This window comes from Rhinoraja longicauda, chromosome 28 (genome assembly GCF_053455715.1).
Source record: "Rhinoraja longicauda isolate Sanriku21f chromosome 28, sRhiLon1.1, whole genome shotgun sequence".
Classification (NCBI taxonomy): domain Eukaryota; kingdom Metazoa; phylum Chordata; class Chondrichthyes; order Rajiformes; family Arhynchobatidae; genus Rhinoraja; species Rhinoraja longicauda.
In genome coordinates this window covers 465,918-538,006 of record NC_135980.1, presented here as the reverse complement: position 1 = coordinate 538,006, position 72,089 = coordinate 465,918, and the positions used below count along the sequence as shown (strand labels likewise).

At 46.7% G+C, this 72,089-nt stretch overlaps 2 protein-coding genes and 1 pseudogene across 2 annotated transcripts; 2 read left to right on the top strand and 1 right to left on the bottom strand.

Annotated features, from left to right (window-relative positions):
• The first annotated feature begins 1,172 nt into the window (after window positions 1–1,172).
• Window positions 1,173–6,233, top strand: LOC144607332 (histone H3-like). Its single transcript, XM_078424086.1, has 2 exons — window positions 1,173–1,841; window positions 6,202–6,233. The coding sequence occupies exon 1, from the start codon at window positions 1,173–1,175 to the stop codon at window positions 1,581–1,583; it is 411 nt and encodes a 136-aa protein (XP_078280212.1). The 3' UTR covers window positions 1,584–1,841; window positions 6,202–6,233.
• Window positions 6,234–41,922: 35,689 nt separating this feature from the next.
• Window positions 41,923–42,303, top strand: LOC144607335 (histone H2B 3-like). Its single transcript, XM_078424087.1, has one exon. It carries the CDS (start codon window positions 41,923–41,925, stop codon window positions 42,301–42,303), a length of 381 nt encoding a protein of 126 aa, XP_078280213.1.
• A 17,210-nt stretch (window positions 42,304–59,513) lies between these two features.
• Window positions 59,514–59,901, bottom strand: LOC144607334 (histone H2A-like; annotated as a pseudogene).
• Between the last annotated feature and the right edge of the window lie 12,188 nt (window positions 59,902–72,089).

The following is a 72,089-nucleotide window of genomic DNA, read 5'->3' as shown; positions in this document are numbered from 1 at the left end:
TGGCTTGACGAAGCGGCTAAGCCACGACCATGAGATTTTGACAGATTTGTGCAAGCTGAAATACCAGACACGCAAGTAGATCGTGAGCTGCATGGATTGGTACTGAAGCACATGATTCATGGACTATACTGCGATCATATCTCTCCCTGTTCAGTCTGAAGAAAGGTCTTGACCCGAAAGGTCACCCATTCCCTCTCTCCTAGATGCTGCCTGACCTGCTGAGTTACTCCAGCATTTTGTGATACCTTTGATTTGTACCAGCATCTGCAGTTATTTTCCTACACACCTCTCCCTGTTGGAAGAATGGAAGATGCAGTAAGAGATTCCCGAAGCCGTTTATCGAAAGCACAAGGCATGGAGATGATTCATATCCTCTATACAGGAGAAGATCTCTGGATATGGGAGGATTTCAGGGACATCAAGAAGGACGCTGGGATCGACCTATTACTTCTGAATCGGTGGTGCCCTGCAATGCTCAACTATTGAAGCTGTTCAAATGTCACATCAACGTTGAGATATGCTTCTCTGTAAAGTCAGTCAAATAAGTGTTCAAGTACACCTTGAAGGGGAGTGATCAAGCAGTTTTTGGAGTTAACAGGGATGACGAAATTGCACAGTACTTGACTGGCAGATACATTGGTCCATCAGAAGCAGTGGGACCAATCCATGGATTTCATTGGAGACCCTTGATCTTTAATTGGACTTTACTGGACTTGATATTACACAAAGTGTTATTCTCTTTATCCTGCACGTGTACACTGTGGATGGCTTAATAGTAATAATGTATAGTCTTTCTGTTGATTGGATAGCACGCAACAGAAAATCTTTTCGCTATACCTCGGTACTAGTGACCATAAACTAAACTAAAACTTAAGCTAAACTAAACTAAATGAAACTAAACTAAACAATGTTCCCTCCCCGCCTGTCACTAAATCTTGTATTTGGTCGCTGATAATATTCTCTCCGCCGGCCTCAGACCTTCTGAAACTGCTGGCCGGTGCTGACAGACCTGCAGCCAATCTCAGCGCTGGGACACTGTGATAGACCGCTTACACTCCAGCCAATCACAAGCTGTGGGCCGGCCCTTCAGCAACGCTTTAAAAGCCGCTCCCAGAGCCGGCTCCGTCATTCCAGTCCCTGTGTTTCAGACTGAGTTCCGCTGTTAAAGGGCAATGGCCCGGACCAAGCAGACAGCGCGCAAATCGACCGGAGGGAAAGCTCCTCGCAAACAGCTGGCGACCAAAGCAGCGCGGAAGAGCGCTCCGGCCACGGGTGGAGTGAAGAAGCCTCATCGCTACCGGCCCGGCACCGTGGCTCTGAGAGAGATCCGGCGCTACCAGAAATCCACCGAGCTACTCATCCGCAAACTGCCCTTCCAGCGCCTGGTGCGGGAGATCGCTCAGGACTTCAAGACAGACCTGCGCTTCCAGACCTCGTCCGTCATGGCCCTGCAGGAGGCCAGCGAGGCTTACCTGGTGGGGCTCTTTGAGGACACCAATCTCTGCGCCATCCACGCCAAGCGAGTCACCATCATGGCCAAAGACATACATCTGGCCCGCCGCATCCGCGGGGAGCGCTCCTGAACACGGCCAGTGCACCACCGACAACAAACGGCTCTTTTAAGAGCCACCGAACCGGCAGCAGAAAGAACTGCGCCCTTGTCCTGTTATATTAATCTCTCCGCACAGGTTTCGGTGAAATTGTGGCGCTGTTGCTGTGCGGAGTCCAACCCTGTTGTCTCCAGTGTCTCGGCTGAGACTTGTGATGTTGTTTCCAAGCCGCTGTGTCTTGGGATCCCAGAACCGGGGAATTTGTTCGGACTGAGGAAAAAGGTTCTAAAAGTAAACCTAGCAATTATAGACCTATTAGTTTGACGTCTGTGGTGGGAAAATTAATGGAAAAGATACTTAGGGACAATATATATAATTATTTGGATAATCAAGGCCTGATTAGAAACAGTCAACATGGATTTGTGCCTGGAAGGTCATGTTTGACTAATCTGCCTGAATTTTTTGAAGAGGTTACCAGGGAAATTGATAAGGGCAAGGCTGTGGATGTTGTCTATATGGACTTCAGTAAGGCATTTGACAAGGTTCCACATGGAAGGTTGATTAAGAAGGTTAAATCGTTGGGTATTAATAGTGAGGTTGCAAGATGGATTCAACAATGGCTGAATGGGAGATACCAGAGGGTAACGGTTGACAATTGTATGTCAGGTTGGAGGCCAGTGTCTAGTGGAGTGCCCCAAGGATCTGTGTTGGGTCCACTGTTGTTTGTCATTTACATTAATGATCTGGATGATGGTGTGGCAAATTGGATTAGTAAATATGCAGATGATACTAAGATAGGTGGAGTAGTTGATAGTGAGGTAGATTTTCAAAGTCTACAGAGAGACTTGGGCCTTTTGGAAGGGTGGGCTGAAAGATGGCAGATGGAGTTTAATGCTGATAAGTGTGAGGTGCTGCATTTTGGTAGGACAAATCAAAATAGGACGTACAGGGTAAATGGTAGGGAATTGAGGAATGCAGTGGAACAGAGGGATCTGGGAATAACTGCATTGTTCCCTGAAGGTGGAATCTCATGTGGATAGGGTGGTGAAGAAGGCGTTTGGTATGCTTGCCTTTATAAATCAGAGCATCGAGTATAGAAGTTGGGATGTAATGTTGAAATTGTACAGGGCATTGGTGAGGCCGAATCTGGAGTATGGTGTGCAGTTCTGGTCGCCAAATTATAGGAAGGATGTCGACAAAATGGAGAGGGTACAGAGGAGATTTACTAGAATGTTGCCTGGGTTTCAGCACTTAGGCTACAGAGAGAGGTTGAACAGGTTGGGTCTTTATTCTTTGGAGCATAGAAGGTTGAGGGGGGACTTGATAGAGGTTTTTAAAATTTTGAGAGGGACGGACAGAGTTGACGTGGGTAGGCTTTTCCCTTTGAGAGTGGGGAAGATTCCAACAAGGGGACATAGCTTCAGAATTGAGGGACAAAGGTTTAGGGGTAACATGAGGGGGAACTTCTTTACTCAGAGGGTTGTGGCTGTATGGAATGGGCTTCCGGTGGAAGTGGTGGAGGCTGGCTCGATTTTATTATTTAAGAGTAAATTGGATAGGTATATGGATAGGAGGGGATTGGAGGGTTATGGTCTGAGTGCAGGTAGATGAGACTAGGTCAGGGAGAATGGTCGGCGTGGACTGGTAGGGCCGGACAGGCCTGTTTCCATGCTGTAGTTGTTATATGTTATATGTTATATGAGGCTGGGTCGGGAAGAATCGTTGGGGTTCCCCGTTTGCACACGGGCGAGCCTGAAATCGTTGATGGAATTTAAATTATTGATGGAGGGCAGGTAGGAGAAGAAAAGTGGAGCTGAAAGCCGTGACAGGTCTGAATCAGTGAGGCAGATGGGTTCACAGAGACGAGAGATAAAATAGTCGAGTTGTAAACAAAAATAGAGAAGTGTGCGATATCGGGGAAGATATGGGGCAGCCTTAAATTGGTGAATTGAATGTTCATCCTGTTTATAATTGGCGGAATATTGAGTGGTATCGAGGAACCGCGACATGTACATCCACAGATTATAAATGATGTCAATACTAAATAGGTCTCATTTATTCTTGACCACCCTACATCTTGATCTGTCCAACAGTCCATTGGCGTTTGCCCTTCTGAGCTGTCATGGTGGGTGTCTACATATCCCCCGTATCAAGCTTGTCAGATCAAGTGCAGGAATTTAAAGGTTTTTTTTTTCTCGGGAAATACAAGACATTATTAAACATTAATGTATAATGAAGAAGGGTCTGGACCTCAAATGTCACCCATTTTCTCCAGAGATGCTTTCAGACTACTTCGGTTTAAACCGACATCTGTAGTTCCCAACTACGGATTTTTAATGTTGCCCTATCCTTTCACATATTGGCTCGGTGTAATGATTGTGTGTCTTGGTTCTGTTGAATGACATTGAACTATTTTATCACGAGACCACACAACGTTTAATTGTGAATTTAACTACCAATTAACAAGTCACATAATAACATATTGTTGGGACAATAGACAATAGGTGCAGGAGGCCATACGGTCCTTCGAGCCAGCGCTGCCATTCAATGTGACCATGGCTGATCATTTTCAATCAGTACCCCGTTCCTGCCTTCTCCCCATACCCCCTGACTCCGCTATCCTTAAGAGGTCTATTTGCTCTCTTGAATACATTCAGAGAATTGGCCTCCACTGCCTTCTGAGGTAGAGAATTCCACAGATTCACAACTCTGACTGAAAAAGTTTTCCTCATCTCAGTTCTAAATGGACTACCCCTTATTCTTAAACTGTGGCCCCTTGTTCTGGACTCCCCAACATTGAGAACATGTTTCCTGCCTCTAACGTGTCCAACCCCTTAATAATCTTATACGTTTCGATAAGATCTCCTCTCATCCTTCTAAATTCCAGTGTATACAAGCCTAGTCGCTCCAATCTTTCAACATATGACAGTCCCGCCATTCCGGGAATTAACCTAGTAAACCTACGCAGCACGCCCTCAATAGCAAGAATATCCTTCCTCAAATTTGGAGACCAAAACTACAGACAGTACTCCAGGTGAGGTCTCACTAGGGCCCTGTACAACTGCAAAAGGACCTCTTTGCTCCTAAACTCAACTCCTCTTGTTATGAAGGCCAACATTCCATTGGCTTTCTTCACTGCCTGCTGTACCTGCATGCTTCCTTTCAGTGACTGATGCACTAGGACACCCAGATGTCGTTGTACGTCCCCTTTTCCTAACTTGACACCATTCAGATAATACTCTGCCTTCCTATTCTTACCACCAAAGTGGATCACCTCACACTTATCCACATTAAACTGCATCTGCCATGCATCTGTCCACTCACACAACCTGTCCAAGTCACCCTGCAACCTTAGCATCTTCCACACAGTTGACACTACCACCCAGCTTTGTATCATCTGCAAATTTGCTAATGGTACTTTTAATCCCTTCATCCAAGTCATTAATATATATTGTAAATAGCTGTGGTCCTTGCAGTACCCCACTAGTTACTGCCTGCCATTCTGAAAGGGACCCATTTATCCTCACTCTTTGCTTACTTTCTGTCTGCCAACCAATTTTCTATCCATGTCAGTACCCTACCTCCAATACCATGTGCTCTAATTTTCCCTACTAATCTCCTATGTAGAACCTTGTCAAAGGTTTTCTGAAAGTCAAGGTACATCACATCCACCGGCTCTCCCCTGTCAATTTTCCTAGTTACATCCTCAAAGAATTCCAGAAGATTAGTCAAGCATGATTTCCCCTTCGTAAATCCATGCTGACTCAGAACAATCCTCTTACTACTATCCAAATGCTCCACAATTTTGTCTTTTATAATTGACTCCAGCATCTTCCCCACCATTGATGTCAGACTAACTGTCTATAATTTCCCGTTTTCTCTCCCCCTCCTTTCTTAAAAAGTGGGACAACATTAGCTACCCTCCAATCCACAGGAACTGATCCTGAATCTATAGAACATTGGAAAATGATCACCAATGCGTCCACAATTTCTAGTGCCACCTTCTTAAGTACTCTGGGATGCAGACCATCAGGCCCTGGGGATTTATCAGCCTTCAGTCCCATCAGTCTACCCAACACCATTTCCTGCCTAATATGGATTTCCTTCAGTTCCTCCGTCACCCTAGGATATCTGGCCACTAGAACATCTGGGAGATTGCTTGTATCTTCCTTAGTGAAGACAGATCCAAAGTACCGGTTCAACTCGTCTGCCATTTCCTTGTTCCCCATAATAAATTCCCCTGCTTCTGTCTTCAAGGGACCCACATTTGCCTTGACTATCTTTTTCCTCTTTGCATACCTAAAAAAGCTTTTACTATCCTCCTTTATATTATTGACTAGTTTACCCTCGTACCTCATCTTTTCTCCCCGTATTGCCTTCTTAGTCACCTTCTGTTGCTCTTTAAAAGAGTCCCAATCCTCTGGCTTCCCACTCTTCTTTGCTTTGTTGTACTTCTTCTCTTTTATTTTTATGCTGTCGTTGACTTCCCTTGTCAGCCACGGGTGCCTCTTACTCCCCTTGGAATCTTTCCTCCTCTTTGGGATAAGTTGATCCTGCAACTTCTGCATTATTCCCAGGACATTTAGCGAAGTAACTTGTTGCTTTTACTCACTAACTTATTGTCCTTAAGCATTTTTCTCCTTTTGTTTAGTTTAGATACAGCACGAAACAGGCCCTTCGGCCCACCGAGTCCGCGCCGACCATTGATCCCAGCACACTGGCACTATCATACACAGAGTTGGAACTATTATACTAAGCCAGTTAGCCTACAAACCTGTATGTCTTTAGGGTGTGTAAGGAAATCGGAGAACCCGAAGAAAATCCACGTGGTCACAGGGCGAACGTAGACTCCGAAAAAGGGGCCGAAAAAAAGTGGCCACTAAAAAGACACGTATCGGTGAAAAGAAATGTAGAAAGGTTTAATAGCGACGGCTGTTGAAAACATTTCATTCCTGGGGATTCTCAAATCAACCAGACGGTCAGGAACCTGGCTCGTTGGTTTATGTCACGGGTACGGGCGCTTCCGGCTCCTTTAAACTGAGCAAGGAGCAGAAGGACGAGGTGCAGCGGGTGGCGAGAAAAAGAGCTTGTATGTGGCGCTGCGGCCACCAAACAATAGAGGGGCAAACGTACGACCAAGAGACCCGCTCCCGCGAAGCAACCTCAAAAGAAAGAGACATCCCGGCGGAGAATGAAGGACGGCGGCCGCAGGAAGTTGGTGAAAGGCGGCAGAAAGCTTAAAAATGCTTCGAGGAGAAAAACAGCCAGAAAAGGCGGGAAGGGACAGCGTCAACGGGCAAAGCAGAGGGAACTAACCAAACCGCAGAAGAAAGCAGAGGAACCTCTCCCTGAGACATCGGACTCCCAAAAAGCTCGTACGGAGCAGCAAGAGAGCACCTGAATGAAGGCATTTATTTATAAAATGCTGGAGTAACTCAGCAGGTCAGGCAGCATCTCAGGAGAGAAGGAATGGGTTATGGCGAGTACGGAAACTTGTTGGTTGTAGAAGAAGTTTATTGCAGCCGCAATATTCGAATACAGAGTTAAACAACAAGGTAAAGGACAACCATCAAAAACTTACTGTCTTCTTCGAAGACTTCGCCGAACTACTTATTTCGGGCGCCAAACGCGCACATGACATCGCTGTCCAATCAGCGATGTCGCTCCCTGGACCAATCCCCATGGTCGCGTTCACACGTGACCTCGCTGGCCAATCCGAGGGTTCGACGACCTGGACCATTCTCTATGGTCGCTACAGGGTGACGTTTCGGGTCGAGACCCTTCTTCCGAATGAAGGCAGATCATTTACTACAGAGACAACGGCTCTTTTCAGAGGCACAAATATTTCATCTGATGGCCAAAACATTTGTATGGAGTCTCATTTGGAATATTGGAAATTTAAAATTAACAATTTAATAAGCGCATTTTCAGCAGAATGACGAATAATGAAAACACAAACCTGTTAATGTATGACAAAATGGATATCTGTAGGGTTTTGTTGTTTTCAAAGTAATTTGTTTCAGATTAAATCCCCTCAATGTCGGGCTGTAAGAAGATATGCCCACAGTGCTCACAGGGGTGAAAATTCGCCCGAAGAATCTGCGTCGTGGAGTCCTGGTCAATAGCCTGGTGAGCAGCGCCTCAATGGCACCAACCAAAAGTAACAACTGGCACTGAGTCCTTCACACTCAGCAAGAGGCAGAGGCCACAGCAAAAAGTGCTTGAATAACTCAGTGGCTCAGACAGCAACTCTGGAGAACATCCATGCAATCAGTTTCAAGAAGGTCCGAACCTGAAACATCACCAATCCATGTTCTCCAGAGAAGCTGCCTGACCTAATGTTTTAAGTTTTCTTTTCTATTTAGTTTCAAACATCCGCGTTCGACCTGAAATGTTTTTCTTTCCCCTCGAAGTCTTCCTGACGTGTTCAGTTTTCGCAGCATTTCTGGATTTTACTTCGGATGCCCGGATGTCTTGCCTTTTGATTTGCCTTTCGGTTGTATTGGTTTTGTTTCACCATTACATTTCACCATTAATCTGCCATGATTGAATGGCGGGAGTAGCCTTGATGGGCTGAATGACATAAATCTGCCCCTATCGCATGAATTTACGGATTTAAAGACAATCATTTAAACCATTCCACCTGTGAAAAATAGATCCAGCATTTTATCAAAAATAAGGTTTTATTTAACTCCTTCCAAATACATTCTTCTTATTGCAAACACACATCTCTTTCTATTTTGTATTTTACAAAGGCAGAATAAATGTTTCTGCTCAAAATAAGCACGAACATAAAACATAGTGATGTTGCGGGTACATTTACTGCACAAGAATTTTATTGCGGGGGCTCTTCTTCTTGTGATTGTAATGTTTATTTATATTTATTCTCTTGAATTCGAAACGATTATATTGTTTTGTTTCCTAATAATATATGGGTAAATACTTTCCTTTCCATTCTTAATAAAGTAATTTATGAATATCTGGCATTATATTTCTAGCGTAGATCTGTGAATATCTTGCATTATCTCAAAGCTGACTGCATTTACGAAATTCAGTAAATTCATTCAGTTTTCACACGAAGGCAGTTGGGCGAAAGTCTACGTTCTCATCGGTGCTTATTGCATCGCCACCTTAACAGCTGTGGAATCCACGTTTCCTTCTAATCTATGTGGAAATGCAATTGGATGCAAATGCAAACGTTGACCGGTGGTTTTCTGAATTAACTTATTGATCAAAATGTAAATCTTTGATTGGTTATCTTCGAATCCGTGGGGAGGAACCTCATGCAAATTAAATCGGTTAATTTACGATCAATCGCCACATGTAACCACGGTAATATTTGCATTTTCAAACGTCCCGCAAAATCTGTACTTTAACGTACTTTAAACCTTTAATCTGTACTTTAAACCGTTACTGCCCCAGTGCCATCAAAACAAATCGCATGCTTCCAGATAACAGCATTTGCTATTACTAAACCCTCACGATGGAGACATAGTGGTATATCAAATTATGAATCGGATAAGATAGACAGAGGCATTTTCCCAGGATGGAACTGTCAAAGACTACAGGCTAAAAGCTTTAAGGTGAGCGAAGATTTAAAGGAGGTGCACGGGGTAATATTTTTTTACAGCGTGGTGAGTGTCTGAAACGCTTTTCCAGGGGTGGTGGAGCAATTCATTTTCAATCGGACTGAGGTCAGTGGAATCGGGTTAATGGTTGCCTCTCCATTAAAATAAACCTAACCCACTGTAAGTATCCGAAACGTGGAAATGAATTAGTAGCGTCGTAATTTACACAAATTTAAACGATAAAGGCACAAATAAAGCGCCGAGTAATTAATTGAAATGTGGCACTGAGAATGAATGCTTGGTTCCGATATTTCTGCGTTCTAAACTGAGACCATCTTCCCATGATGTCTCAACACGCACAGTCCAAATGTCTCTCTGACCATCTGTGAGACGCTGTGCTATTGGAGCATCGAAAAAAATCGGCATCCTTTGATTGGTTGAAATGTGGCAAGGATACAGCTTTCTGATTTGGTTGTAGCTCTGCAGTTTTCAGGTACATTTCGATCCGTTTATGCAAATGAATGTCCGGTTACTCAACAATGTTCACGGTTGGCCGTTGACGGATTTCAAAATTCAACACTGCAAATGAAACCGTCAATTTCAGAAATTGTCATGATATTAAATGACCTTAAAATATTCTAAAGATTGTTGATTTGGACAATTTCAATCTGAATATTTGATTGATTTTAGGATTTTTTTTTTGCAATCCTTTGAGCTAAATTTTGCATTGTATTGTATAATTCTGAATACATTGCACACTCCAGAACCTTCTTAATTAATTTCTGCATTACTTTCTGTCACAAAATCTTGAAGTGTAACATCATTGTTCAATTTTTACTTGTTTCTTATTTAAATCAATTAACTCTTCTCTTCAACTGTTCATTAGCTGTGTCCATGTAATAAAGTCACAAATAATGTAAAAACTTCTCCATATACATTGGAAATCCACGTGATGATAATGTTATTTAATTTAAATCAAATTAAGTTTTTTGTTGACATACAGGTACAAATGAAATCTTGTTTGCAGCAGGATGACAGGCACATAAACCAGGATCAACACACACAAACGTAAATCATACACAAATAGCATATGAAAAGTCTGCAAGACAGTAACAAGAAAAATGTAAAGAATAAACAAGGAATTGCAATATCATAAGTAAGTGTTATTGAATATCTTTGGTCAAAGTCTGGTTCGGTCATTGATATGGAAAGTGATTTTGAAGTTAAATTGACAAGTAGATAATTTGTTGTATGTAGCACAGTACTACCCTGATGTTTGTGCTGTCTTTGCCACAAAGCCCTGTGCCGCAGGCCACCAAACTGAACCAACCACACCAAGTGGGTTACCGCCATGCCCAAGGACATCCATTTGGCCCGGCGCATTAGCGGTGAGCATGCCCTAATTTCTTTGGGTCTGGCCATTTGCCTGAAAATAACCTAAAGTCTCTTTTAACAGTTGTAAAATGCATGGGGAAATCCAGCTGTAAGGCGTTGAAACTTAAACTGCATTATCTCAAGTTTAGTACCACAAAATATGATAGAAATGCAAGTCAGCTTTCCAACATGTGCAATTATTCTGCAACACCCATTCAATTCTATAGAGACACTTGCATCTGTTACCACTATCATCTAATATTCGTTGAAGTACAGTATATTCATAAAATGCACTGCATAATGACTTTGGTGAGTCTAGGTTGACTCCTTTCCCACAAGTGTTTTACATCCTTGCCTCCACAAACATCCGTTCCTCCACAGTGCACTTTAGATTTAGAGATACAGATTTAGAGACACAGCGCAGAAACAGGCCCTTCGGCTCACCGGGTCCGCGCCGCCCAGCGATCCCTGCACATTAACACTATCCTACACCCACTAGGGACAATTTTTACATTTGCCCAGCCAATTAACCTACAAGCCTGTACATCTTTAGGGTGTGGGAGGAAACCGAAGATCTTGGAGAAAGCCCACGCAGGTCATGGGGAGAACGTACAAACTCCGGGTACAGTACAGCAGCCGTAGTCAGGATCGAACCTGAGTCTCCGGCGCTGCATTCGCTGTAAGGCAGCAACTCTACCGCTGTGCCACCGTGCTGTCCTTAATAATGTTGGCAGGATTAAAGAAGGTTCCAGAACATCAGTTGCCAGTGGACCTGTATAGAGGCTGAGACAACTCACAGGCTCCTCATATTGTACTCCACCATCCCAGGAAACAGCTTTGTGATTCTTTGCTGCACTCCCTTTATAGCATCGCTTTTTAGAAAAGTAGTCCAGCTTTACATATAATAATCAGATATGGTCTCACCAATGTCCTGTATCACTGCAGAAAGACATCTTTATTTCTGCACTCAAAACCGATTACAACACTATTGACCATCTTAGCTGTGTGCTGCATCTTTGTTTGATTTCCAGATCCATTTAAGCATCAACATTTCTTGATTGTTATTGAAAAATACTTGGTACTGTGTTTTCGTCTCATTTTTCCATGTTTGGCTAATGGAGTTCCACAGGTGCTGGGGCCTCTACTCTTCACACTATATATCAATGATTTGGATGCGGTGATTGATGGCTTTGTGGCCAAGTTTGTAGATGATAAGCGGTGGTGCTCGAGTAACTGACAGCTGAGATCTTGGAACTGGCGGGGAATGCGGCCCACGACAACAAAAAGACCAGGATCATCCCCTGCCACCTGCAGCTCGCCGTCCGCAATGACGAGGAGCTCAACAAGCTGTTGGGTGGGGTCACCATTGCCCAGGGTGGGGTTTTGCCCAGCATCTAGGCTGTACTGCTGCCCAAGAAAACTGGCCACCTCAGCAAAATTTGCATCTAAATGATATTAACAAACCCAAGTTGACACAAAAGGCTCTTTTAAAAGCCATTAAATATATCCTGTGTTGGCGTTTGCATCTCAAGGGCAGGATAGTCGGTATTATGTCTTTTATTCTTCAGAGGAATAAACACACATGCTCTCATACGTCGGTGTTGCTCTAACCGGAAGTGAAGACTTTTATTTTGTTTTCATATGCATTTTATATCTGGTACACAGGAAGTGACGTCAGTATAAGAGCACAGTTAAACAGTTTCGGTTTAACATCCAACACCCCCACTTGCTCTTATGCTGTGCATTACATTTAACAACATATACAACATAACTTAATCTGATTACATTCTCTGTATCACCACATTTTACACATTTACAGTGTTCAACCTTTCAAAAAAAAAAAAATTTTGTTGTTATGATTTTACATTCCAAACATATAATCCCTGAATTTCTCAGTTTTAAACTTTGTTGCAGGCTTAGTTAAGATATCTGCAACCATGTCTGCTGTTGGACAATACTCAATGATTACTTTCTTATCACTGAGTGCAGACCGAATGAAATGATACCTAATGTCGATATGTTTGCATCTTTGTCGGTTCACTGGGTTCTTTGATAATGCAATCGCACCTTGATTGTCCTCAAAGATTTTCACTGGCTCGTACTGGCAATCTTTGTCCATTCCTTTCAATAGCTGCACAAGATACAAGCTCTCTTGTGTAGTAGCCGCCATTGCCATATATTCGGCTTCACATGTGGATAAGGCTACTGTCTGCTGTTTCTTGGATTTCCATGAAATAACAGGCCCATTTTCAGACAAACTAAAACAATATCCTGTTGTGCTTCGCCTGTCATTTTTATCTGCCGCCCAGTCAGCGTCACTGTATGCAACAAGTTTGAGTTTTTCCTCTCTTTTCTTGTAACACAGCTCCTGGTTTATAGTACCCTTTAAGTACCTCAACACATGTTTGGTAGTTATCCTATGTTGTTCTTTAGGCTCTGCTAGATTTTGTGACAGTTTACTGACAATCCAGCTTAAATCAGGCCTTGTACATGTCATCACATATATCAAACTGCCTACCACTTCCCTGTATTGTGTTGGATTAACAGGCTCATCATCATCATAAAAGTTTTGTTTCTGTTCACATGGAGTTGACCTTGTTTTACAGTCAGACATTCCAAACTTCTCCAGTATTTTTGCTATGTACCTCTTTTGGTTCATTTTTATTTCTCCCTCTGTCTGTGAAAAATCAATGCCTAGAAAATGTCTAAGTTTCCCAAGATCTTTCATCTTAAACTTTGCACTTAGCATTTCTTTCACACCATTGAGAGATTCTTTATCACTGGCAGCAATAATTAGGTCGTCAACCCACATGATCAGAATTATTCTCTCATTTTCAGTCTCTTTACTGTACACGCAGTGATCTGCTGGATTTTGTGCGAAACCATTTTTACTGAGATGATCATGCAGCATCTTGTTCCAGTTCCGTCCTGACTGTTTCAGTCCATACAGTGATTTGTTAAGTTTGCAGACCAGCTTTTTACCTGTGTCTGTTTTCACTTCAAATCCTTCAGGTTGTTCAATATACAGCTCACAATCAATTGGAGCATGTAGATAAGCTGTTTTCACATCCATCTGGTGTAATTCCAAATCGTACTGAGCTGCTAGCTGCATCAGACTGCGCACTGATGTCATGTTAGCTGTTGGGGAAAACATCTCCTTGTAATCTATTCCTACTACTTGACTATACCCCTTTGCAACATACCTGGCTTTGTATGTCTCAGTCTTATCTGAAGATTCTTTTACTGCAAACACCCACTTCCCCCCCCACTGCATTTTTGCCCTGTGGTATTGTGGTTAGAGAGTATGTGTCATTTTCTTTGAGAGATTCGATTTCCTCCTTCATAGCTTTAGCCCAAATGTCAGATTTTGATGAGCTCATAGCTTCTTTGAAGGTTTGTGGAACATTATACATCACTCTGTAGCAGTAGTCTACATTTACATTTATCTGGTCATCCTCTTCTCCTTCACACTCATAGTCTCGTAAGTACTGTGGGCTTTTCCTTTCTCTCTTAGGATAGCGTGTGCTCTGACTATTTTCACCCTGTCCAGTTTGAGTGTTGCTATCACTCTCAGTAGTATCCGTGTGTGACTTCAGTGTCACTTCTGGACTCTGATCAGTCACCTCTGCGTTTGGTTTGGGGGATGTTAATCTCTTCCCAGGATGGTCATCATCACTCATCTCCATATCTGTCTGAGTTTGGCTTTCAGTTACACTTTTTGTTATGAACTTCACTAGTCTGTTTTTGAGAACTCGCCCTGTCTCTGGGTAGTAGACTAAGTATGCAGGGCTGTTTTTGTCGTAACCTACAAAAATCCCTTTTTCACATCTTGAGTCCAACTTCTTTTTGACTTGTTTGTATGAGAAACAGACTGATCCAAACTTCTTCATTTTTGAAAGATTAGGCTTTCTGCCTGTCACCATGTAGTGTGGAGTCTGACCAACACGTTTGTTGTAGCATCTGTTGCGGATTACTGCAGCAGTCATTACAGCATATGTCCACAATTCTTTCGGTAGGTTACTCTCGAGTAGCATGCACCTTGCCATTTCAAATAGCGTTCTCCAGTTTCTCTCAGCTGTCCCATTTTGATGGGGGGAGTAAGGTGCGGAGGTTTCATGCCTTATGGCATTTCTACTGAGCAATGATTGGAAATCTGCTGCTGTGAACTCTGTGCCATTATCAGATCTTATGCACTTAATTTTTCCATAGGGGGCCACGTCCGCTATGAACTTTTCTGTAGCTTTTATAGTGTCACGTTTTGTTTTCAAGAAGTAAACAAACACTGCTCCTGAGTAGTCATCTGTGAAAGTTTGTATGTATTTGTATCCGTCTTTTGCTTCTGGCTCTATAGGGCCAGTCAAATCAGTATGCACTAACTCAAGTGCTTCTTTAGCCCTTACATCTGGCTCTCTGTTCCTGCTCTGTGCAAATTTGCCTTTTATACAGACCTCACAGTTGAGTTTGGACTTATCAACTTTACCTTTGATTTTCATGCCCTCTGTTACCCTCTCTAACTGTGATACATCATCATAGTTACAGTGACCAAGTATCTCGTGCCATGTTTGAATATCATAACACCCGTGACATCCGTCATTAGTTTTATGACTTACAGTGTTTAGATAGTATAGTCTGTCGTACTCCTTAATGTCGAACTTGGTACCGTTCTTGTGGATGAGCTTGTTGCTTCCTTGGCGAAAGATCACTGAAGCTCCGGTGGTCGTTGCTGCCTTGACAGAGAAGATGTCCTGTGGGAATGATGGGATGTACAACGCCTTTCTCAGCGTCGTCCTCACACGACGGCCCTCGCTGTCTCTCAGGTACACCTCTGCTTCGCCTTTCCTCCGTGCGACACCGCTCGTCCTTGTCCCGTCAGCCAACTCGATGAGGTGTTTTGCGGGCTGGAAAGTCTCATCAAAGTTCTTAAACTTTTCAATGTCTGTGATTATGTGTGACGTTGCGCCCGTGTCGACCATAAGCCCTTTCCGAGTCTCTTCACTTGCCTGGCAGTCATTTATTTTGAATGCAAATGTGTGGTCGTTGGAGTCGGATGATTGTTTCACGTTGTCTCGCTTTTTCTTTCTGCTGTTTGCCTCCTTATGAGTGGGGCTCTTGCAAAAACTGCACCACTGTCTCTGTTCTTTACCGCTGCGCTCTCCGCTGCATTCCCACGCTCTGTGTCCCGTCTGATCGCAGTTGTAGCAGGTGAATGTCTTCTCTGAGCCTTTATCATATCATATCATATATATACAGCCGGAAACAGGCCTTTTCGGCCCTCCAAGTCCGTGCCGCCCAGCGATCCCCGCACATTAACACTATCCTACACCCACTAGGGACAATTTTTACATTTACCCAGCCAATTAACCTACATACCTGTACGTCTTTAGTCCTTTCTTTCACCCAGCCTCTTGCTTTCATTACGTTGTCGTCACTCATATGGCCGCTAAATCTTTCAGTGCTCTCGTAGCTTCTCAACTTGGTCTTAAACTCACCAAAAGTTGTCTTCTCATCACCCTGTTATGTGGATGGCAAATGGCTTAAATGTCTCTGGCAAGCCTTTCAGAATCATGGCAATCAGCAGCCCGTCACTAAGAGTCTCTCCTGCTTTTCTTAGTGCTGTAATCGCCGTTTCTGCACGAATAATGTATTCTGTTACACTTTCGTTGTTGGCCTTTTTCAGCGACGTCAGCTCGGTGTAGAGGCCGATCACTCGCGGCTTCCCTGTGTCCGCGTAATGGCTCCTCAGTAGCTGCAACGCTTTTCTCCCGTCGTCTGCCGCTTCTCTCATAATGAGCGACAAACTTTTGTCGTCTAGCACTTGTATCAGCTCGGCGTAGGCTTTTTCGTTTTTCTCGGCTTCCTCGTCGTCTTCTTCGTTCAGCCGGCTCGTTCAGAATTGTTGACTTTAAGCCTTGTAGCCGCAGGTGGCCTAAAAACGTTGTTTCCCATAATTCGTAATTCTTTTCATCTCCGTCGAAGCATAATCTGTTCCATCGGCTTCCACCATCCCTCATGGGCCCATAACCTGTTGACGTTTGCATCTCAAGGGCAGGATAGTCGGTATTATGTCTTTTATTCTTCGGAGGAATAAACACACATGCTCTCATACGTCGGTGTTGCTCTAACCGGAAGTGAAGACTTTTATTTTGTTTTCATATGCATTTTATATCTGGTACACAGGAAGTGACGTCAGTATAAGAGCACAGTTAAACAGTTTCGGTTTAACATCCAACATCCTGAAAAAGTTTTATCGTGGTGCAATATTTGTTTTAATAGTTAAATTCCCGTTATAGTTTATAAATACAACATGATAAAATTAACGAAAACGGCCCACCAAATCCATGCCGACCATCGATCGCCCGTTCACCGCAGTGTTCCAAGTATTACCAATTTGTCATCCACTTCATACACAATAAGGGTAACTTGAAGAAACTACGAGATTCTACAAACCCACACGTCTTTCTGATGTGAGAAGAGACGGGAACACCAATAGTTTTACTTGGTCACAAGACTAATCCACATGGACAACACCCGCACTCAGGATCAAATCTGGATCTCCGTCTACTGTGCGGTCCACAGGAATCCATCGTGTATTCTGTTAACACTTTATTTGAGATGTATTAATAAGACAAGTATTTGAAAAACAATGAACACAATCATTAAGTTTAACATAGAAACATAGAAAATAGGTGCAGGAGGAGGCCATTCGGTCATTCGAGCCAGCACCACCATTCATTGTGATCTTGGCTGATCATCTACAATCTAACTCGTGCCTGCCTTCTCCCCATATCCCTTGATTCCACTAGCCCACAGAGCTCTCCCTAACTTTCTCTTAAATTCATCCAGTGATTTAGACAATAGACAATAGATGCAGGAGTAGGCCATTCAGCCCTTCGAGCCAGCAACGTCATTCAATGCGATCATGACTGATCACTCTCAATCAGTACCCCGTTCCTGCCTTCTCCCCATACCCCCTCACTCCGCTATCCTTAAGAGCTCTATCCAGCTCTCTCTTGAAAGCATCCAACGAACTGGCCTCCACTGCCTTCTGAGGCAGAGAATTCCACACCTTCACCACTCTCTGACTGAAAAAGTTCTTCCTCATCTCCGTTCTAAATGGCCTACCCCTTATTCTTAAACTGTGGCCCCTTGTTCTGGACTCCCCCAACATTGGGAACATGTTTCCTGCCTCTAATGTGTCCAATCCCCTAATTATCTTATATGCTTCAATAAGATCCCCCCTCATCCTTCTAAATTCCAGTGTATACAAGCCCAATCGCTCCAGCCTTTCAACATACGACAGTCCCGCCATTCCGGGAATTAACCTAGTGAACCTACGCTGCACGCCCTCCATAGCAAGAATATCCTTCCTCAAATTTGGAGACCAAAACTGCACACAGTACTCCAGGTGCGGTCTCACCAGGGCCCGGTACAACTGTAGAAGGACCTCTTTGTTCCTATACTCAACTCCTCTTGTTATGAAGGCCAACATTCCATTGGCTTTCTTCACTGCCTGCTGTACATGCATGCTTCCTTTCATTGACTGATGCACTAGGACACCCAGATCTCGTTGAACTCCCCCTCCTCCTAACTTGACACCATTCAGATAATAATCTGCCTTTCTATTCTTACTTCCAAAGTGAATAACCTCACACTTATCTACATTAAACTGCATCTGCCATGTATCCGCCCACTCACACAACCTGTCCAAGTCACCCTGCAGCCTTATTGCATCTTCCTCACAATTCACACTACCCCCCAGCTTAGTATCATCTGCAAATTTGCTAATGGTACTTTTAATCCCTTCGTCTAAGTCATTAATGTATATCGTAAATAACTGGGGTCCCAGCACCGAACCTTGCGGTACCCCACTGGTCACTGCCTCCCATTCCGAAAGGGACCCATTTATCCCCACTCTTTGCTTTCTGTCTGTCAACCAATTTTCTATCCATGTCAGTACCCTACCCCCAATACCATGTGCCCTAATTTGCCCACTAATCTCCTATGTGGGACCTTGTCGAAGGCTTTCTGAAAGTCGAGATACACCACATCCACTGACTCTCCCCTGTCAATTTTCCTAGTTACATCCTCAAAGAATTCCAGTAGATTTGTCAAGCATGATTTCCCCTTCGTAAATCCATGCTGACTCGGAATGATCCTGTTACTGCTATCCAAATGCTCAGCAATTTCGTCTTTTATAATTGACTCCAGCATCTTCCCCACCACTGATGTCAGACTAACTGGTCTATAATTACCCGTTTTCTCTCTCCCTCCTTTCTTAAAAAGTGGGATAACATTTGCTATCCTCCAATCCACAGGAACTGATCCTGAATCTATAGAACATTGAAAAATGATCTCCAATGCTTCCACTATTTCTAGAGCCATCTCCTTAAGTACCCTGGGATGCAGACCATCAGGCCCTGGGGATTTATCAGCCTTCAGTCCCATCAGTCTACCCAAAACCATTTCCTGCCTAATGTGGATTTCCTTCAGTTCCTCCATCACCCTAGGTTCTCCAGCCCCTAGAACATTTGGGAGATTTGGCCTCCACTGCCCTCTGTGGCAGAGAATTCCACAAATTCACAACTCTCTGGGTGAAAAAGTTCCTTCTCACCTCAGTTTTAAATGACCTCCCTTTTATTCTAAGACTGTGGCCCTGGTTCTGGACTCCCCCAACATTGGGAACATTTTTCCTGCATCTAGCTTGTCCAGTCCTTTTATAATTTTATATGTCTCTATAAGATCCCCTCTCATCCTTGTAAATTCCAGCGAATACAAGCCTAGTCTTTTCAATCATACCTCATATGACAGTCCCGCCATCCCAGGGATCAATCTCGTGAACCTACGCAGCACTGCCTCAATTACAAGGATGTCCTTCCTCAAATTAGGAGACAAAAACTGTACACAATACTCCCAGATGTGGTTTTACCAGGGCCCTATACAACTGCAGAAGAACCTCTTTACTCCTATACTGAAATCCTCTCGTTATGAAGAACAACATGCCATTAGCTTTCTTCACTGCCTGCTGTACCTGCGCACCAACGTTCAGTGACTGGTGTATAAGGACACCCAGGTCTTGCTGCACTTCCCCCTTACCTAACTTGACACCATTGAGATAATAATCTGCCTCCTTGTTTTTGCCGCCAAAGTGGATAACCTCACATTTTAGATTTAGAGATACAATGCAGAAACAGGCCCTTCGGCCCACCGGGTCCATGCCGCCCAACGGTCCCTGCACATTAACACAATCCTAAACCCACTAGGGATAATTTTTTAATTTGCCCAGCCAATTAACCTACATACCTGCACGTCTTTGGATTGTGGAATCAAACCGAAGATCTCGGAGAAAACCCACGCAGGTCACGGGGAGAACGTACAAACTCCGTACAGACGGCGCCCGTAGTGAGGATCGAACCTTTGTCTCCGGCGCTGCATTCGCTGTAAGACAGCAACTCTACCGTGCCGCCCATTTATTTTATCTTCATTATACTGCATCTGCCCACTCACTCAACCTGTCCAGGTCACCCTGCAACCTCCTAACATCCTCTTTGCAGTTCACACTGCCACCCAGCTTTGTGCCATCTGCAAACTTGCTAGTGTTACTTCTAATTCCTTCATCCAAATCATTAATATATATGGTAAATAGTTGTGGCCCAACACCAAGCCTTGCGGCACTCCACTCGCCACTCCCTGCCATTCTGAAAAGGACACGTTCACCCCTACTCTTTGCTTCCTGTCTGCCAACCAATTCTCTATCCATGTCAACACTCTACCCCCAATACCATGTGCTCTAATTTTGCTCACCAATCTCCCGTGTGGGACCTTATCAAAAGCTTTGTCTAGATACACTACATCCACTGGCTCCCCTTCATCCATTTTACTTGTCACATCCTCAAAAAATTCCAAAAGATTAGTTAAGCATAATTTCCCTTTCATAAATCCATGCTGACTTGGACTTATCCTTTTACTGCTATCCAAATGCACCGTTATTACTTCTTTGGGGGTTGCAGATTCATTGTATCTGTTGGATAAAGCTGTTTAGGTTCCACCACGTTGCAGCTGGCTCACCCCATGCATTTTGCAGCGGTTAAAAAAAGACTTTGGGTTATTTTCAGTTGAATCACCAGACCCAAAGAAATTTAGATGCACTTGCCACGAATGTGCCAATCTTGGGCACTTCGGCACCTTGGGCACTTCGGTGATGAGCTAGGTGTAGATAGTTCACAGGTTGGTGTTCTATGGCACAGGGTATTGTAGTAAAGGCAGCACAAACATCAGGGTTGCAATGTGCTATATGCAGCAACTTGTCTACTTGTCAATTTTACTTCAAAACCACTTTCCATTTCATTGACAACTAGACTTCGACCATTATGATTAATTAGCACTGAAACAAGCCCTTCGGACAACCAAGTCCACGCCAACCAGTCATCATTGCACTAGCACTATCCTACACATTAGGGACAATTTTACACTAGGGACTAGGGACTGTCCATACTCAACCGATTGCCTTCCAAATGGGAGTAAATCCTATCCTGAAGAATCATATCTAATACCTTTTCTATCACATAAGAGGCTTACAGCTCTACTCTCTCTACTTCCCCTCTTGTACAAAGCACCAACCTTGGCCACTCTACAGACCTCCAGACCTCATCTGGAGCTATGGAAGATGCAGAGATTATCATGAAAGCTTCCACAATCTCCGTTCATTCCTCTCACTAACTGATCTCACTGTTGTAAAGTACTCATTTCAAAATGTGGCTACATCCCCTGACTTCAAGTAGAAATTTATAATTTATCCTTGAGCGATCCTACCTTCTTCCAGGATATCCACTTGTTTTTAATGCAGGTAGAAAAAGCATTGAGATTTCCAATAATCCAAATCACCAAATATATTTTATGGCCCTTTTTTGCCATTCTAATTTCCTGCTCAAGTTCAGATGCAACCCTTCCCTCTTGCACAAGTCATCTCTGGAACAAATTTGCCAGGTCCATGGATTAGAAAGATAAAGAGAGATTTGGGCAAAACATGGTAAAATGTGATCAGCTGAGATGGGGTATCATGGTCAGTATGGATGAGTTAGGCTGGAGGTCCTTTTTCCACTTTGTATATGTCTATGATGCTAGTACATTAAATCATAGCAAGGAAGTCATTTTGATGTGGTATGATTTACTTGAGAAACCTCCCAAGTAAGACATACCACATCAAAATGACTTCCTTGCTATGATTTAATGTAATAGCATCATAGACATAAACAAATGCAAAAGGTAGATGAATATTCATTTACACCCTTCAAAATGGATTTGCGATAAAGCTGTAAACTGGAGAATTTGCAGTTGGGTGGAAAGGGGAAAGGGCGGAATTAATGGGATAGGTGGTTCAAAGTGGCGGGCGGGGGGGGGGCAGAGTGGGGTGGCACAGTGGTGAAGCAGTAGAGATGCTGCCTCAGAGCGCCAGATTCCCAGTTTCAATCCTGATTATGAGTGCTGTCTGTACAGAGTTTGTTCATTCTCTATGTGACCGCATGAGTTTTCTCTGGGTGTCCCGGATTCCTCCCACATTTCATAGGCATGCAGGTTTGTAGGTTAATTGACATCCATGAAAAAAATGTCCCTAGTGTGGATGATTTAATGATTAAAGGTGATTACTGGTTCGATGGGCCCAAAGGTCTGTTTGCACAATGTTTCTCTGAACTCAACTAAACTAAGAGGTAGCACAAGCATGATAGGCAGAACAGACTCATCGTCTATAATGAGGATCAAACCTGGGTCTCTAGCGCTGTAAGGCAGCAACTATTGCAACAACATTGTGCTTCCCTAATTGATAGCTTTGTGGCCAAGTTTGCCAATATCTCGAAGATAGATGGAGATGTTGAGGAAGCAGGGAGGCTGCAGAATGATTTGGACAGGTTGGGAGAATGGGAAAAGAAGTGGGGAAAATGGAATAACATGTAGCAACATGTATGGTCATGCACTTTGGTAGGAAGAATAAAAGTGAAGTATACTTTGTAAATTGGTTGAGGATTGAGAAATCAGTGGTATAAAGGAAATTGTGTAGTGATGGGGCAGAATTCCCCAAAATTTAATATACAGGTTGAGTCAGTGATAAGAAAGGCAGACGCAATGTTAGTATTCAATTTGATGAGAATAGAATATAAAAGCAAGGATGTAATGCTGAGGCTTTATCATGCGTTGGTGAGGCCACATTTGTAATTTTATGAGAAGTGAGCAGTTTTGGGCCCTGTTAACTGCTGGTTTTGGAGAGGGTCCAGAGGTGGTTTACCAGAATGAACCGAGAGATGATTGGTTAACTTATGAGGAGCATTTGAAGGCTCTGGGCCTGTAGTTGCTGGTGTTTAGAATGATGTTGAGGTTCGCACTGAAACCTCTTGATAATGAAAAGCTTAGAAAAAGTAGTGGAGAAGATGTTTCTAGCAATAGGAAATTTTAGAACCAGAAGGCACAGCCTCAAAACAAAATTACAAAACTTTAAAAAGGAAATAAGGATATATTTATTTAGCTACAAGCGCCAAATCTGCATAATTCATTGCTGTGGAGGATAAGACTGGATATTTTTAAGGCAGAGATTGATAGGTTCTTGATTAGGAAGAACGTCAAAGATTAGGGTGAAAAGACAGTCGAATGGGGAGAGAAGGGAGACCAACCATAATTGAATGGCGGAGTAGACTCGATAGGTTGAATGGATTAATTCTGCTCCTCCATCTTATGTGTTATGGATCTTTCCGTAAATTGCTTCAGCTTTCACATAAAAACATCAGCAGTATTACACGAAAGACCACGTTCTCATCGGTGCTTATCGCATCTCCATCTTTAGATCAGCTTGTGATTGTGTGGAAATGTCTTTGAATGCAATTGCAACTTTTGATTGGTGGTTGTTAGCTCATTGGTCGAAAAGCAACCCCTTGATTGGTTGTTGTTGAATCCATAAAGAAAGAACTTTATGCAAATTCATTGAGTCAATGCACAATCGCTACCTGTAATCAGGATAATATTCGTATTTTCAAAAGTCGCGCAAAAACGTTTTTAAATGTCACAATTTTAAAACCGTGAGATCCCAGTTCCATCAACACAATAGTCTTCCAAATAAAGCATTTTCATTCAAAAGGCTGCACTTTTTAAAAATACCATAAATTTAATTTCAACCAAGTTGTCCTATCGGGGTATAAGAAAATAACTGCAGAAGCTGGTACAAATCGATTTATTCACAAAATGCTGGAGTAACTCAGCAGGTCAGGCAGCATCTCGGGAGAGAAGGAATGGGTGACGTTTCGGGTCGAGAGGTCTCGAGATGCTGCCTGACCTGCTGAGTTACTCCAGCATTTTGTGAATAAATTGTTCTATCGGGGATTTATCTTGCCTGATGTCATTTAACTCAGAAGTTACACCCTAATGATTATTCAATAGTTTACAATACCTTTTAGAAAATTGCCATTTGACATTGAGAAAGGGGAATTTAATTCGTTTTGCGACATGAAATGGGAGCTTTGGGCAAGAATTCACAGTGTCGGCAGGAGATACGGTGATTTCTGCCTGTGTAAAATTATTTATGGAGTCAATGTTAACCACCCGCTTATTACGATATACGCTTATGCTTGTTTGTCCTGTCGCCGTACCCCCCCCCCCCCCCCCCCTTCACCGTTCTGGTAATCAAAAATGATTGAAAGCAATATTAAACAGCGCGAAAATAACTCAGACAGAAAGAATTTCAAAGTTTTTCTTGGGCAACAGCATAACTTGATGTTGGGCATGTTTGCCTGATATATTGTAACAGTCCGTTCACCAATCTCTTTATTCTCGGTGCGTTTTAATATAATAATAATAATAATAATGCATTACATTTATATAGCGCTTTTCATATACTCAAAGACGCTTTACAGGGATTTAGAGAACATAGGGAAGTGAATAAATAGATAAATATGTAAACGAACAGAGAAAGGAGACAGAAGATGAGGTGACCTTCAGTGGTTGAAGGCAGTACTGAACAGGTGAGAACAGGTGAGTTCCTTTTCTTTTTAATTCGTAGTGATCAAGGGAACTCAGCATTCTTGTCACTTTGAGAGCGCTAATCCGATAGCAACGTGATAAGCTTGTTTCTTATTATGGAGAAACTCTTTTAAAAAAAAGTAGTTTTAAAATCTAGATTGGTTCGAATTGAATAGCATTGGACACTATCCGAACCTTCCCCTCTTTATTGCATTAGCATCTTTTTTTGAAATTGTGATTGACAATGCAAATAATTTAATGGGAGATTTTGAACACATGAGCCAAAATGGTTTGGTTTTATTATTATGTTCAATGAAATACTTTGTTGTGCATGCCATCAGTCAAGTCATATAAAACTATAGATAAATAAAATCAAGCCAAACTCGAGTACAATAATTAGGACAAAGGGAAAGGGACAATGGATCAGGCGCTGCTCCAAGAGGCCGAACGCAGAGATTGGACGTAGTCTGTAGCTTGCTCAGAGTAGTGGTGGAGGACATCAACATCACCTGAGGGGGTAATTCAAATTCATACAGACTGAGGGCACTGGAAAAGGGTTACTGGTAGCCTCCCTATTAAAATAAACTTAACCCAATGTAAGTATCCGAAACGTGGGTTGAATTAGTAGCGCCGTAATTTAAATAAAATTAAACGAGAAAATGCACGAGCATGGCGTTCAGTAACAAACTGAAATATGACGCTGAGAATTAATCCGTGGTGTCGTTATTTCTGCATTGTTTCAAACTCAGGACATTTTCCCACGATGTCTGAACACACACCGTCCAAATGTATCTCTGACCATCTGTGGGACGCTGTGCTATTGGAGCATCTAAACAATCGTCATCGGCATCCTTTAATTTCATTGGTTGAAATGTGGCAAGGATATAGCTTTTTCATTGGCTGTGACTCTGCAGTTTTCAGGCAGATTTCGATCCGTCTCTGCAAATGAGATGTCGGGTTACTCAACAAGGTTTACTGTTGGCCGTTGGCGGGTTTGAATTTTCAAACCTGCAAATGAAACCATCAAATTCAGAAATATTGAATGACCTTAAATATCCTGAAGACTGTTTATTGGGACAATTTGAATCTGAATATTTGATTGACTTTAGGATATTTTTTTCCTGCTACGCTGGAAGCTATATTTAAAATTGTATTTTGTACAATTCTGAATACATTGCAAGCTTGAGAAAGTTCTTAATTCATATCTATATTTTTTTTCTGTCACAAGATCTTGAAGGGTAACATCACAGTTCGGCACGGTGGCGGCACGGTGGCGCAGCGGTAGAGTTGCTGCTTTACAGCGAATGCAGCGCCGGAGACACAGGTTCGATCCTGACTACGGGTGCTGCACTGTAAGGAGTTTGTACGTTCTCCCCGTGACCTGCGTGGGTTTTCTCCGAGATCTTCGGTTTCCTCCCACACTCCAAAGACGTACAGGTATGTAGGTTAATTGGCTGGGTAAATGTAAAAAAAAATTGTCCCTAGTGGGTGTAGGATAGTGTTAATGTACGGGGATCACTGGGCGGCACGGACTTGGAGGGCCGAAAAGGCCTGTTTCCGGCTGTAGATATATGATATGATATGATAGTTCAATTGTTTAGTTATTTTTTATTTAAATAATTTCATTTAATAGAAAGCAGTGAGGTAACCCTGGACAAGGTCACCAACATTCAAAGCTTAGCTGGCAGGGTTAAATTGGCTGCAGCAAATTATTGCTTTGCAATCACTTTCTTCTCTTCAACAGTTGATTAGCTGTCTCTGCACTATAAAATTACAAATAATGTAAAACCCTTTCTGTGAACATTGGAAGTCCATGCGATGATAATGTTATTTAAGTGAAGTCAAATCAACTTTTTTGTTGAGGTACAGGGACAAATAAAATCTTATTTGCAGCAGGATCACGGGCACATGAACCCAGATAAACACACACAAACATTAATTATATATAAATAGCACATGAAAAATCTGCAAGACAGTGACACGAAAAATGTCTGTAAAGAAAAAGCAAGGAATTGGATTATCATAAACGAGTGCTAATGAATAACTATGGTCAAAGTCTGGTTGTCATTTGAATGGAAAGTGGTTTTCAAGTAAAATTGGCAAGTAGATAATTTGGGGTGTGTAATATACTGCTACCCTAATGTTTGTATTGCCTTTACCACAATGCCCTGTGCCACAGGACACCAACCTGCGAACCATCCACCATGCCCAAGGGTTCGTGGAAAGCGCAATTGAATTTTGTTGGGTCACGATATTTAACTCAAAATAACCCAAAGTCTCTTAACAGCTGCAAAATGCATGGGGTGATCCAACTGCAATGCAGTGAAACCTAAACGGCCTTATCCCATGTTTGGTACCACAAAATCTGATAAAATACAAGTCAGTTATCTAACATGTGCAATGAATCTGCAACTCCCATTCAATTATACACAAACAGACACTTGCATCAGCTACCACCATCATCTAATGTTCTTTGTGTTAAAGCCCGTCCGCGGTCTGAAATAACAAACACCGTCAGACACTGACAGTAAAGACACAAACTTATTACGCTAGCGGGAGTGGGAGAGTCACTGCAAGTGTGGCCACATTCTTGCAGCTTTTCGCTGTCCCACTCAATTATTATGTGCACCGGCAGTATATTTATAGATGAGTACTAACGGGTCCAGCTAATCACACAATCAGCACATTTCTGCACCAGTTCTTATTTTCCAGAATAGACTTGTTGTTCTTTGCAGTACTACTTGGTATCGAGGTCTTTCTCATTTAGTCACAACACCCTCTGCAGTTATGCAAAACAACCTGTTATGCTTCAGCTAGCAACTCTAAGTAAATAAAACAGGCTCACCACACGCAGCATGCAATCTGTACACATTAACTATTAAACTCCCATCCTCCTCTACATTCCCTCCTTTTATCATAACATGATAACCTCATTCAGAGTCCCCTTGAGGACAAAGTGGTCAGAAACATTGTATTACAGCGATGATCAGCATGAAGATAGACCCATAATGTAATTTTCTTCTTCTTAAGCCCTTTGCTCCTTTGGGGAGCATAGGCCATTGACAAATGTCCTCCAACTCACTCGGTTGTTGGCGGTTCTTTCAAGATCTCCCCAGTTGAGCCCACTCCCAAACATTTCTGCTTGGACACCTCTTCTCCAGCTGTTCCTGGGGCGACCTCTTTTCCTTTTTCCTTGGGGGGTCCATTTCAGGACTTTCCGGGTGATGTTTAACATATAACATATAACATATAACAACTACAGCATGGAAACAGGCCTGTCCGGCCCTACCAGTCCACGCCGACCATTCTCCCTGACCTAGTCTCATCTACCTGCACTCAGACCATAACCCTCCAATCCCCTCCTATCCATATACCTATCCAATTTACTCTTAAATAATAAAATCGAGCCAGCCTCCACCACTTCCACCGGAAGCCCATTCCATACAGCCACAACCCTCTGAGTAAAGAAGTTCCCCCTCATGTTACCCCTAAACCTTTGTCCCTCAATTCTGAAGCTATGTCCCCTTGTTGGAATCTTCCCCACTCTCAAAGGGAAAAGCCTACCCACGTCAACTCTGTCCGTCCCTCTCAAAATTTTAAAAACCTCTATCAAGTCCCCCCTCAACCTTCTACGCTCCAAAGAATAAAGACCCAACCTGTTCAACCTCTCTCTGTAGCCTAAGTGCTGAAACCCAGGCAACATTCTAGTAAATCTCCTCTGTACCCTCTCCATTTTGTCGACATCCTTCCTATAATTTGGCGACCAGAACTGCACACCATACTCCAGATTCGGCCTCACCAATGCCCTGTACAATTTCAACATTACATCCCAACTTCTATACTCGATGCTCTGATTTATAAAGGCAAGCATACCAAACGCCTTCTTCACCACCCTATCCACATGAGATTCCACCTTCAGGGAACAATGCACAGTTATTCCCAGATCCCTCTGTTCCACTGCATTCCTCAATTCCCTACCATTTACCCTGTACGTCCTATTTTGATTTGTCCTACCAAAATGCAGCACCTCACACTTATCAGCATTAAACTCCATCTGCCATCTTTCAGCCCACCCTTCCAAAAGGCCCAAGTCTCTCTGTAGACAGTTTGTGGCAGGTTTTCTGAGGGTGTGTCCAATCCAACATTTTCTCTTTCGAATTTGTAAGTCAATAGGATCCTGGCTTGTTCTTTTCCACAGGTCCACATTGCTTACTTTGTCTCTCCTCCAGATGTTTAGTATTCTCCTGAGGCGGTGTTAATGAATGTTTGCAGCCTGTTTGTGTGTGTTTTGTTGTTTTCCATATCTCTGATCCATACAGCATTACCTACTTAACATTTAAATTAAAGATGCGTATTTTGGTGTTGATTGAGATGTATTTTGAGCTCCAGATCTTTCTGAGCATGTTAAACCCTAGCCTTATTGATTCTGCTTTTTATGACTGCATCTGCCCCTCCGGTGGTGTCTACAACACTGCCTAGGTATGTGAATGTTTCTACCTTCTCCAGGGCAGTGCATGAGGATAGAGCTGCTGGTTTTGGAGTGGATCTTCATCACCTGTGTCCACACGCTCTGACGCGTGTGAACACGAGGAAAGCTGGAGGCCCTGATGGTATATCTGGGCGAGTACTAAAGTCTTGTGCTACTCAGCTTGCTCCAGTGCTCACCACAATATTTAACCTCTCCTTGGCAAAGTTCGTGGTCCCTGCATGCTTCAAAGATTCTTTACCGGTGCCAAAGAATGCCTCTCCAGCGTGTTTAAATGACTACCGACCGGTGGCCCTCACCTCGGTTGTCATGAAATGCTTCGAGAGACTAATCAAGAAGCACATCTGTGCCCTCCTTCCTCGCAACATGGACCCACTACAGTTCGCATACCGTCCGAACAGGTCCACGGATGATGTGGTCTCCTAGGTTCTACACACCGCTCTCTCTCATCTAGACAGCAAGGGGGGCCATGTGAGGATGTTGTTCATTGACTTTAGTTCAGCTTTCAATACAATAGTCCCCAGCAGACTGGCTGAGAAGCTGCTGGAACTGGGGCTTAGCACACCTCTGTGTGCCTGGGTCCTGGACTTTCTCACTGCCAGGCCCCAAGTGGTCAGGATGGGAGAACACGCATATAGCCCCCTCACCCTGAACATAGGATCCCCCCAGGGTTGCGTCCTTAGCCTCCTACTGTACTCCCTATACACACATGACTGTGTGGCCAGGTTCAGCTCAAACTCCATCATCAAGTTTGCTGATGACACTGTGGTGGTGGGCTGGATCTCCGACAACGATGAGAAGGCCTACCGGGAGGAGGTGGCTGATCTGGCACTCTGGTGTCAGGACAGCAACCTCCTCTTGAATGTCAAAAAAACTAAGGAGCTGATTGTGGACTTTAGAAGGGCTCAACATCCAAAGACGTACACGCCACTGGAGATAAATGGGTCTATTGTGGATAGAGTGAGCAGTTTCAAATACTTGGGAGTCCACATCAAAGAGGATCTGACATGGGCAATGCACATTGCCGCACTGGTGGGGAAGGCAAAGTAGCGCCTTTACCACCTTAGACAGCTGAGGAAATTCAGAGTGTCTCTGAGGATCCTTCATTGCTTCTACTCTGGGGCTGTAGAGAGCATCCTGTCCGGCAACATTACAGTCTGGTTTGGGAACAGCTCTGCCCAGGACAGGAAGGCCCTGCAGAGAGTAGTGCGTTCGGCAGAACGCACCATGGGAACTACACTCGTCGCCCTGCAGGACCTATACATCAGGAGGTGTAGATCGAGAGCAAGCAAGATTATGAGGGACCCCTACCTCCCCAGCAACAGACTGTTCCAGATGCTACAGTCAGGCAAGCGCCTCCGCTGTCACGCTGTGAAAATGGAGAGGATGAGACGTAGTTTCTTCCCACAGGCCATCAGGACTGTTAACCTTTATAACTCCAGGGATTAAATTTTGTCTTCTCTGTATTAACTTTTATTTATATGCTGTAACTGTAATTCTTTTTTGTGCACAATCCGCAGGCATTGCCACTTTCATTTCACTGCACATCATGTATGTGCATGTGACAAATAACCTTGACTTGACTTGACTTGACTTGCTGTATTGGGTGTAAGACCAAGTTTTGTTGCAGCTTGTCTGTCCGTCTTCTCTTGCATTTGTATCTGTGTATGTAAAAGGAGAGCTATGTTGTCTGCTAAGTCAAGGTCATCTAGCTGTTCCCACATTGTACACTGAATTCCATTTCTTTTCCCTTCAGTTGTTTCCATCATGATCCAGTCAATTGCCAGGAGGAACAGGAATGGTGACAGTAGACATCCCTGCTTGATGTTCGTCTTGACACTAAAGCTCTGGGAGAGCTGGCCTGCATGCATAACTTTGCATGAGGTTCCATCATATGAGTTCTTGATTAAGTTTATGATCTTGGTGGGAATTCCATAATGGTCCATTAGGCTCCATAGTGTTGTCCTGTCAAAGCTGTCAAACGCTTTCTCAAAGTCGATGAAGTTGATGTACAGGGGAGAGGGACAGAGGAAGCAGAAATAACGAACAAACAACAACAGCTTGCAGCCCAAATGCTTCCTCAGTCACTGCAGCTTGGCACCAACCCGGGCACCTACGGATGTCGAACCGGATGGCATCACCCTGCTGCAGCTGAATGCGGAAGGCCTCACCAAGGGGAAGACCACCATCATTGAACATCTGCTTGTATATGTAGGCTTGTATACACTGGAATTTAGAAGGATGAGAGGAGATCTTATCGAAACGTATAAGATTATTAAGGGGTTGGACACGTTAGAGGCCAGGAAACATGTTCCCAATGTTGGGGGAGTCCAGAACAAGGGGCCACAGTTTAAGAATAAGGGGTAGGCCATTTAGAACTGAGATGAGGAAAAACTTTTTCAGTCAGAGAGTTGTGAATCTGTGGAATTCTCTGCCTCAGAAGGCAGTGGAGGCCAATTCTCTGAATGCATTCAAGAGAGAGCTAGATAGAGCTCTTAAGGATAGGGGGTATGGGGAGAAGGCAGGAACGGGGTACTGATTGAGAATGATCAGCCATGATCACATTGAATGGCGGTGCTGGCTTGAAGGGCCGAATGGCCTCCTCCTGCACCTATTGTCTATTTACAATTCCCTGACTGAAAAAGTTTTTCATCATCTCCGTTCTAAATGGCCTACCCCTTATTCTTAAACTGTGGCCCCTTGTTCTGGACTCCCCAACATTGAGAACATGTTTCCTGCCTCTAACATGTCCAACCCCTTAATAATCTTATATGTTTCAATAGGATCCCCTCTCATCCGTCTAAATTCCAGTGTATACAAGCCTAGTCACTCCAGTCTTTCAACATATGACATTCCCGTCATTCCGGGAATTAACCTAGTAAACCTACGCTGAACACCCACATTAGCAAGAATATCCTTCTTCAAATTTGGAGACCAAAACTGCACAGGTACTCCAGGTGCGGTCTCACTAGGGCCCTGGTACAACTGCAGAAGGACCTCTTTGCTCCTATACTCAACTCCTCTTGTTATGAAGGCCAACATTCCATTGGCTTTCTTCACTGCCTGCTGTACCTGCATGCTTCCTTTTAGTGACTGATGCACTAGGACACCCAGATCTCGTTGTAACAAGAAAATGTTAAGAAAAACCAAGGAATTGCAATATCATAAGTGGTCAACGTCTGGTTAAGTTATTGGAATGGAAAGTGATTTTGAAGTAAAACTAGCAAGTAAACAATTTGCTGTATGTAGCACACTGCTACCCTCATGTTTGTGCTGCGTTTACCACAACACCCTGTGCCACAGGACACCAACCTGTGAACCATCCACACCAAGTGAGTCACCGCCATGCCCAAGAACATCCATTCGGCCCGGCGCATTCACAGTGAGCACACCCAAATTTCTTTGGGCTGACAATCGGACTAAAAATAACCGAAAGTCTCTTTTAACAGCTGCAAAATGGATGGGGTAACCGGTGCAAGTCGGTGAAACCTAAACTGCATTATCCCAAGTTTTGTACCACAAAACATGATAGAAATGCAAGTCAGTTATCCAACATGTGCAATTATTCTGTGACACCCATTTGATTCTACACAAACAGACACATGCGTCTGCTACCACTATCATCTAATATTCGTTGAAGTACTTTATATTCATAAAATGAACTGAATAGTGATTTTGGTGAGCCCAGGTTGGCTCTTATCCCATAAGTGATTCACAGCATTGCCTCCACAAACATCCGTTCCTCCACAGTGCATTTTCATAATGTTGTCAGGATTAATGAAGGTTCCAGACCATCAGTTGCCAGAAAATCAGCGGTGGACCTGGATAGCGGCTCACTACTCACACTCTTCTCATATTGCAGTCGCACCCATCCCAGGAATCAGTCTTAAGAATCTTTGCTGCACTCCCTTTATAGCAACACCACGCCACCAGCTGTGGATGCCTCGCCAACTGTCTGTCTGTCCTTTCTTCTTTTGTTATTTTTAGTGTGTGTTAAAAAGTATGTTTTAGTGTTCCTTGGTATGTTTTATGTGGGAGGTTGAGGGAAACTATTTTTCAATATCTTACCTCAACGGAGATGCAATTTTTTTTCCGTATCGTATCTCCGTTCCCACTGTGGCCTAACATCGTGGAATGGCATGGCCTTTCCTGGAGACCAACGTGCGCTCCAAGCCGCAAGAGTCTGCAGGACTTTAACTTCACAGAGCTTGCGATCCCTTTGCCAGGGATTGAAGCCTGTGAACTTTAACATCGTGAAGACTGTGGTCTCTGGTAAGAAGAGGCCAACTCGGGAGCTCCATGCTGCGGAGAGAGTTTCAACCGCCCCGACGCGGGAGTTTCGATCAACAGGGACTTCGATCAACGGCTGCGGGGGCTTTGATCGCCCCGACTGCGGATGGTTTGACTGCTCCAACCGCGGGAGAACAAGAGGAAGAAGTTTGAACTTTGTTGCCTTCCATCACAGTGAGGAATGTGGAATCCGCTGGGATGAATGTTTATGTTAACTTTTATGTGGTTGTGTGTCTTGTTGCTTTTCACTTAGTATGGCAGTAATGAATGTTTATGTTAACTTTTATGTGGTTGTGTGTTGTTGCTTTTCACTTAGTATGGCAGTATGGTACCTCAAATTTCACTGTACTTTAATTAGTACATGTGACAATAAATTGACCTTGAAACCTTTTAGAATAGTAGTCCAGCTTTACATACAGTAATCAGATATGGTCCCACCAATGTCCCATATCACAGCAGGAAGACATCTTTATTTCTGCACTCAAAACCGCTTACAATACTATTAACCATCTTAACTGTGGGCTGCATCTTCTTTGTTTCATTTCCATATCCATTTGAGCATCAACATTTCTTGTTTGTTATTGAAAAATACTTTTCCTCTCATTTTTCCACGTTGTACTCCACCTGTGATCTTACTGTCCATTTGTTCATCTTGTCCACCTGAAGGCTGTTTTTATATCTTCCTTGTTAATCATGGTAAAATTCGACCCTTGCAGCAGGATCTCTTCCAGCATGTGCACACCATCTTCTGACATTGTATGTTTAATGGAACATCCTGGCAAACTAATGTTAATCGTTTATTTAAAGAATATTCCTTTAAAATTTCAATTATCAATTTAAAATATGATCTCTGCAATTGTTTCTACAGATAAATTGCAAAGATTTAGGAGAGCCAAGGACATGTGTACACAAGGAAATAATGGAAATTAGTAATAGCAAAGAAACAGAGACTAATTGACCTCAAAACACTCAGCCCATCAAACATGATAACACCATTTGTTTGGTGATCCTGATAGTCCAACATCCGGCTCAGTCATTATGTGAGCCGGGTGATCCAGAGTGCAAGCATTGTGTGTGGTTGCAGTCAGGGTTGAGGTCCAGAACACCATGAATGTGGGTGGATTTGCAGATGGAGCCGGGGTACAACAGGCTTGTCAATTTTCCGATCCCCTGATTCTCATTGGGCTTACTGGAAAATGTATTATACTGCTGATAACGTTTTAACAAATGAACTAGAAGTAAATTTGGTTATCAATAGGAGTAACGTTAATTTGTCCCAAATATCTACCAGTCAAGCACCATTATAAACTCAAGAGCGTTATATTCCGCAGTTTGGAAACAGTTGGCTCTGGAGACAGTGGTTATCATCTTCCAAAACTTTGTAAGATTCTGAAATCACTTCACAATAGAGTGAACTACATTTATGAGCCTTTAGTCTATGTCATTCTCTTCCTTGGTGATTTAACAGGTTGTCGAGATAATTAAACTTTGTGAGAGTCTCTGCCTCCACCACTGCCTCAGGCAGTGAGCTCCAGATTGCAATCGCAATCATGTTGTTCAAGTATCTCCTTCAGCTTCCTCCTCTGGCAGCTTGTTCCGTATATCCACTATGCTCTGTGTCAAAAGGTTGCCCCCCAGGTACATATTGAGTCAATCCCCTCTCACCTTAAACATTTGTCCCATGGTTGTTGATTGTCCTATTCTATGTAAAATACAGTGGCTCTACCATAATATTCCCCACATGATCTTGTGCACCTCCATAAAATTACCTCTCAACTTCCTGCGCTCCAAGAAATAAAGTCCTCACCTGCCCAACCTATCCTCATTGCTCAGACCCTGCACTCCTTTCAATTATGATTTTTTGCATTATTTAAAAATAATATTCGTCTTTTCTTCACAGAAACATTTAAAATAACGTGTTAACAGGCTGCACAGTGGATTTCAGTACACCGTGCAGCAGCCAAAGACACTGGTCCGATCCTGATCTCGAGTGCTGCCCATTTTCCCTGTGACAACGTAAAATCACCGGGCCTCCCGTCTCCCTCCCACATCAGAAAGACGTGTGGATTTAGAATAGAATAGAATAGCCTTTATTACGCTACCCACAGTCAACAATGAGAGGCAATAGAAAGAAAGCAATAAAACCAACATGAAACAAAAAATATCCATCACAGTGATTCTCCTCCAGTCCCTCCTCACTGTGATAGAAGGCCAGAATGTCTTTCTCTTCCCTGCTGTCTTCTCCCGCGGTCAGGCGGTCGCACTTACCACGTCGGGGTGGTCGGGGCTCTCGACATTGAAGCCCCCGCCGGGCGGTGAAAAATCCCACGGCCTAGTCCACAGCAGGCTGACCCAAGCCCTGCAATTCGGGGCGGACGAAGACACTGCCGGAGCTCCCGAAGTCGGCCCCCACCTAGGAACCTGCGAGCTTCCAATGTCCACAGGGCCTGCGGCCGAAGCCTCTGAAACCTCCGAAGGCAAGTCGCAGCTGCACTCGCAGTGCCACCACAGCCTCCAAAGACAGCCAGCTCCGCAGGTGGCGAGTACAGTCCGGTCCGCGGGTTCTGGGAAACAAAGCCCCAGGTGGTCCTAGCTGGAGGCCGCCAGCTCCAGGTGTTTGGCCGATGGTAGGCCACAGCGTGAAGGGAGATACGATCCAGAAAAAAGGTCGCGTCTCCGTTTGGAAGAGACATCTTTTTATCGTTTCCCCCTCCCCCCCCACACACACACAGTACACAACCACAAAAAAACACTACATCACATCCAAACACTACAATTAAGACAAAAACCACAAAAAGACAAACGGACTGCAGGTGAGCCGCAGCTGCTGCGCAGCGCCACCACTTCCTGTATTTGTAAAATAATCACACTTTAAATTACCCCAATGTGTATGGAATTGATGACAAAGTGGGACAACGGTTGACCGATAGTCGATGGGGCGCAGGGCCTGTTTCCATGCTACATTTATAAACTAAAATATAGGGGGATTGCACATAAGGTCAAAGTGCGTGACGCATGGAGTTGATCAACCCGTCTGGAGGACATGGCAGCTTACCGCATATACTACCAACCAGCTTACACTGTTTACTACATGCAACAGGTACATTCTTACCTTGAAAAATCCACCAAAAGCCAATTTTTGTGTTGTAGAAAATGAGGAAGAAGCTGGAGGATCCGGCGAAGGAAGAGGAACCGGGAGGAGGCCTGCCAAGCCCCTAAAAGCAAGAAGCAGCTGGGAAGACATCTTGCCAGCCGGCGGGAGAAGGAGAAACGTGGCCAGGAAGGGAGGCAGGAGAGCAAGGCCGAGACGCAGAAGGATCGCCGACCGGCCGGCCGGCGGGACAAGAAGAGGGCGATGAGGAAAGAGAAAGGACGGTGTTGAGCGAGCTGGAAGAGGAGCAGCGGGAAGACGTACAGGTATGTAGGTTAATTGGCTGGGTAAATGTAAAAAGTGTCCCTAGTGGGTGTAGGATAGTGTTAATGTGCGGGGATCGCTGGGCGGCACGGACTTGGAGGGCCGAAAAGGCCTGTTTCCGGCTGTATATATATGATATGATATGATATGAAGATCTTATCTATCCTTAATTAGCATATGGTATCAATCCGAGAAGTTGACACTTTCTCTTTCTCTGTTCCGCTGAGTTACTCCAGTTTTTTATGATACTTTCTCTTTCTTCGACGGCTTCTGACCCGCCGAGTATTTCTAACGGTATCTGATTTTACTTCAGGTTCCATTTTGCACATCCAATTAAATTAAGTTGTTTATTGGACCATTAAAGGAACTGTAGGTGCACAATGGATTTAAATGTTTCCTCGGGAAACATGTCGTAGCGTGTCAACCTACATGTGTGTGGAGAATGGCCGGATGACATTTTTTCATGCAGTGTTGAATCTCTGGAGGCGAGAGTATTTAAACAAGATGGAGATTTTGTTTTAACTTAAAGAAGTCAATCAAGGAATTAAAGGCAATGGAGAACTAGCATGAGTTCCAGGGTAGTTCCAGAGATGAGTTCCAGGGTAGATCATCCATGACAATATTAAATGATGCGGTAGACTTGAGGGGTCGAGTGGTGAGCAAATTTGGGTCCCACATCTGAGGAAGGATGTGCTGGCTCTGGAGAGGGTTACAAGAATGGTTCCAGGAATTCTGAAGGTTTACAAGAATTATTCCAGGAATGAGTGGGTGAGCGTTTGACAGCATTGGGCCTTTACTCGCTGGAGTTTAGAAGGTTGAGGGGGGACCTCATTGAAACATACAGAACAAATGAAAGGCATTGAGTGGGTGTGGAAAGGATGTTTCCACTGGTGGGAGAGTTTAGCACCAGAGATCACAGCCTCAGAATTAAAGGGCGCTCTTTCAGAAAGGAGGTGAGGAGGAATTTCTTTAGTCAGAGGGTAGTTAACCTGTGTAACTCATTGCCACTGCGAGCTGTGGAGATCACGTCAGTGGATATTTTTAAGCTAGAGATAGACAAATTCTTGATTAGAACGGGTGTCAAGGGTTATGGGGAGAAGGCAGGAAAATAGGATTCGGATACAGCGATCAGCCATGATTGAATGGCAGAGTGGACTCGATGGGTCAAATAGCCTAATTCTACTCAAAACTTGTGAACATCTCCTCTTGCCCCGATTTTGTTCTGTCCTCTCATACTGTTTGAACAGGTCATAGAACCACACAGTAATATAGCATGGAAACCAGTCATTCAGCGCAACTTGCTTTTGCCGAGCAAGATGCCTCATCTACACTCATCCCATCTACCCACTTTGGTTGATATACTGTTAAATCATTCATCTCCATGTACCTGTCCAAATGTCTTTAAAATGCTGTTGAAGTCTCTGCCACAACTACCCACCTGGCAGTGATGGAAGGCTATGTAGTAGGGAACTCTTCCAATTACGATAGGCCCATTTGGCCATGTTTGGCCCATATCCCTCCAAAGTTTTCCTATTCTTGTGAAATTGGGCAAGTGACAGGTGTCAGTGGGGAGACACTTTGGGGCCAGTGACCATAGTTCTTTTTGTGTTAAAATAGTTATGGAAAAGGGAAAGACTGCTCCATGAGCTGAAGTTACAAATTGCAGCAAAGTGACTGTTGATGGTATTAAACAGAAGCATAGAAATATTGGTTGGGGTTTTTTGTTTGAGGGAAAAGAGTCATCTGGTTGGTGAGGTAGTGATCATTCAAGATGTGCATCTTCCTGTTGGAGTAAAAGGCAAGGCCAGTAGGAGGATGCAATGCTGGGTGACCAAAAGTATGGAGCCTCTGGTTAGAAAAGAAGGAAGGAGGAATGGTCAGGTACAGACAGCTGGGACCAAGTCAGCCCCCAGTAGGTGACTAGGTGATGTACAGGACAGCTAGGTGATGTACAGGAGGGTGTGAGCAATAGGGGTGTGAGCAATCTTTTGCAGAGAAGATAAAGAAGAAAATAGATTTTCAGGGTATTTTAACCAAACAAAAGACTAACTAGGGAGAGAATAATTCCCCTCAAAGTATAAGGGGCACATCTACTAGTGGAGACACAATTTTTACCAGGGAGGAAACGTGAAGACGAGGGAACAGGGAAAAATAATAAGGAATTTTGCAGATAGTCTGCATTACTGCTTTGGAGCTAATGAACATCTTAAAAGTATGACAAAGCAATGAATTGAGGTGGAGACGGGGGTATTGGGAGTAGAGGATAGACCTCATCTTACTCAGATGCCAAACATTTTACCTCCACTTCCCATTCCCATACTGACCTTTCTGTCTTGGGCCTCCTCCACTGTCAGAGTGTGGCCAAATGCAAATTGGACGCACAGCACCTCATATTTTGCTGAGGCAGTTTACAACCCAGCGGTAGGAATATGGATTTCTCTCATTTAAAATAACCCTTGCATTCCCTCTCTCTCCATCCCTCAACTGCCCTGATCATCCGACTAGTTTCATTGTCATCCTGATTATTTTCATTGTTTGTATCCCCTTGTTATCACCTTTTCTACAGTCAACAATGGAGCATTGTATGCTCCACCTTTCCATAATGCATGTGGGAACTGGAGCAGCAGCTGGATGACCTCAGGACCATCTGGGAAAACGAGAGCTTCCAGGACCTACAGTGCTTTGGTCACACCGAGATTATAGAGAAAAGGTGGGGAATTAAATGTGGAGTGCAGGAGACCACAGTTTACCACCAGGATAATTATCTTTGGTTTGCTTCAGATACCTGAGGGTCAGAATAGGGGAGATGAATGTGTGGCTGAGGGAGCAGGGATTTAGGTTTCTGCATCATTGAGATCTCCTCTGGGGCAGGGTTGACCTTTATAAAAGGGACGGGTTGCACCTTAACTGGATGGGTACCAACATCCTGACAGGCAGGTTCGCTAATGCTATACGGGTGGGTTTAATCTAAATTGGCAGGGGGGGTGGGATCTCATACAGGACAGAGGCAGGTGAGAGGTTAGAAGTGGTGAGAGAAATGTTGGAGGACAGAATAGGCAGGAGAAAGGCGGAGAGTGAGGAAGGATGGTTCATTTAAACTGCATGTATTTTAATGCAAGGCGCCTGACAGGTAAGGCAGATCAGCTTAGGGCATAGATAGGTACGTGCGGCTGGGACATTGTAGCCATTACTAAAACTTGGTTAAGAGAGGGGCAGGACTGGCAGCTCAATGTTCTGAGATACAGCCTGGTTAGCACACAACAAAAGCTTTTCACTGTACCTGTACACTGTGCACGTGACACTAAACTAAACTGAGAAGCATCTTAAAGACTACTATTGTATCTGCCTCCATCAACACCCCTGGCCTCATGTTCCAGGCAGCCACTGCTCTCTGTCAAATTCTTGCTCTGAACATTTATTTCAAACATTGCCCCTTTCAACATAAGCCTCTGTCCTCTAATCTTGTACATTTCCATCCTCAAAAAAGGCTACTACTGTCTACCCTGGTGGGGAGGGTGTTCTAGTATTTGGACACACTGGTGAATGAGAATCAGCAATGCTTCTGAGTCAGGATGGTGCATGACTGAGAAGGAAGCCTGCATGTGGTGTTATTCTTCTGTTCCAGCTACCCTGGTCCTTCTTGGTGGTAGCAGTCTTAGCTTTGGGAGGTGCTGCTGGAATAAACCAAACAAGTAACTGCATTATGTCCTGTAGATGTTCCACACTGACAGTGTTGATGTTGCTCTCATTATCAGGCTGTGCTTGAAGTCCAGGTTTAGCTGCCTACAGCATCAGAATACTTCTATGTATTTGCCAAGATCTGTGGTGTGATGGAGCAGCTATTGAGGTACCTCACAGTTCCCAATGACCCAGATACAATTCTGACCCTGCAGTTTGCACATTCGCTTTAAGAAAAGCTGGAGGCTGTTTCGATAGCAGTATTTAAAAGGCTTTTAGATAGGCATGTAAAAATGCAGTGAATAGAGATTTTGATCATGTACATGCAAATGCAATTAGTTTAACTTGATATCATGTATGGCATAAACAATGCACTCCTGTGATGTGCTGCTCTCTGTTCTAACACAAAATGTATACATTCTCTGAGGAAGTAAACCACAGTCAAACCAAAAGCAAAAATAAACCCATGTCTGCAGGTGCTGGACATCTGAAGTAAAATTCAGACATGTTGCGAATACTCAACAGTCCTTGTGGAGAAAGAAAGTCAGTGAATATTTCAATCTTCCATTAGAACGATGAAAAGTTTAAAATTAATTATGTTTTAATCGGAGAAGGATGGAGAGAATGGACATGTCTGCAGTTGAGTGGTTTAAAATTTGGAACAGAATGAAAAAAGTAGAGGGGAGAAAACAACATTCCTGAACGGTATGATACTGAACAACGTGCACGCAGGAAAGGCTGTTTTTTTAAAAAAACTGATGGTTGAGTTGTTAAATTAATTAATTACATTCCAATTTTGAAAACCCGGAGAGGGTTATTCATAAGCGGCCTGTATAATCTTGCAAGATAAATTGCATTTGCAGTCTTCGTCGTATAATTAAAGCTCCTCCCCGGGTGCAAACGCCCGACTTTTGTACGGCTCGTACAAAGAGCGAACGTTTGAGAGAACCACGAGATGGATTTGCTGGCTGTGCGGGGCTGCAGGCATCTTTCCTCGAGCTTCTCACTGTCATCCTACCATTGCCAAGGGGATGAGCGGCGGCGACGTTTTGGAATTAGAAACAGAAAATATTGGAAGCACTGAGCGCGTCAGCCCATCGACTTGAAACATTCGGCTTGATTCAATCCGCACAGATGTAGCCTCGCCTGCTGAAAATTCCCAGTATTTTTCGTTATATGCTATTTCACTTTCCAGCATCTGTAACATTTGGATCTGTTTCCCTTTAAGTTTTCTTCAGCGGGATTGATAAATTCCCCAGCAAATACAACAATTATAACTTTTCATGGGGGGCTGGAGGCAATGCAGAGCGCCATGAATGTGGCAGAAAGTGTCTGAATAGCGGTCACGTGGATTCAATGTCTCTCGCCGTTGATATTTGCATGAAATACTGCGGAGGTTGCCGATTGAAATGGCGCCAATTATTGCTCAGCTCGCACTGGATTCGACAAACCCAGAGCCTGCTCACCAATAGGAATCCTTCACTTTGTGATTCCTCATTTGCATACGGTCACCTATTAAAGAACGCACACGCCTCACTTTCCGCGCAATGACCATCTTCGACCATGCCTGAATTGGTATCAAAGGGCAGAGCATCGAAAAAAGTGGCAAAGAAAGCAGCCGCGAAGAAGAACCATAAAGGTGAAAAGAAACGTAGAAAAATAAGGAGGCAGAGCTACGGTATTTACATCTACAAAGTGCTGAAGCAGGTTCACCCAGATACGGGCATCGCTTCCTCAGCCATGAGTATCATCAACTCTTTCGTCGACGACATCTTCGAGCGCATCGCCTCCGAGGCTTCCCGTCTTATCCGGTACAGCAAACGGCAGACCATCTCCTCTCGGGAGATCCAGACCTCCATACGCCTTCTATTGCCTGGCGAACTGTCCAAGCACGCTATTTCTGAAGGAACAAAAGCGGTCACCAAATACACCAGCTGCAAATAAAGACCTGCTTCACCACAACACAATCCAAAGGCTCTTTTCAGAGCCACTTAGAAAAACACGAAAGGCCGACCAACGCTTTATTTTTTGTGGTTAACAAAGCGGTCAGGATCTCGTGAAATAAAATTTCATGAGTACTAGTATCAGACTCCCATCTCCACCCTTTTCTGCCATCCGTAGAGACAGTTCCCTCCACAACTCCCTGGTTAATTCATCTCCTTCTTACCCAAATACTCCCCCCTACATCAAGGACATGAAATACCTCTCCCTGTACCTCCTCCCTCGACTTTGTCCAGTGACCCCGACAGTCCTTTCAGGTCAGGCAGAGGTTCACTTGCATCTCCCCTAATCTCATCCACTGTACCATTTGTTCAAGATGTGGACCCTTAAAGGCGAGAACAAACAGACTGGGTGATCGTTTCGCTGAACACCTTCGCTCGGTCTGCCTGAGCCTACCTGATCTCCCAGTTGCCAAGCACTTAAATTCTCCTTCCCAATCCCTCACTGGCTCTTCTATCCTCAGCCTCCTCTAATGTCAGAGTGAGGCCAAACGTAAATTGGAGGAACAGCATCTCATATTTTGCTCGGGCAGCTTACAACCCAGCAGTATGAATATTGATTTCTCTAACTTCAAGTAACCCTTGCATCCCCTTTCCCTCCGTCTCTCCCCCACCCTAGTCATTGTACTAATTTAAATGTCGTCCTGGTGAGTTTTATTATCTGTAACTCGTTTTCACCTCGCTCACAGCTAACAATATCCTGTTTTATTTATCATCGTTACTTTTCTGCATATCCTTCATTCATTTGTTGGGTATCTCTATATCACTGTCTTTTTCTCTTGTTTCCATTTCCCCGACTCAGCCTGAAGAAGGGTCCCGACCCGAAACGTCACCTCCACACATAACTGACATTTGAAAAACGGTTAACTTGCAAAGAAAGTCTAATATACATAAATATACACATCTGAGTTTTACCATTATCTTTAAGTCTAAATTAACATCCTGAGAATTTATGGGAATGTTGTTCACAACATTTATTTCAATTGGTTACAAATCGAAATAAGAATAAACTGTTTCTGAGTGTCCATGGATGGTCAGTGTATAAATAGCTGCATGTTGTGGATGGGTTTCTCTTCACAAACTGGTGAATGAAACTAGTGCAGGTTCAAGAAGGTTCTCGACCAGAAAGGACACCATCCACGCTTTTCTAAGATGCTGCCTGACCCGCTAGGTTTCTTGTCTCTACTGTATAGTTTGTTATGTTCCGTACGGCATAAAGAAGAAGTACACTCACACATTAGTTACCCGAATCGCGCCAGCCTTTATTACCAGCATTCTCGGTTTATATTGAACGGCGACTCATTAACATGGCACATGAATATTGTAAGGGGTTTCAGCGCCGAGCTTTCGCCCGACCTAAGGTCCCCATGCCTTGCTCTGATCCCTTGACCAGGCCGCGCACACTGGTAGTTACTTGAGTGGGTTCGACCCACTCACCCCTTACGGTTCTAGACACTGGACTTAGGTGCAGGAGCGTTTATAGTGCAGAAAAATTCCACCAGACCAGATTTGAAAACCAGGGTTTAAATGAAAAGGCTTTTATTCAGCGCTTGGGACTATTGTCCATGAATATTTATACATTGCTATATGACATACCTATTAAACACATATTGAATCACATGAATACCTTTGACTTATTAATCACAAAACACACAGTTCCACAAGACATATACACGAATACCTTTTACTTATGAATTCTTAAACACACAGTTCTACAAGACATATACACGACTGTAAGATGGGGAACGTACGACGCATCGCAACATTGACCAACACATATTTCAATACACACCCAACGTTTATTAACAACCACCCTCCCCTCTGCACTAAACTATGTCCAGGATATGCAGGATTTGGAGTACATGCTCACCATGGGGCTGTTACTGGGGTTACTGGCTGTTCGTTTTGCAGTATTTCTTCTCGAGTTGCGTGCCTGTTCCTCTCTCTTGCATCCGTTCTTCTTACCTGTCGTTTCTTCCTCCTGCATTCGTTTGACTTCCTTCTGACTCTCTTCTTGACTTAACTTCTTGACTCAAAAGTAGTGGCCAGTTATACTATTTCTGACCCGTCCTATCTCCCGCCAGATCTTGGAATCTCTTTGTTCAAAAAGATATGTATGAGTTTTCTTCTGATCTGCCTTATGTTCGGGGATACCGGGGATGGCCAGACGGTGTTAATTGGTATTTCGTTGTGAGGTGATGGGTGTTAACTGGTTTCCCATCACCTACCAGGTAGTTTTCTATGGGCTATTGTGCCCCCTCAACGAGATGAACTGTTTAGGTCGGCTTGGGGCATTGTGAGTATGCTGATGTCAGCGCCCCAGTGTCTGGACTCCGACCTGGTTTCGTAGGTTTCTGCATGGCCAATACCCATCCTTTGTCCTGGCCGTGGCTTTGCAGAAACCTAGAGACTGGGTTGTAAGGTTTTTACTTTTTGTGGCTGGTCACGAGGTCCTGCGGCCATTTTAGGACCCACGGATTGTGACATCCTTTGTTAATCTGACCGCAGCCTTTCTCCGCTATCAGCCCCAGTCTCTCGTTTAAAATGTCCAAACTGCAGCTCTTTGGTTTGGTGTTGCTTTCCAAATGAGGGAAAACTTCTCAAATCTTACAGTCCCTCCTGTTGATTTGCATAACCCCAGCTTATCGAATCCATTAAATAATGTGGTTGAGCAATGTTTTCCCGATTCTCCATATCCAGACCCCTGAGGTTTTAACTAAACTAGTGTTTCATTGCGAACGTACAGTCCTCATCTTAGGCTGACCTTTACTGCCCGTGTCCCGGGCAAAACTATATTACAAGTATGTACATTTTCATGTCAGACATATACACCTACACCTTGTCCCAGGCCGATGCCTCCGCCATCCTCCTACTGGTGTCCGCTTTAATGTAGGACATGAAAACAACACAACAGCAAAACGATACATTTTTTTACATTCCTTCACAATCACTCTTGATACAAATTCGAAGAGGAAAATACAACACAGTTTATACAACTTCGAAGAGGACAATATAAAAACACAGTCTACTCGGTGCGGAGGGGCACGTCCTCCTAGCAGCTTGCGGCTGGGTCCTGCTCGCCCACCCGCACGTAACGGTCTCTCCATTCCCCTTGATGTACTCGGTTATTGAGGTGCTGCCCTCTTTTACATTTTACGCATATCAAATATAAGACTATCCCTGCTTGTATCACAACTAATGCGTGTGACGCTATCCTAACCCAAGACGGGACCTCGATATTGGTGAACAGGTCCCACCATGGTGGGATCACGATGTCTAATATTTCGGACCCTATCTCTACGGTCTTTTGCTCCAGGGTGTAAAAGTGTCTTTGCGACACGGCGACTGCCTTTAACAGGGTTGTGAGATGTTCGGGAAGAAGGGGAATGGCGTACCCGAAATGCGCTACAAATCGCTGCAGGTCGGTGAAGTTTTCCTGTACAGTTAGGTGAACCGTGGAGGGTTCAGGAATGGGGACAATTCGCTGCTGTGCCACTTGAACCTCTGCCCTGGGTTTAAAACAGAAGCTGCTGTCTCTTACCGGACACGAACCGTGCTGTCCGTGTCGATAGTACTGCGCTGCAGTGGTAATACAATAGGTACCATCCCCTATGTATGCCACCTGTGGGGGCACATGGCTCTGTGCCATTGCCTCCATGGTACAATTCATAGGCTTCGCGCCAGCAGTCCTGAACCCGCATTGCTGTTCCGAAAAGGCATTCAAGTGCTGAGGACACAATATGATATGTGCTCCCCGGCTCCGACACCCCGAGAGGTCAGTACCCATCATCGACTGCTCCCAGCGGATGACGTGCGATGGGACCGCTGCATAGGAATATGGGCTCCCCCCTGAATGACTCCAATGTTCTCCACCCTGTACACTGGTGCGGGCCTTGTCGTCTTGCCCAACACTGGCATCCGCAGCACTATTCCCATGACTGTGTGGTTTGACTGGCCACAATCTACGGGAACAGGGTATGCCTCCGACGCTAACCTGAGCTGGCACGGGGTGAGCGCATTCTGAAAGGGTAGCAGCGCCTGTAGGTGCTTGTTACTGATCCAGGATGGGACCAATCCTCCCTTTAGGTCCTCGAGGTTGCTGCGGCCCTCGCCCAGCAACCATGCCCCATACAGTACGCATACCTCATTTTGCGCTGCCTGATCGGACGCGTTCCGATCTTCCCTAATCAGTGCATTCACCGTCCGGCATGCCTTTCCAGCTCGGCAATTATCTCGCGCAGGTGTAGTGTCATTGCCTGGTCCTCATGCAGCTCGGACCCAACGACCTTGTTCTCATCCGTGAGGATGCCCTTTAACTGCGACTTTAATCTGTTAATCTGGGTTTGCAGCTCCACGGTATCTAGAGCGTTGACCACAGATGTCCCGGTGTTAAAGCCTGTAAATACATCATTTACTACACCCCTCCTATGCCTCCCCGTCTGACTCCAGTCCTCCGGCTCTTGGCTATACAAGCTCTCCTTGTCCACACTGGCAAGGTCGAACTCGTAAAATTGCAGGAACATGTTGGTCAGTAGCACCTGGTACAGCCTTTCAGTTTCCCTGGGGCACCACCTCGGTAACCGCACCTCGGTGAGGTTTAAGATCACCGAGGCTACCGTGTAGTGCACCCCCTGGTACAATACCTGGTCAGTCGGTATCAGTACCAGGCCATTCCCGGGCCCCTTAGTGGTTTTTGGGCACTCACCCTCCTGTGCTACTGCCAGTGAAACTGTGGGAGGTGTAATGCGTGGTCGTGTGATGAGTTCAGTGGCGTTTACCGGGATCGGGGAAAGGGGGACCCCACAAGCCCGCGAGCTAACATCCCACCTCATCCCTTTACCGTCATCCTGCCACTGTCTCTGGAAAAATATGCTGTTGCCCGTGGGGCAGCGATACCTCGAACCCCACATACACATATAAATCCCCTCATCCGGTTCCCACCATTTGTCCCAACACACACTCAACTGTTCTTTAGTCCCAGAAATAGTCCTGTGAGTGTCGTTGTCAAGTCTCTCCCACTCAACAGTGGAGCTGGCCATTGTCCTGCTCGTTTTCCTCAGCCACCACCGCCTGCTCGCGGGGACCTTCCCCGTGCATACCAGGCAGATCCTTTTGCCAACGGTGGCGCTGATCTTTTGGGCGATGATCTTGACTCTCGGGCACAATAATGAAGTGTCCCGATAAGCAAAACCTGGGGCGCTGGAATACTCTGAAGAGTTCGATCCTAGCCACCCCGGCCACCGGCATTCATGGATGTAAACTGCGGTCTCCTCTGCTTCTCTCCTTCCAGTCCCATCAGTCGCGATGGGAGCCGTGTCCCCGGAGCATCCGTAGACGATTATGTCCTTGATGCGGCCCCGATAGGCCCACCCGCATCCGATCGTTGTGGCAAAGATCCACCATACGAGTGCCTCCTTCCATTCCAGAAAACAGATAAAGAAGAATGGTATAGCCAGCCTCTTGTGGAGCGCTTGGCTTTGTTAACGCCTCTGCGGGCGGGTCTCTTGACCCCCAACCTGCACCCCACACCCACACATCCTGGACGCATCAACTTTATTTACAACTAAACTATCCCCACAAAACTTATCTAAAATACTTTAACTTATCTAAAATACCTAATCCTTATCTAAAATTACCTAAAATATAATACAGTGCCACCTTCCCCGGGCGGCTCAGCTAATCCCTGTCAGGGCTGCAGCGGGTCGTCTCCTGCGGCTGCACCACGCTGTCTCCCACCTTTGATCCTCCGCAGCCTGTCGCTGCCTGGCGGGGGCTAGGTCCCCTCCGAGACGTAAGCCCCCTCCTCCTTACTTGGCTCCCGTACCTCGGGGCGTGATTGACCTCTGGCCAAAACTTTCTAAGTTGGGGTTTCCTGCTGGACCTACGGAGGATCACCTTAGACACTGCCCCCTGGACAGCATGGCTGAGGACCGGTTCCTGCCGTGCCGCAGCTCGGGTACCCCCCGCAGCTGCCGACCCTAGCCCCGCCTCATCCAGCTCTGCCCCCTTGGTGCTGGGTATACCCGCGTCATCCAGCCTCACCCTGCCTGTATCTACAGGTGGTGAGCCTTCGCTCGCTACCCCCGCCTTCCTGGTGCTTGAGTCGGGGACGTTACTGTCGTCCCCCTCCGACTCCTCTTCCTCCGTAATGGGATCCAGCCCCTGGTCGAGCTGATCAGGCTCTTCCTCGTCCGAATCCCACCCAAAACGCGAGACCCTCCATTCCTGGAGAATGTCCTTCCCCCTCACGCAGGCAACCTTGCCTGCCTGCGTGACCTGCCTCATTCTTGGCTCTGAGTCCCCACTCACAGGGCTGGCCCCTGTGGTTGACCCCTGTGCCCCCGGCCTGTACAATTTACATTGATTGACGTGGAACCACTTAATCTGCCGGGGCATCTTCACGGCGTAGACCATGGGGCTTGCTTTATCTACAATGCTGTAGGGCCCCGTGTAGAGTGGTTCGAAACTACCTACCCTAGCGTAGTTCCGAACCATTACTAGTTCTCCTACCTCCCACTCCTGTAGCTTGCGCGGCTCCAGCAACAGCTTGTTACCCAGGTGCTGCCTTCCCATGCTCCCAGCCGCCTGCCCGTGGACCTGCTTTAGATGCTCGAAGAGGTTCTGGACAAACCTGTCCCTCTTAACCTCTTCGAGCTGACCCTCCGTGAGCACCGGGGCCAGAACATTGGTGGGAGTGCGCATAACCCTGCCAGTCATCAGCTCGTACGGGGAATATCCCGTGCTTTTTGACTGGCTGGCCCTGATCCCCATGAGGACTAGGGGCAGGACCTCCGCCCATTTTTGGGGCGAGCCCGTAGCCTCCTTCCTCAGCCTTTCTTTCAGGGTCCTGTTCATGCGCTTCACAATCCCTGATGACTGGGGATTGTGGGCTACGTGCCACTTCCCCTCAATGCCCAGGAGCATGAGGGTGTTCTGCATCACCTGTCCGGTGAAATGACCCCCTTGGTCGGACTCCACAAAACGAGGAAGCCCCCACCGTGAGAACACCTCCCGGACCAGGATCCTAGCAGTACCCAGTGCCGTAGCTGCCTTACAGGGGAAAGCCTCCACCCACTTTGTGAACACGTCAATGAGGACGAGGCAGTACTTATAACCTCCTTGGGTGGTGGGCAAGGGCCTGATGTAGTAGATCTGGATCGACTGCCATGGTCCCTCCACCCTCCTGACGTGTCCCATGGGCACTTTCCTTTTCTGGGGGTCTGGGTTATTGGCAGCACAGACGAGGCAGCTGGCACAGAACTCACGGACCTCGTCCCTAAGCCGCGGCCACCATCCCGCCTGCTCTACCCGCTGCCACGTAACCTCCGGTCCGGGGTGCCCTGCCCCTGGACCCTCATGTGCCAGCTGGAGGAACTCCCTCCTGTGCTGCTGTGGCACAACCCACTCTTCGGCATGGAAGAGCATGCCTTCTTTTACGGAGAGGGCCGCCTTACCGTAGAGACCCTCTACCTGCTCGCCCTCGTTAACTGCGCTGAGGACGGCTTTTAAAGCAGGATCCTGAGCTTGGACGGTCCTCAGGTCCAGAGGCAATGTAACCTTTGGGGTCCCGACGTTACCTTCCTTACCCTGGATCGCTGCTACCTGCCTGTGCCCATAGGGGTCCCAAAAAATGCCACTGCGGGCGCCCTCCTTCGCCAGGGCGTCCGCCTGCTTGTTGCCCTCCCACCGGGGCTCTGTGGTGGAATGAGCCTTCACCTTATGGATGAAAACCTCCCCTTTCTCCCCTACTGCTGCTACAATCTGCTCTAGCAGGGGTTTAACGGTTAAAGGCCTCCCGTTTGAGGAAGTGTATCCGCGACGGGACCAGATGGCCAGGTACTCTGTACACAAATTGCAGGTGAACATACTGTCCGAGCAGATCGTGTATGGGGTTGGGAACCTCTCTGGGTGGGTGATAACGTACGCCACCGCGGACAGCTCAGCCTGCTGCGCGCTCATGAGACTGGGGAGCTTAATTGCCAAGGCAATGCCTGCCTTGGGGTCATAAACTCCACACCCCGTGAGTCGTTCGCCAGCTGACACCGTACTGGAGCCGTCCACATAGATCTCCCGGCCTGTGGGATGGATCCCAGCCCGTAGACCTATGTCGACGTCCCAGACCCCCTCCACGGAACACCGATGGGCCGTTCCGGGATATATTAAATTTGCCGCGAGCTTTGGCTCGCACAGACCTTCAATTTTTAGATTCATCTGTGAAAGTAGGAGGGTCCAGCGCGCGATGCGGGCGCTGCTGACAGTCCCATCCTTGATCCTTCCATCCAGAAGCATCTGGGTGGGTGTGTGATGGGTGAGGAGAGTGATTGGAGAGGTACCTGTGAAGATTAAAGCCCTCTTCACAGCCCAATGCATGGCTAAAAGGTGCCTCTCGCAATTGGAGAAACTCCTCTCCACATCGGTAAGCACCCTGGAGGAGTACATCACTGGTCGCAGCCTACCGTGCCGTTCCTGCAGCAGCACGGCACTCAGGCTGTCCCCACTGGCTGCCACCTCCAGAGAAAACCCTTTCTCCCCATCTATGGCTCCTAAGGCTGGTGCGGTTTGCAGATCCCCTTTCAACTTCTCGAACGCGGCCTGGCAACCCTCATCCCAAGACCACTCCACTCCCTTGTGTAGGAGTCGGAGTAGCGGTGCTGCGGTGGCCGCGTAGTCCTCGATGAAGTCTCTGCAATACCCGGTCAGTCCCAGGAAAGACCTCACACCCGTTATTGTATAGGGAATCGGCAACTCCTGCACTGACTCCCTCCTAGCCTGATCTATGGCCCTTTCCCCGGCGAGGATGGTCAGACCCAAGAATTTTACTTCTGGCAGACCGATCCGTGCCTTTTTCAGATTTATTTTAAAACCCTTCCTAGCCAGCAGCTCTAGCAGCTCGGTCAGCAGTGGACCGTGCTCCTCCTTTGTGTCTGTGAACAAAAAGAGGTCGTCCACATACTGCACGACCTGGTGGCGCTGGCTAAACTCCCTCAGGCTATCCGCCATACACTGGTGAAAAATGCTGGGGCTGTTGTGGAAACCCTGTGGTAAGCAGTTCCAGGTATACTGTTGCCCTTTAAAAGTAAAGGCAAACTTGTTTTCTGGTCCTCCCGCCGCAGCGGAATGGACCAAAACCCATTTGAAATATCCAGCACCGTGAACGTGGTCGCGGATGCTGGGATACTTCCCATGAGGTCGGCAACTGCTGCCACCGTGGGTGCGCAGGCGGGGATATTACTGTTGAGGACCCGGTAGTCCACCGTGGCCCTCCATGAGTTATCCGGTTTCCTAACCGGCCACAATGGAGAGTTTACGTGTGTGGCTATCGGCCTCAGTACGCCCTGCTGCACCAATGAAGATATGGCTATCTCCAAATCGGGTTCTGCCTCCTTGGGGAAATTGTACTGCCTCTGGGGTCTGGTCATGGGGTCCCCGTCTATGCTGACCTCAAACCCCACTACCCTACCACAATCGTGTTTGTGGGTCGCAAATGCGTTCAGGTTGCTCCCCACACACTCTTGTAGTTCGGCCGGGACCTCCGCCACCATGCACTCGAGGTCATAACCCTCGGGCGGCTTCATGGTGCACAGAGTCCCTTTCCCCTCCTTTCCCCTAATCACCATTATCTCACCCTTACCGCCCTTGTCCACCCAAAGGCAGTGGTTCCGTAAGTCCATGAGTATCCCATGGCTTACCAAAAAATCGGAACCAATGATCCCCTTCCCACCCCCTTCTGTCCACTTCATCAGGATACACTCCCATGTGGTATGGAGTGCCCCCAAATGAACGGACAGCGGGATGGAATGCGCGCCAGCCTGTTCCTTCCCCGTGAACCCCGCCAGTGCGAAAGGGACCCCTGTGGACAGGGGAGAGTCAAAGGGTTCCTCTGTGTGGACCACGGTGCATGAAGCCCCCATGTCCAACAGATAATTGCCCCTTTGCCTCTCCACTACCATCTCCACAAGCGGCCTCTTCCACGCATCGTAGCGGAGAGGACACAGATAGGCGGGCTGTGCGGGCTGATGTCATTGGGGAATGTCCAGTGTCCCTCCCGTACCCAGGGAGCCGGTAGCGACTGCCACCTTCCCCTGTGCGGTCATGAGGGACCGCATCACCTCGATCATCGTTTCGATGATCTCGGGCTTAACTGGGACATCGGCGCGCAGGGTGGTGCCAACCCTATCTTCCTTGATGTGGACCCTGCAATCTTTTCGCCAGTGCCCCACATTACCGCACTTAAAACACTTGGACTGTGTGGTAGGGTTACCCTCCTGTCGCCATCCCTTTTGGGCCGGTGCAGTAGCCTCCGCTACGTGCACCTTCCCTTTAACTAGCCGGGTGGTCGTACTCCGGGTGTTTCTATACCCTACCGTGAGACGGTCTAAAACTGCCTCCTCCGTGCTATTTGTGGGATCAAACCAGGCTTTCGCCTGCTCCCTGACGGCTGCCAGGCTGTTTGACACCAAGCATCGGAGCCACTGGGCTCTCCCATTCCCGGCCAGGTCATCCCGTGCGGGGACGTGCGGGCAACTGCTCTGATACACTGTCCACAGTCGCGCCGCAAAAACCCTTGGGGGTTCTCCCTCCATCTGGAGGGTCTTTCTTAATCGGGCAAATGGACCCTCATCGCCCACCCCCAAGACTTCCAGGACCTCGTCCCGCAGGAGATCGTAGGTCCTGGTCCCTCTTTTACTCTCATCTGAGAGGCATTGGAGGATCGAGCTGTCCAGGGAGAACAGCAACAATTTTGCCCGTTCTCCCTCGTCGCAACCTTTGATTGCGGCGGTCTGTTCTATCTCTCTGAAATGCAGTGAGGGGTCCCCTGATCCGGACAATTTTGTTACATGCCCGATCATAGCTCTTAAATGCTGGAAGTTGTGGGGCACCACGATCTCGCTCTGAATGGCTCCGACGTCCCCATTCTCCGTGGTGGGTCCCCGTCTGGTTTCCCGGACCGGGCACATGGGTGCCGGTGCCGAGTATTCTACCGGGAGCTCCTCTCTCTCTCTCTCCCCTACACTACCCCTTTCCCAGGATGCCTCGTAGCTAGGGGGATCGCGGAGTTTGGGGGCTGAAGCCACCACGGTCTTTCTGGGGACCTGAACCTGGACCTTCGCACCCGCTAGTGACAGGCCCGCGGGGAGGTTCATTAAACAAACCAGCCCGCTTGCTTTATTTAAAGCACCCCGCAGACCCTCTATCTCCTGCAGGCAGGCCCCGTGGTCGGCCCCTTCCGACCTGTCCTCCAAAACCATTTTATAGGCTGCCCTAACTCCCTTAAGGTTCTCTTCCTGGGTCTCCAGCTGGTGGCTCAGGGAAGCGCACTGCTCCCGGAGCCTGCCCTCACTGAGCATAGTCTCAGTGGCCTGACACTCCATCAGCTCTACCCTGGCTTCGTGGCGGTTGGTCACGACGCGGCGCTCTTTGTTTAAAGAGTCCAGAGCCTCGATCAACTGGTTCCCATCCGCAGCCTTCTCCTCTACCTCCTCCTGAAGGTCCCTGATCTGGGCTGCCTGTGCCACAACTGTGCCAAAAGCTGGACTTGCCTTTTATAGCAGGTCAGCCAGACCGCCTTTTCCACAGCTTTCTTATGGGCTTTACTGGCCGTCCACCGGATCGCTGCATCCAGTGGCGCTTGTCATCTAATAAAGCACACATCCATTGTTTGGTGATATTCACCTTGCTAAACACATAGTCCGCAATGCGCTCGTCCATTATGTCCCTAGTTTTCAAATCTTTTTCCGGCACACTATCATCCTGCTGCCAGTGTCCCTTCGTGGTCGCCATTATCTGTAAGGGGTTTCAGCGCCGAGCTTTCGCCCGACCTAAGGTCCCCGTGCCTTGCTCTGATAGTCAATAGTCAATAGTCGTTTATTTGTTACATACACATAAATGTGTAGTAAAATGAAACATTACCCGCAGTTGAACAATAAGACCAATAAGATTAATCAATAAAAATGCAATAACACATACAATCACAACTAACACCAAACAAAAAGAAACATCCATCACAGTGAGTCTCCTCCAGTCCCTCCTCACTGTGATGGAAGGCCAAAATGTCTTTTTCTCTTCCCTGCCGTCTTGTCCCGCGGTCAGGCTGTTGGATTTGCCACGTCGGGGCGGTCGGGGCTCCCGATATTGAAGCCGCCGCTGGGCGGTGAAAGGTCAACGGCCTATTTCAGGCCGCGCCGGACGGTGAAAGGTCCGTGGCGGGCCGACCCAAGCCCCGCGATTCGGGGCGGGCGAACACGCTGCCTCTGCCGTTGCCGGAGCTCCCGATGTCGGCCCCCATCCAGGGGTCTGCGGGCTTCCGACGTCCACGCGGCCCGCGCCGGAGCCTCCGGAGACGAGTCGCAGCCGCGCCCGCAACATCCGCAGGCAGCCAGCGCCGCAGGTGGTGAGTCCGCGCCGCGGGCTCTGCGAACCAGAGCCCCAGGTGTTCCCAGGTGAATGGCCGGTGGTAGGCCGCAACGGGAACGGAGACACGACACAGAACAAAGGTCACGTCTCCGTTCTGGAGAGAGAATGTTACAGTTCCCGTTCCCTCCCACCCCCCCCCCCCCAAAACATAACATACAACACTACATCATATTAAACTACAATTCAGACAAAAACAACAAAAAACACAAAAGACAGACGGACTGCAGGCAAGCCGCAGCTGCGACGGCAGCGCTGGCTCCTTGACCCTTGACCAGGCTGCGCACACTGGTTCCCCGTGAGTGGTTCGACCCACTCACCCCTTACGGTTCTAGACACTGGACTTAGGTGCAGGAGCGTTTATAGTGCAGAAAAATTCCACCAGACCAGGTTTGAAAACCAGGGTTTAAATGAAAAGGCTTTTATTCAGCGCTTGGGACTATTGTCCATGAATATTTATACTATTGCTATATGACATACCTATTAAACACATATTGAATCACATGAATACCTTTGACTTATTAATCACAAAACACACAGTTCCACAAGACATATACACGAATACCTTTTACTTATGAATTCTTAAACACACAGTTCTACAAGACATATACACGACTGTAAGATGGGGAACGTACGACGCATCGCAACATTGACCAACACATATTTCAATACACACCCAACGTTTATTAACAACCACCCTCCCCTCTGCACTAAACTATGTCCAGGATATGCAGGATTTGGAGTACATGCTCACCATGGGGCTATTACTGGGGTTACTGGCTGTTCGTTTTGCAGTATTTCTTCTCGAGTTGCGTGCCTGTTCCTCTCTCTTGCATCCGTTCTTCTTGCCTGTCGTTTCTTCCTCCTGCATTCGTTTGACTTCCTTCTGACTCTCTTCTTGACTTAACTTCTTGACTCAAAAGTAGTGGCCAGTTATACTGTTTCTGACCCGTCCTATCTCCCGCCAGATCTTGGAATCTCTTTGTTCAAAAAGATATGTATGAGTTTTCTTCTGATCTGCCTTATGTTCGGGGATACCGGGGATGGCCAGACGGTGTTAATTGGTATTTCGTTGTGAGGTGATGGGTGTTAACTGGTTTCCCATCACCTACCAGGTAGTTTTCTATGGGCTATTGTGCCCCCTCAACGAGATGAACTGTTTAGGTCGGCTTGGGGCATTGTGAGTATGCTGATGTCAGCGCCCCAGTGTCTGGACTCCGACCTGGTTTCGTAGGTTTCTGCATGGCCAATACCCATCCTTTGTTCTGGCCGTGGCTTTGCAGAAACCTAGAGACTGGGTTGTAAGGTTTTTACTTTTTGTGGCTGGTCACGAGGTCCTGCGGCCATTTTAGGACCCACGGATTGTGACATCCTTTGTTAATCTGACCGCAGCCTTTCTCCGCTATCAGCCCCAGTCTCTCGTTTAAAATGTCCAAACTGCAGCTCTTTGGTTTGGTGTTGCTTTCCAAATGAGGGAAAACTTCTCAAATCTTACAATATGCATGAATACATTACACTGCTCTCTCTTTTTAAAAGTATTAAATCCAAGTACTCAGTTACAATTTTCTTGTTGTGATACTTGATTTAAACCAGTATTGTTTATACCATATTTATGAGATTTCAAATGATAAACATAACATATTTATTTTGCATATCTACACATTTTTGTTTTACTTGTGCAGTGAGTTATCTAACTTATAAATCTAACTTAATTACTGGTTTACACTTCCTGCCTGATCGTCCAACCGTAACAGGTGCAACAGGTGTAACAGATGTAAGTGTAGCCTCAACTGTCGGCTTGTTTGGCTCTATTTTAATACACTGACCTTGACCAGAGGAGTTTGTTTCTTTATCTGTACTAACTGAATTTTGTGTATCAACCACAGTGGTCTTTTCTAACTCACCTTCTGATGAATACTGAGGGATTAGGAATTCATGCTCAGTTTTTGCTTCATCTTTGGCTGGAATCATTTGATCAACACGAACACTTTTGATCTTGTCTCCAACTTTCACTAAGTATCTTTTTGTTCCACACACTTCCACTATTTTCCCAACATCCCATTTGTCTCGACTGGACTTGTTGGGAGGACTGAGAACACAAAATTACTTGTCTGGCTTGAAGCTCCTCTCCTTTTTGTGGAAGTCAAAGTGGCGTTTTTGACTTAACTGTTTTTGCTCAACTCTCAAGGTCAAATTGGGTTGAACTAGACAGGCGCATTCTTAGCCTTCTCTTCATCAACAGTTCTGCAGGTTAGTAACCTGTAGTTGTGTGTTGTGTGGTATGGAGTCACGACGGAGGCAGAGACTCTCACAAAGTTTACGTATCTCGACAAGCTGTTAAATCACCATGGAAGAGAAGGATATAGATGAAATGCTCAGAAATGTATTTCACTATATGGGAAAGTAATTTCAGAATATTATCGAATTTTGGAAGATGATAACCACTGTCGCCAGACCCACCTGTTTCCAAACTGTGGAATGTAATGTTCTTGAGTCTTGAGTTTTTAGTGGTAGATATTTTGGGATAAATGGACGTTACTCATATTGACAACTAATGTGTTAAGACGTTATCAGCAGTATAATCAATTTTATAGTAAACCAGATGAGAATCAGGAGAGCAGGAAATAGACAAGCTCTCTGGACCCTTGCTCCATCTGGAAATCCACCCACATTCCTGACCCCTGGTGTTCCGGCCCCAAACCTTGACTGCGGCCAAACACCATGCTTGCACTCTGCACCACCCAGCTCTCATAGTCACTGAGCCAGATGTTGGACAATCAGGATCACCAAACAATTGGGTGGCAGATCATTGGTGTTTGATGGACCAATTGTTTTGGGGTCAATCAGCCTCTGTTTCTTTCCTATTACTAATTTCCATTGTTTCCTTGTTTACACAGATCCTTTGTTCTCCTGAATCTTTGCAATCTATCTGTAGAAACAATTGCAGAGACCATATTTTAAATTGATAATATTTTTTAAAGGAATATTCTTTAAGTGAACGGTTAACATTTGTGTGCCAGGATGTTCCATTAAACGTACAATGTCAGAAGGTGGTGTGCACATGCTGGGAGAGATCCTGCTGCAGGGGTCAAATTTTACCATGACTAACAAAGAAGATATAAAAACAGGCTTCAAGTGGACAAGTTGAACAAGTGGACAGTAGGAGTGACTACCACAATTAAGATGGTCAAGTATTGTAAGCGGTTTTGAGTGCAGAAATAAAGATGTCTTTCTGCAGTGACATAGAACATTGGTGAGACCATATCTGATTATTATATGTAAAGCTGGACTACTTTTCTAAAAAGTGATGCTATCAAAGGGAATGCAGCAAAGATTCACAAGACTGTTTCCTAGGATGGGGGGGGGGGGGGGGAGTACAATATGAGGACCTGTGAGTAGTCTCAGCCTCTGTACAGGCCCACTGTTGATTTGCCGGCAACTGATGGTCCGAAACCTTCTTTAATTCTGCCAAGATTATGAAAACGCACCGTGGATGAACGGATGTTTGTGGAGGCAAGGATGTGAAACACTTATGGGATAGGAGCCAACCTGGACTCACCAAAGTCATTATGCAGTGCATTTTATGAATATACAGAACTTCAACAAATATTAGATGATAGTAATAGCAGATGCAAGTGTCTCTGTAAAATCGAATGGGTGTTGCAAGGCCAAGTCACCGGATGGATTTAAGAGAGAGTTCAATTGAGCTCTGGGGGCTAGTGGATCAAGGGATATGGGGAGAAGACAGGCACGGGTTATTGATTGTAGATGATCAGCCATGATCACATTGAATGGCTTGAAGGGCCGAATGGCTTCCTCCTGCACCTATTTTCTATGTTTCTATGAGAATAATTGCACATGTTGGATAACTGAATTGCATTTCTATCTTATTTTGTGGTACCAAACTTGAGATAATGCAGTTTAGGTTTCAACGCTTTACAGCTGGAGTGCCCCATGCAGTTTGCAGCTGTTAAAAGAGACTTTGGGTTATTTTCAGGCAACTCGCCAGCCCCAAAAAAATAAGGGAACGCTCACTGCTAATGGATGTCCTCGGGCATGGCAGTAACCCACTTGGTGTGGATGGTTCAGTTTGGTGTCCTGCGGCACAGGGCTTTGTGGCAAAGGCAGCACAAACATCAGGGTAGTCGTGTGCTAGATACAGCAAATTATCTACTTGCCAATTTTACTTCAAAATCACTTTCCATATCAATGACCGAACCAGACTTTGACCAGAGATATTATCATATCATATCATATATATACAGCCGGAAACAGGCCTTTTCGGCCCACCAAGTCCGTGCCGCCCAGCGATCCCCGTACATTAACACTATCCTACACCCACTAGGGACAATTTTTACATTTACCCAGCCAATTAACCTACATACCTGTACCACTTACTTATGATCTTGCAATTCCTTGTTTATTCTTTACATTTTTCTTGTTACTGTCTTGCAGACTTTTCTTGTGCTATAATTTATATTTATGATTTATATTTGTGTGTGTTTATCTTGGTCTATGTGCCTGTCATCCTGCTGCAAACAAGATTTCATTTGTACCTGTATGTCAACAAAAAACTTGATTTGACTTGGCGTGGATTCGGTGGGCCATTTTTGTGCATTGTCATGTTGTATTTAGACGGAAATTTAACTATTAAAACAAATATTACACCACGATGAAACTATTTCAGGATATATTTAATGGCTTTTAAAAGAGCCTTTTGTGTCAAATTGTATTTTATGTCATTTAGATGCAAATTTTGCTGGGGTGGCCGGTTTTCTTGGGCAGCAGTACAGCCTGGATGTTGGGTAAAACCCCACCCTGGGCAATGGTGACCCCACCCAACAGCTTGTTGAGCTCCTCGTCGTTGCGGATGGCGCTGCAGGTGGCGGGGGGTGATCCTGGTCTTCTTGTTGTCGCGGGCAGCGTTACCCGCCAGTTCCAAGATCTCAGCTGTCAGGTACTCCAGCACCGCCGCTAAATAAACCGGAGCGCCAGCACCAATGCGCTGAGCATAGTGACCCTTCCGCAACAGTCGATGGATGCGACCAACCGGGAATTGCAAACCAGCTCGCGAGGAACGGGTCTTGGTTTTGGCGCGTCCTTTTCCTCCAGTTTTACCTCTTCCTGACATCTTCGCTTCACTCCTCATAAACCAAAATGAACCGGATTCCGCGGTCGCAGCTCCTTTTATATCTTTGTCACTGATAGAAATTCGAACCGTTTTTATTGGTCAATGGATTCCCCTTTGTTACTCATTGGCCTTCCACGGCGCAGTAAAAGAGCAACGTTCGAAAATCTCAGCGAATGAAAATCGAGATCTTAGTTCTTTATTCCTAATTAGCATATGGTATCAACTACCCGAGAATTTGACACTTTCTCTTGGACGCCGTCTGACCCGCTGATTATTTCAAACGGTATCTATTTTTATTTTAGGGTCCGTTTTGGACTTCCAATTAAATTAGGTTGTTTCGGAAACTGTAAGTGTACAGTTGGTTTAAATAGGTTTCCTTAGTATTAGACATAGAAATACAGTAATGCATTGCAGCAGCAATAACTTTTCACCACTTCTGATTTGTAAAAAGATAATTAATTAATTGGATTTTTGGGGGGATAGTGAGACACAAATCTTGCAACTAGGCTTTATATATGTGTACTGGAGACACAGGGAACTGCAGATCAGGGCAAAAAAAGCGCTGAAGGAACTTACCAGGTCAGGCAACATCTGTGGAGAGAATGGACAGACAATATTGCTTCTTGCAGAGGTTAGTGAACATCTGGAACTTGGATTCTCCTGGTAGGTTGTGGAGATGAGGGATTTAAAGAAGCGGGAGATTTTTTTACCTGAAAGGGGTAGATCAAGGAATTAACGGCTCTGGAGAACTGGCATAAAAGAGATGAGGTTTATTGTAGATCAGTCAAAAACCGTATTCAATGGTGCAGCAGGCTTGAGGGGGCCACTATTCTACTCCTGCTCCAATTTTATTAGATCCTGCAATTCTTTTTCAACATGTCACAGAGTCACAGAATCATACAGTATAGAAACCAGCCCTTCGACCCGACATTCCCAATCCGAACAAGAACCACCATCTACGCACGTTTGCACCTGCCTACTTCTGGCCATTATCACACAAAAACATTCCTATCCATGTACCTGTCCAAATGTTTTTTAAATGTACCTACTTCAACTACCTCCTCTGGCAACTCTTTCCATGTACCCACCACCCTCTGCATGAAAAGGTTGCCCCTCAGATTCCTATTACAAGTTCATAAATGATCAGATTAGAATTAGGTCATTTGGCCCATCGTCTACTCCATTCAATCATAGCTTACTTATCTTTCCCTCTCAGCCTCATTCTCCTGCCTTCTCCCCATTACCCCTGCTACCCGTACTAATCAAGAATCTATCAATCTCTGCCTTAAAACTCATTTGAAGTCCTCCACAACCTTCTGTGGCAATCAATTCCACAGATTCACCACCCCTGACTAACGGGCTTATGATTGACTCACAGGAGGGGCTAGGCCTGGAATCATTCTCGCAAACCTCCTCTCCCACGCCAGCACATCCTTCCTCAGATATGGGGCCCAAAACTGTTCGCAATACTCCAAATATGGTCTGTCCAGTGCCTTATACAGCCTCAGCATTACATTCCTGTTTTGATTTTCTAGTCCTCTCAAAGTAAATGCCAGCATTGCATTTGCCTGCCCTACTGATTCGAATTGCAAATTAACTTTTTGGGAATCTTTCATCAACACTCCCAAGTCCCTTTGCAACTCCGATTTCCGAATTCTCAACCAATTTAAAAATAGTCCACATTTTTAATCCTGCTACCAAAAATGCAGGACGACGCACTTTGCTACGCTGTATTCCATCTCCCACTTCTTTGCACAATCTCCCAACGTGCTTGTCGTTCTGCAGAATCCCTGCTTTCTCTACGCTACCTGCCCCTCCACCTAACTTCGTATTATCTGCAAACGGCCACGAAACCTTCAATCCCTGCATCCAAATCATTGATATACAACGTGAAGAGTAGTGGCCCCAGCACCGGCCCCTGTGGAACTCCATTCGTCACTGGCTGCCAAACACAAAAAGCCCCCTTTATTGCCACTCTTTGTCTTCTGCCATCCAGCCAACCTGGTATCCTTCCTCCTGACACCATGGGCTCTCATCTTCTTTAGCAGCCTCATGTGCAGCACCAAATCTAGGTAAAAAAACATCCATTGACTCACTTTAGTCTATCCTGTGACTTACTTCCTCAAAAAACTAGATCTCCTCTTCACATAACCATGCTGACTTTGGCCTATTTTATCATGAGCTTCGAAGTACTCAGAAACCTCATCCTTTAGAATGGACACTAAAATGTTACTAACCACTTAAGTCAGGCTAACCTGCCTATAGTTTCCACTCTTCTGCTTTGCTCCCTTTTTTGAACAGCGGAGTAATATTTGCAATTTTCAAATCACCTGGTAATCTTTCCCCTCTTACCTAAACATTTTGTCCTCTGGTTCTTGAAACTGTAAGAATAATTTCAACGAGACCTGTGTGAGAATTAACTTCTTCCCTATTCACGATAACTTGTCAGACAAGGAGAAAAGTGAAGCAAGAGGTCATAAGGTCATACGTGATAGGAGTAGAATTAGGCCTTTAGGCCAATGGAGTATCGTCTACTCCACCATTGGCTGATCTAACTCTCCCTCCTAACTCCATTCTCCTGCCTTTTCCCCATAACCTCTCGGCAGAGTGGAGTTTGTGGCAAAAGCATGATGGACGGCGGGTGCCTCTAGGCTTCTGGACCAAGATGTTACCTGATCCCGTTGCGTGATATTTGCCCTTTGAACCACAGTCACTTGCATGTTACTTGGCCCTCCTTGCTGCCGAACCCTTATGGCGAGTGGGATAGTGGTTTATGCGCCCTCACTTCCCGTTTATAACCTGGGTTAAGTCCGCTGACGTTTCATATAAGGAGGGTCACGCACAGTACTCCTATTACAAAATGGAAATGGTACATATCTGAAAGGGCTGCAAAAGGCCCCAACGACGTTAGCCGTTTGCATGAGGAGGTCGTGGCCCTTTCCCAGGACGAGGTACGAAAGGCTGTCCAGGTGTGTGTCAGGAAGTGCAACCCTGGAGCTGCCCTGCGGAGGCAGTGGTTCAGAATAAGTGGGGAACTGGCGCAGGAAGAATCTGGCAAATGGATTATATTGGCCCAATGCTCATGTGTCAGAAAAAAAGAAATGCACTGACCATGGTGGACACCTATTTTGGTATCCTAATGGCTCTCCCAGCCAATCAGGACCAGACGTTGCCTGGCCTGCAACAGTTAATGGCCGTGTGTGGCACCCCATGGGAAATTCAGTTTGACAACGGATCCCACTTTGCCAGTAACAAAGTACAACAGTGAGCAGCTGATAATGGGGTGTGATGGACCCTCCACATCCCATATTACCCGCAAGCAGCAGGGCTGGTGGACCGTGTGAATGGTCTACTCAAAGAGCTGATACGTATGCTAACTCCCTCCCACACGCTCAAGGAGTGGGCCCTTGTATTACAGCAAGCAGTAAACAACTTGAACCAACGACCTGTGGCAGGGGATCACCCATGAGCTGACATCTGGCTGCCACAGTTGACTACACCGACGATAGAACATCAGGAAGACGCCTGGAAGGTGTGGGTTGCGGACCCCGCCACGGGAGCACTCGCAAAGGCGAAGTTCTTGCCGCAGCCCAGGCCAGTATGCAGTGGCTTATGGTGACCGGGGAGGATAAACCTATATGTTTACCCAAACAGCGTTTAACCAGGCGAGAGTGACCCTGCTCCGCCCTAACGGCTGCGGCTCTCTGGCAGTCTGTTTGTCTTTTTTTCTTTTTTTTTTGTTTGTGTCGGTGTTGGGATGGTTTTTGTTTCTGTTTTTGGCTGTGTATGTGTGGTGGGGGGGTGGGGTGTAGGGTGGGGCGGGGGAAACCTTTCTTTTATTAGGTCTCTTCCCCGGGGCGGGACTTAACATCGCCAGCGCGGCTCGGCCGCGGGACGTTTCGGTGCCCGGTGCGGCTCGGCCGCTGGACTTAACATCGCCCAGTGCGGCTCGGCCGCGGGACGTTTCAGTGCCCGGTGCGGCTCGGCCGCTGGACTTAACATCGCCCGGTGCGGCTCGGCCGCGGGACGTTTCAGTGCCCGGTGCGGCTCGGCCGCGGGACGTTTCAGTGCCCGGCGCGGCTTGGCCACTGGACTTAACATCGCCCGGTGCGGCCGCGGGACGTTTCGGTGCCCAGGGCGGCTCGGCCGCGGGGCCTTCCATCCCCTTGCGGGGGCTGTGCGTGTCGTTTGCCTCGGTAGGGGCGAGCTGCCTGTCCGTGGGTGCGGGGGGAAGAGAGGGGAAGTTTTGTTGCCTCCATCACAGTGAGGGGGTGTTTGGAGTCACCGTGATGGATGTTTGTGTTGGGGTCGGGTGTCCTGTGTTCTTTTCTTTTTTTGCTGTGTTTTGTGTGACTGCTGAAATTTTGTTCGGTGTAAAAAGCCGAGTGACAATAAAGTGTTGTTATGTTACGTTATGTTATGTTATCTTTATAGAACAACCGCGAAGCGCAGCATGTATACCGAACTATGGCGTGGTTGATACATCTGGCAGTGTTGGCTGCTGCACCGCCTGTCTGCACGGAATCAAAGACCTATCTCTCATTCCTGCATACGTACCTACGTGAGAAGTGTCAAGAAAGTAGAGGGGTGGTATTGAACCAGCGAGTCGTATGCAATGGTACAGCCTGAGGGCCGAATGTTCTGTGGTTAGGGGTGCATGGGGTTAATCTTTGGTGAATTGATGAGTAAAGCACCATTTCACATGCTTGGGCTGAGGACGCCTGCAAGGTGATTAAGATAAGCTTTCCTTTCAACAATACATGCAAAACTAGCTCGGTGTCTGATAGAACGCATAAGGCATGCCAATATGGTACGGATAGTTAGTTTGACACAATCACCTCACATTCATAGAGCTAAAATTATTAAACTGAACTTTTGATTATTGTTATTTGTATATTCAGTTACATGTAGTTAGATGGGCGCTGTGTAGGCTGACGACTCCAATGGGTGGAATGTATTGGAAGGGTCAAGTAGACCATGTTGGCTAAAATCGAGTTGTCAGCTAAATTAATAGCTTTCCAAACCCTTCAAAAACAAGTAGATGTTCCCAAACAAGCAGAGGATATTTCAGTAGATGTTCCCAAACATGTCTGGGTTTGCTGAGCAGAACACTGCAAACAACTGGGCGGACCACCTGCACCCCCTTCCAGAAACGTTGCGGAGGACGGGCTCATGATTGGCTCATGGGAGGGGGTATGGCACGGTCTGAACAAACGAGAAATGCCATAAGGAGGTACAGAACCTGCTGAGGGCACGCAACAATGCCTTTAAATCTGGTGACACTTCAGCATACAGTGTTGCCAGATCACACCTAAGCAAAGGTATTAAAAGGGCCAAAGACACCCATAGGCAACGGGTGGAAGACCACTTCAACACCACGGACACCAGAAGCATGTGGCAGGGTGTCAGGGACATCACTGGCTACAAGAGCAGCCCTGCCTGCCCCCACAGCGATATGGCATTGACCAACGAGCTTAACACCTTCTTTGCCCGCTTTGAAACTGGCAAAACCACCTTGAGTGAAAGAACCCCAGCCGAGGCGGTGGGACAGGTCTTGCAACTGAGCACACAGGAGGTACAACGCGCTCTGCAAAGGGTCAACCCACGCAAGGCTGCAGGACCGGATGGTGTTCAAGGAAGGGTACTGAAGGACTGTGCTGAACAGCTGGCTGAGGTATTCACCAAGATCTTTAACCTGTCATTATCTCTGGCTACGGTCCCCAAGTGCCTGAAGTCGGCTATCATAGTTCCGGTGCCGAAAAAAGCAAAGATCTCCAACCTGAACGACTACCGCCCTTTTGCCCTAACGCCGATTGTCATGATGTGCTTTGAGAGGCTAGTCCTCTCACACATCAAATCCAGCATCCCTGACTCACTGGACCCACATCAATTTGCATACAGGGCAAATAGATCTACAGAGGACGCCATCTCTCTGGCTCTTCACACTGTCCTGACTCACCTAGAGAGACAGGGCACGTACGTGAGGATGCTATTCATAGACTATAGCTCCGCCTTCAACACGGTCATCCCCACCAAGCTCATCACCAAACTCCACCAGCTAGGCCTTAGCTCGTCATTATGTGACTGGATCCTGGACTTCCTGCTGGAACGACCGCAGGCAGTGAGAATGGGCCCGCACCTGTCCTCCACTATCACCCTGAGTACCGGCACACCACAGGGCTGTGTTCTGAGCCCCATGCTCTACTCCCTCTTCACACACGACTGTGTTCCTGCATTCGACACCAACACCATTGTCAAGTTTGCAGACGACACAACGGTGATCGGGCTGATCACCAACGGGGATGAAACAAACTATAGAGCGGAGGTGCAGAACCTGGCGGACTGGTGCTCGGATAACAACCTGTCCCTAAATACCACCAAGACCAAGGAGCTGATCATCAACTTCCGTAGGTCACATAACGGGGAATATGCCCCGATCTCTATCAATGGGGTCAGTGTGGAGAGAGTGTCCAGCTTCAAGTTTCTGGGCACTCACATTTCGGAGGACCTAACATGGTCCAATAACACTGCTGCGCTGGTCAAGAAGGCACAACAAAGACTGTTCTACTTAAGAACACTGAAAAAGTCTGGTCTACCCCAACAGCTGCTGAAGACCTTCTACCGCTGCACCATAGAGAGCATCCTAACGCATGGAATCCCTGTGTGGTACCTCAGCTGCACGGAGGCAGAAAGGAAAGCTCTACAGCGGGTAGTCCATAGAGCTCAGAGGGCCATCGGAACACAGCTACCAGACTTGGAGGGCATCTACAACACACGATGCCTCAGAAAAGCCACCAGCATCCACAAAGACTCTTCACACCCCTGCAACAGTCTGTTCGAACTCCTTCCATCGGGCAGACGATACAAGGCCTTCTATGCCCGCACCTCCAGACTCAGGAACAGCTTCATCCCCAGGGCCATAGCTGCTATGAACCGGTCCTGCTGAGCCGGATGGCCACAACGCATAGATCAACTTGCACTTTACCCTGTCCAAAACTGTTACAACTGTTCGTTTCGTTGGGTTGCTGCTGTCTAAATTACCTAAATTAGTGCATCGTATGGGAGGCGCATTCCCAATCTCGTTGTACCCCTGGGTACAATGACAATAAAGATATATTGTATTGTATTGTATTGTATTGTATAAAGGACCGTGTCAGGCGACCTTCCAGAGAGGAGAGAACCCTAGCCTTGGACCGTGTCCACAAAGGTGCCAACAACAGGACGATCCGGCAGTGGGCTGTGTACTCGGGGTTTGCGAGTGCAAACCCGGATGCGTGATGTGGCCTATTTGCTCGTGTAATATAATTCCTTGTTATTCGTGGAGCAACCGGACATCTCATTTGCATAGACGGATCAAAATATACCTGAAAGCTGCAGAGCAACAGCCAATCAGTAATCTGTATCATTGCCACATTCCAACCAATGAAATTAAAGGATGCCGATGACGACGGTTTAGATGCTCCACTAGCACAGCTCCACTTCCCACAGAGAGGCATTTGCTCCAATTCCCATAGAGGCATTTGGATTGTGGGAAGATAGACTGAGTTTAAAGTTCTCCTCCTCTCTTCGACGAGAGTTTAGCAACATGCTCTCTCGCTGCTCCCCCTCTGTGATTTCTCCTGCCCTCCTGCTCTACAACCACATCTTGACCCAGACTCGCTACCACAGCCACATCTGCTTTCATTGGGACTTGCCTGCGCCTCCATCTTCTGCCTCGTGGTTTCCAGTTCCGTTTCCAGACCTCCCAATTCGGACCCAACCCGGACTATCGGCTCCAACAGACCATCTGCCACTTCTCTGAACAGTTTTCTTCCCGTGCCCTGCGTTGTACCGACTCGACTGCCCGTAGGCCTGCAACTCCACCGCTGCTCCGCAACGCCGGCCCGCACACCACAAGGCAGAGGCCCACGACGCCATTGCTGCCACCAGGTGCAGTACCGCTCCTCACCGCCTCCCCGGGGTCGCCACCGCCTACTGCCGAGGCCTACCCGAGGCCGCCGTCGCCGACCTCCACCGCCTCCCCGGGGCCGCCAACTGCCGAGGCCTACCTGAGGCCGTCACCACCGACCTCCACCGCCTCCCCGGGGCCGCTGCCGCCGCCGCCGACCTCCACCAGCTCCCCTGGGCCGCTGACTGCCGAGGCCTACCCGAGGCCGCCGACCTCCACCGCCACCCCGGGTCCGCTGCGACCACCGCCGACCTCCACCGCCTCCCCGGGGTCGTTGCCGCCGACTTCCGAGGCCCACCTGAGGCTTCCACTGCCGCTGCCGCCGACGTCCACCGCCTCCCTTGGTCCGCTGCCGCCGACGACCGAGGCCTCTCCACCGCCGCTGCCGCCCACGTCCTTCCTGACCTCTTCACCACCGCCCACGCCCTCCCCGGTCATCCGCTGACCGGGCCGACCGCCACTTACCCGGGCTCCAGGTCCCCGCGGGCCTCCCCCAGCGACAGTTTGACCCGCGCCGCTCCACCACCCAGCAGTAGGTCGCAGCCGTCGCTGTACCCGGCCCCCGGGACCAACAACAGGCTGCAGCTCCACCCGGCCCACAGACACCGCGCTGAGCCCACAGCGTCCACCAGGCAGAGCCCCTCAGCACTGCTGGGTCCTACTGCCCACCCTCTACTACAGGTAACCACCCGGCCCACACACACCGCGCTGGGCCCACAGCCCCCACCAGGCAGAGCCCCTCAGCACTGCTGGGTCCTACTGCCCACCCCCCACTACAGGTAACTGCAGCAGGGGTTCCACTGGGCCTCCCCCTTCCCCCTCTAGCCAGGCGACCCCAAGTACTCCCCACATCGGTCCTCATGCCCCCCTCTGCCCTGCTAACCCACCACCCCCCACCATACATCCCCTCCCCCTCCACCTGCCTCCATCCGACCCCAACCCCCACCATTGCCGGGTGTTCACCATCCCCCCTGACCTCCCCCTTTCAGACACCGAACGGTCTGTCCTCAGCAGAGGCCTTACCTTTGTTCCCCTCTGCCCCCACATCAACGAGTTCCGCGTCCGCCATGACGTGGAGCTCTTCTTCCTCCGCCTCCGAGCCTTTTTCCATGGTAAGGAGTCCCCACCCCCCACTGATGACCCCTTCTCCCGTCTCCAATGGACCCCCTCCTCTTGGACCCCCCCGTGTGGCCAACTACCCTCACTAGAACTTTTTATCTCCAACTGCCGGCGTGACATCAACCGCCTCAAATTCTCCACTCCCCTGACGAACTCCAACCTCTCCCCTCCTGAACGTGCAGCCCTCCACTCACTCCGCAACAACCCGGACTTAATCATTAAACCCGCTGACAAGGGAGGGGCTGTGGTAGTCTGGCGTGCTGACCTCTACCGGACCGAGGCCAGACGACAACTATCAGACACCTCTTCCTACCTATCCCTGGACCATGACCCCACCGATAAACACCAGACCTTTATCAGCAGCACCATCACAGACCTCATCATCTCCGGCGATCTACCCCCCAGTGCCTCCAATCTCATAGTTCCCCAGCCCCGCACGGCCCGATCTTACCTCCTACCCAAAATCCACAAACAGAACTGTCCCGGCAGACCCATTGTCTCTGCCTGCTCATGCCCCACCGAACATATCTCTACCTACCTCAACTCCATCCTATCCCCCCTGGTTAAATCCCTCCCCACCTACGTCCAAGACACCTCACACGCTCTCCATCTCCTTGATAACTTCCGGTTCCCAGGCCCCCACTCCCTCATCTTCACCATGGATGTCCAGTCACTCTACACATCCATCCCCCACAAAGATGGTCTCGAAGCCCTCCGTTTCTTCCTCGAACGTAGAACCAGCCAATCCCCATCGACCAACACTCTCCTCCGCCTAGCAGAGCTGGTTCTTACCCTCAACAACTTCGCCTTTGACTCCTCCCACTTCCTCCAAACCAGAGGCGTAGCTATGGGCACTCGCATGGGCCCTAGCTACGCCTGCCTCTTTGTCGGGTACGTCGAACAATCCCTGTTCCAGACGTACACTGGCCCCATCCCCGAACTCTACCTCCGCTACATAGACGACTGCATTGGTGCTACCTCTTGTACCCATGCAGAACTCACTGACTTCATACACTTCACCTCCAATTTCCATCCTGCCCTTAAATATACCTGGACTATAATAATAATAATATAATATAATAAACATTTATTTTATATAGCGCTTTTCCAAGTGCTCAAAGACGCTTTACAAAACAGTCATGACATAAAAACAAACAGACGAACTGTCCCATCTCCGACATCTCCCTCCCGTTTCTGGACCTCACCTTCTCCATCACAGGAGACAGACTAGTGACGGACATTTACTATAAACCCACTGACTCGCACAGCTATCTGGACTACACTTATTCCCACCCGGTCCCCTGCAAAAAGTCTATCCCCTACTCCCAATTCCTCCGTCTACGCCGCATCTGCACCCGGGATGAGGTGTTTCACACTAGGGCTTCCGAGATGTCCTCGTTATTCCCCTCCTCCATTACAGATGAGGCTCTCACTAGGGTTTCTTCAACATCCCGCAGCTCCGCACTTGCTCCCCCTTCCCCCACTCGCAACAAGGACAGTATCCCCCTCGTTCTCACCTTCCACCCCACCAGCCAGCGGATCCAACATATCATCCACCAACATTTCCGTCACCTACAACGGGACCCCACCACTGGCCATGTCTTCCCATCCCCTTCCCTCTCTGCGTTCCGCAGAGATTGTTCCCTCCGTAACTCCCTGGTCCACTCGTCCCTTCCTATCCAAACCACCCCAACCCCGGGCACTTTCCCCTGCAACCGCACGAGATGCAACACCTGTCCCTTTACCTCCCCCCTCAACTCCATCCAAGGACCGAAACAGTCTTTCCAGGTGAGACAAAGGTTCACCTGCACCTCCTCCAACCTCATCTATTGCATCCGCTGCTCTCGATGTCAACTTATTTACATCAGCGAAACCAAGCGCATGCTCGGCGATCACTTCGCTGAACACCTGCGCTCGGTCCGCATTAACCAAACTGATCTCCCGGTGGCCGAGCACTTCGACTCCCCCTCCCATTCCCAGTCTGACCTTTCTGTCATGGGCCTTCTCCAGTGCCATAGTGAGGCCCACCGGAAATTGGAGGAACAGCACCTCATATTTCGCCTGGGCAGTTTGCAGCCCAGTGGTATGAACATTGACTTCTCCAACTTTAGATAGTTCCTCTGTCCCTCCCTTCCCCTCGTCCTTCCCAGATCTCCCTCTATCTTCCTGTCTCCACCTATATCCTTCCTTTGTCCCGCCTCCCTGACATCAGTCTGAAGAAGGGTCTCGACCCGAAACGTCACCCATTCCTTCTCTCCCGAGATGCTGCCTGACCTGCTGAGTTACTCTAGCATTTTGTGAATAAATCGATTTGTACCAGCATCTGCAGCTATTTTCTTATAGAGAAATAACCCAAATCTGTGTCATATTTCAGTTTCCTACTGGCCGCCTTACTTGTGCCTTTATCGTATAATTTTGTTTGTTATGGTACTACTGCTTGCCAAAGTTTCATTCTGCGTTTCGGATACTTGCATTGGGTTAACTTAATTTCAATAGAGAGGTGACCAGTAACTTGATTTCAGTGGCCTTAATCCGATTGAATTTGAATTGCTCTACCACCCGTGGCAGTGCGTTCCTGGTACTCATCACTCTGTGTAAAAACATTGCCCCGCACACCTCCTTTAACCTTTCCCTCTCTCACCTTAAAGCTATAGCCTATAGTCGTTGACAGTTCCATCCTGGGAAAATGGTTCTGACTCTCCTATCCATTCCTCAAAATTTTATGTACAACTATGAGATCTCCCCTCAGCCCTTGACGTTCCAGAGAAGACATCCAGGGTATCACCAAATCAGCCATCCGTCGCTTTGCTCGGCCACGTAGGATCAAGTGGATCTGGGGTCTCAAGGAGAGATGCTGATGGTTTAACAGAAAATGTGATCAGGAATGCGGCCATGTACATCACACACGGCAAGCGCAAGATGGTCACTGCCTTGAATGTGGTGTACACTCTGAAAAGCCAGGGCTGCACTTTCTTTGGGTTTTCGGGACTGAAAAACTCCCCTTTCTCCCGTTGTTTTAACCTCAGACCATCTTCTAAGAGCCCCGCCCCCTCCCCTGTCTCACAGAGGGAGTCGTGAATCGGGAGGAGATGGAGATTGTAATGTCCTTAATTAAATTGTA

Excerpts from the sequence above, each read along its gene's own strand:
- LOC144607332 (XM_078424086.1), top strand. The coding sequence starts at position 1,173 with ATGGCCCGGACCAAGCAGACAGCGCGCAAATCGACCGGAGGGAAAGCT.
- LOC144607335 (XM_078424087.1), top strand. The coding sequence starts at position 41,923 with ATGCCTGAATTGGTATCAAAGGGCAGAGCATCGAAAAAAGTGGCAAAG.